Here is a 55,638-nt window from a genome sequence, read left to right as displayed (position 1 = left end):
TTAAAACTAATATGTTTTAAAGTTGGTTGATGACATGTGTTGTCACAACTAATAGAGACAAACAACGTCTAACAATTAAAGGGATGTTTTTCTCCTATTGGTAGTCTTGGTCACTCATTTCATCACCAGTTTTATCAGATTTACGACACTGGATAAAATGTCTTTCATGACTGGCTTTATGAGAGCTTGAATTTTGTCTTTGATCACTGTTTGATCTGTGGTAGGATCCATGTCACTCAATCTATCTGGTATAGAAAGAAACAATGGTGCCTCTGAGAAATAGGCAGTAAATTCGAGGATAGATTTTAATGTATTGACAAACATGTCTTCCCATGCTGTTTTCAGTTTCCTGTCAGTCCACGCCTCTGATATTCCTTGCTTTCGATACTTTTGCCATTTAAGTTACATGTCCTCTCGATAAATATTCACGTCCAGTTGGGTTGTGTGCAGTTTGGTCTCTGCCTCCTTTCTGGATAGGTACGTCTTCATTGTTGTCGTCGCTGTACAAGCAGTAGCCATGGCATCGTCAGAGGGGTCGCTTGTTATGTCACTGTTGAAGGTCTGGCTTGTATGAACGTTTGCCTCACGCGCTGATGTAGTGGTGTGATGATGAGTTTCCATACATCTGGGTGCTATTTGGTTGAATCAGCGCTTTTACAGCACTGTTGTCACGGGTCAAATGGGGTTGTGTTGACGGGTTTGTCTGCTTTTTTTCAGATTCATTGTTAAAATATCAGGTTGTAGTCGTTCCTTTTCACTACTGTAAGGTCTTAGGTCTACAGTTAGATACCCCTAAGGGTGTTGCACAGCTACTTTTTGAGGATAAATGCATCTGGCAAATAAGTTCACCTGTTGTCTATCGACTGGAGAATTGAATAAAGACACATATGAGAGTTCAGAGCAATGTCGCGTGACTCTTTACCTCCGGGAAACACGTTTGGCAATAACAGAACATTAATCACATTTTTGTGATGGGAGGTACATCAAGTCATCTAAAACAATCATGTTGTTGTTCGGGCATCAACAAAATGTTCATCCTGTACATTGGAAGGAATGCCTTTGATATATGTTATATATGGTATAGTTTTACTAATAGTATTATAAAGAGGTTGCCACTCAGTGTTACACCATGTGATGTTGTTAGGTATTGGTTTGATGAGTCCTCTTTTCAGTATCTGATAAACAAACACAACCACTTGGCCCAACCAAGACCACATTAGAAGGAATAGAAAAATTGAATGGTAGAGCAGTGTTATGTATCTGTTGAAGAGAGGGAAGAGGATATATGTGAGGAGGCGGAGGAGGAGGAAGAAGAAGAGGAGGGATGTTAGGAGGAGGAAGTGGAGGGGTGTGAGTAGGAGGGTGAGGGTGAAGGGTGTGAGTAGGAGGGGTGGGTGGGGAGGTGGGTGGGGGTGAATGGCATGAAGGGTGTGAAGGGCCTGATGCATCTGTCTTCTGTGTCTCATCACATTATCATGTCTGGAAAAGTGTTTCCTACATTCTGGACCAGATGTTGACTCTATGGTGACTACTGTAACACTGGGTCTCAGTATGACGTGTCTGCTATTTAGGGTGGTGCTGGTAGTGGTAGTGGCAGATGAACAGTTGTCTTATGTCTGAGCATGGCATGGCATCTCAAAATCAATTTCTACACGTAGAGCTTGGTACCTCCTACTCTATGATGCCTTACAGATTATTTTCCACAATATCATTACGTCTTTCCGTCAGATCTTTGATCCTCTGAAGGACAGATTGCATTGTAGATTTTGCTTTAAATGTAGCTTGCCTTCGGGTTGACTTCATTCATTTTGTTGGGTCTTTGTCATGGTATTTCTATTTTGTCCACCTTTTTCATTCGCTTGTCTTTTTAGTTTTGGGCGTACACTAGTTTCAAATATATCTCGGGTCAGATGCCTGGACTTTTTACCCATGTCTATCTTAAGACACCCTCCCCTCACTAGCTTCTTCCGCTGAAAATGGTTTGAATAAATGTGTTTTCCATGTTATATAGTATGTCGCCATTAGAAAACATGAGTATGTGCAAGCTGATTAAATAGTTTATACTTCAATACATGAAAGAAACATAGGACTCTATGACAACAGTTTATTGCATACAATGGGACATTCGAAATAAGGTGGCATCTTGAATACGTCCAAACTCGACGGTTAAGCTTCCTTAAGTCTGTCTCAGTCAGTACAGACATTATGGATCAATGATATATGATAAGCAATAATCCCAAAACAATCAGACAGTGATCAGAAGAGTATTTTATTCATGTAAACACTCGTTCTAATTGCAGCAACACATGTGAATCCATTTAGCTGTCTTCAATTGTGCATTATGATAATCTGTACATTGATATTGACATATGGTGCATGTCGACACGTGTGTTAAAGAGGGGTTCCAGTTGAATTCACTTTTCAGTCATGTGATTATCATTTACCTCAGGCATGCCCATGTTAAAGAACTGATTCACTTTGTCTTGTTCGGACAAGTCACGACAAGTGTGAACTTGTTCTCCGTCTCCATCAAACATACAACCAAAGAAGAATTCAGTAGACAAACAAATTATTGGAAAAGAGTTGATCAGAATATTTTTTAAGTAAGCTGACTGACGATATGTTGCAAGAGATGCTTTTCACACTACATCACAGCTAACACTGTCCCACTTCCATTGGTTAAACTGTCTAACGCGTTTACCCATCACATAATTTAAACTCTCCTCGGTTGTGTCCCAATCTTCAAACGTCACTGCTTTGCTATACATGCAATATTGTTCAGAACATTTAAATTCTTTATCATCGATAGTAATGACAGTAGCATAGTGTTGACTGAATGGGGAGAACTTGGAATAAAACAATACAAACCTATCCGCTATCATTGTTGCCATGATGAAACGTTCACAGACACATAGACCTTTTCCCAACTCAACTCGACAGTTGAAAATGGATGGACAAACGAATGTACGCATTCATTATATCTAGAAGAAGAAGTTTTAAATTCATTGGCTGTTGAAAGAAAAAAGTGGGCTGATTGGTTAGATAACCTTTTGGCATCATGTCTATAATTAAGTAACATTTAAAATGATTCGTTTTGTTTTATTAAGGTGAAGAGAGATAGGCTACGCTTAGCCAAGAAGGGTGTTAACACATATCCAAATTTCTTCATGAAAGGGTGACAGTCCATTTGATGATCATCATTCTAGTATGTATTGGAAGTAATCTACCCCGACTACATTCCAAATAGCTGGTATTCCCAAAGAATTTTTCAACTAAGACATTTTAACAAAGACCACATTCTTTACATTCTTAACATGCATGCGTAATGAGTCCGTTCTCATTGTGACATCATGCATGTCTATTAGCGTAACACTAGGCTCATGAATATTCATAGGACACCTTCCACGGAAGGTGCCGAAGGTATCAAAATCCTACTACACAAAGGACAACTGAGATTTTCAACCTTGTTGATATTGACCTAGATCAGGATGTCCTGGTGGAGTTAACAGATGAAATTTTGAGGGTCATCCCATTTACTTTTAACTTCTCTACGAACTATACCTGTTGACCTACCTCTTAACGTAGCGTCATCTTGACATTGGGTTTTCCCAGACGCGAATTTCCAGGAATCCTAACTGCGTGCGAACAAACTGACGCGTTGTAGATTTCCCTGCATTGTTATATATGATAGCAACAATTCCATATTTACTTAAGAATTACTTGACCAATGACGAATAGAGTGTTTATTGTTTAACTTCGCAATCAGCAATGTGACGGTGGCCCTTTAAAAAATCTAGTCTAAACCGGACATTCCAGTGATTGGTCGTAAGCGCAGCATGTCACGTTGGTTAGTTGTTTAACGCGGCACTCAACAATATGCCAGCTAAATGACGGCGGTCTGCAAATAACCGAGTGATTGATATCATGAACATCAATCCACGCAATTGGGATCGATGACATGCATCAACCAAGTCAGCGTGCCAGACCACCAGATCCCGTTACGACAAGCACAGTCGCCTTTTACAGTAAGCAAAGGTTGCAGAAGACCTATTCTACCCCGGATCTTCTCGGGTCCTCGTCAGGTTAAGATGCATCTCAATAAAACAAATCACCTTGACAATAAGTCGTCTTATATAAAAAATATGTGTTCCCTGTGAACGGGGTTTTAACAACATGATAATTCTGAATTTCAAGTGGATGGCAAATCCCATACAATGTTGCTTCTTGACGAGGGTAGTGGTGACAGACACGATATATGTGATAAGTGATTGTTTATGATTGCTTAAGGTAACAATAGAATATAGTTAGTTAGTGAGTGAGTTGGGTTTAACGCCGCTTTAAAAAGTATTCCAGTTATATCGCAGCGTGTCAGCTTCACGTGGGAGAAAAGCCCGAAGTGATGCAGGTCTTATCGGTGAAACCCACCAGCACGGTCATGGTGCTGACAAACCTAGAAACATAATCGGGGCGAACCGGAATTCGAACCCACAATCATAGGTTTCTGGTGTGCTCAAGGGACGTAATTCTGCACAGCGAATCGCGGCGCCTTAGACGTCTGGGCCACCTGTGCCTCCACCAGTGGTATGAAGAGTGATATTATTCACTGAAGTGCATCACTAAACTTGTTACAAAGACATGAGTCTGGTGCCCCCAACAATAGAATATAACATCAGTGGGATGTATGTGATGGTGGTGTAACAGAACAATAGAACATTCGTTCACATGAAGTACACGTGGATCTGGCTCACTCTCAGTACCTGTCTGCTGCACGCCAGCACGACGTTCCTGATTTCGTTATAACGTTTTCGACGCATGGCCTGCTGTGTGTTTACTGTGGATGGCAATAATTGATCCAATGAACAGTACTCGTGATATTTTTTGTGTCACATAAAATGTAGCTGTGGCAGTGTAAATACAAAACTTACAGTATTGTTAATTTAAACGTATTTTAACAGTATAATAAAGAGGATGTATACAATTAACAATACGTCGTGAACTGTGTGCTGCAATGCAGTGACCGTAGTATGTACTAGTATTCTTATACAGTGGCCAATCTTCATTTACTTCATTTGTAATTCCACGTGTTGTGAGGGTATGGTCAAGACACTGCTTTGACACTGTCTTTCCTTCGCGTAATGTAGATAATTGTGTTATTTGGACCCATATGAACTCCCCACAAACTGGGTTGACAGTACATGAAGACACTCATCGCATACAAAATGTATTTATTATATACATTTATACCAGACAAACAATGTCAATCAATCAATCTTTATTCATAAAGTAGTGGAGGTCATAGGCCAATTCTACAGTTACATCATTGCTTGAGAGAGTAACAGCATATATACATTGGTACATTGATTGTTCACCCAAGTGATTGTCTTTGCTGCATTGATTTATATACAAACGTTGCAAGATTTTAAACATTTTAAGTAGTATTTGGGAGGTATATACAATCTCCTGACATTCCACAATGAATCACTGTTTTTATACCACGATGAATTTTCCGGATTTATATAGACAGATCCTTAAAGTGCATCCTTTTTTATGTCACGAAAATGTTTATCAGGTAACACAGATACACAATTTGGAGAATTTTTTCACATAATGGATAATTGGTTCTCTAACTAAGAGGGAAATACCACTTAAGAGTCTGCCGTGTGTCGCTGTTCTAACAGCATCAACAGTAAAATGTACATACACACTAAAAAACAGAGAGAGATCAAAGTTTCTGATCCATGTTTCACACAGTCCCACAACATCAAACTTATAAATAAAAAGTCACTGTTCGCTATCTTTGACAATAATTCGTTTTCATTCCAGAATAAGAATGAATATTCATTCTGGTTGTCACTGCAATCTGACGGGCCTGGTCACATCCCTATCTCCTATCCTGTTTTACCCTTGGATTCAGTTTGTGACCGTTATCCTGATTAACCCTTTCTGTGCTAGACTGAGTTATATCTGTCACGCTGGGAGTGTCTGGAGTATAAGACTCACCGACAGTAGCTGGATGCTTTGATGTCACATAGTTTGCCATTCTTATTATACCCAAATTTATTGTCCAGTGGATTTTGGGTATAATATATACACGACGGACAAGTAGGCAACGACAAAAATATCTCATAACTTTCAGTCAGGTACAATTATGACAATTATGACCATCACATTGTTTTCACATTTCATACACCTTTTCGTGTGCCATGACATCTATACCTCAACCGGATTATGTTTCTAGGTTTGTCAGCACCATACTCGGGCTCATGGGTTTCACCGAAGTGGTAAACGTCCGAGACCTGCATCACTTCGGGCTTTCATCCCACATGAAACCTGACACGCCGGGATATAACTGGAATACTGTTAAAAGTGGCGTTAAACTCAACTCACTCACTCACTATACCTCAACCTGAGTTCAGTCAGAGAAACGATCGTTACCTGTTTGTGTTTTCTACAATAAAATTGAAAATTCACAAAATATAACCAAAACAAATAAATAAAGGTATATCATAAAATATCTTGAAGCAGGCTGCAAGTGTCATTTTAAATAAAGAGATTGGCCTCGAAGAAACAAATATCTGTTGCATAAAACAATAAAAAAATACATGACGTCACATGGATATTGCGCCAATACGGTAATAAAATGGAATGTACATTGAATACAATTATTAAAGCTGACCTGCCGAAAATAGGTAACTAGTGTATACACAAGCCCCGAATAATCCTTACAAAACCTATGTTATATACATCTATCGATTGTTCAAAGACTGTTAATTTGGTGGTCAGTATGATCAACAATCATTTAAAGCAACAATCGTGGCTTCAGAAATTGCTTTACCCTTTATCTGATATAATTTCTTGTATGTGCAAATAACCATTGTGCAATTTTGTATATTTTTTGGGGGGTTGTTGTTTAACACCGCTGTGCCGGGTCGCACTGTGCACTAAGCTATCAGCTCTATCAGCTGCAACATCGCGAAGCAGGGTCAAATACTATGGCTAACACAAAGGTTACATTCCTTGCATTCGTTGATAAGATTGTAAGCGTTTATTTTTTTACACATTACATTTCAACAAACTTAATATTAACATTTCTTTGTTGTTCAACATATATAACGGCGACCTGAAAATATTGAGATTTGGGTAGACAAAGCAGTGATATTTAATATATTTAGCAACGTTCCACACTATCGGGGTACACTGACACGCAATCAACTAAGTCACCGAGCCTGACCACCCGATCCACAAAGTCGCCTCTTACAATTAGGTGACTGAAACCAACGTCTAACTCGGAATTCAAACGGCGTTTGGATATTACAATAGTCACACATTATTCTTCATATATATTTTGAAATTGTTGTAGCGCCTACATATCACTACTATAAAACGCGGGTAAAATAAGAGTTATCGTTCCTGTTTCACGTAGTTCATGTGTTTATAGCCAAAACTAAATCGAGTCTCGGAATGGTTCGAGTTGGTCACGAATGTTGTAGCAGGCTGCAGGTCGCTACTTATATATGAGCAAAAATGGCGCATTCGCCCCAACAGTCAACAGTTTTGCCAATTGGTATGTTCTGTTTCACTCATAACAACGTCTTTGTGGATATTAAACATATCAATACTCTGATCGTTTTTCTCTGTCTTTCTTTTGACCACTTTTGAGCCAGGCAGCAATTCCAAATGCCGCCACAAGGGTCCCACCCACAGCTAGGCCAGTGAGCAAACCATCAGCCTGAAAGAAAACGAAAAGAATTATTTGTCATTTGTTTTCTACAATAAAAATGTGTTCCCGAAAATCCTAGGCAAAACATCTTTTGTCATAGGAATTTGGAAAAAGAAACATAATGTTGCTGAACATCCTGGCTCTTCTGAAAAATAAAGTGTTGCCGGGCCAAAAGTAAAAACTTGTATGTCTAAGATATTTGCTAAAATGTTATTATGGTGAAATAAAACATGTCCCTAACATAACATTTCGTTTTATAAGCAGATGTCCTATGGCCGGAGTACTGCTGTACGGCGTCAGGCAACAAATACTTACTCTTCCTGCAAATTGTGCGAGTAGCGGATGCTACCGGTAAAGAAGGACATGCTCACCCTTTTCGCGAACACCTGGTGTCATGCCTGATTTTCAATGCTCCACCTATATAATTTCCCCTACTTGTTTTACTTTTACGCCCAATGGAAGCTATTTCGCCAGGTAATCGAGACTCATTATTTTCCGGTGCCGACGTTATACCAAGATGCAGCATGGACGCTTGCAATGATTATAATACCTTCCTGACTTGGGTTAGAATAGGTCTTCAGTAACCCATGCTTGGCGTAAAAGACGACTAACAGGACTGGTTAATCAGACTCGCCGACTTGGTTGATGCATGTCATTGTATCCCAATAGCGTGGGATATCCATTTAACAATGATTAGTGAAAGACAAAGGAACATGGCAAAGGAACAGACCTGATCACTTTGCTCTTTGTTGTACCGGCACCATGAGGCAAAGTGTTCACAGTTCTTAAAGATCAAGTTGTACCCAACCTCTCCAATTTTGGACAGTGCTCTTCTTACTATCTCAGATGGTTTGAAGTGTCTGTAAATACAATATTTATTACTATACATGAAACAATCATGTGACAATTTGACATTAATTCCTTGGCAATCAATAATGGAGAAGATGATAGAGCGCAACAATTTGCAATAGCTACTGTCTACAATTTCAAATAAAGCGTTTTCATGGCAACCGATATTGAGGTAGCATTTACATAACACTCACTGGTGTGTCTGGTGCCGATTCGATTATACATATGCTGCTGTCTTACAGCGTTATTCAAACGAAACTTACTGCAGTTTCTCGTCCTTTGAGTTGTTTTTGTGCACCTCGCTGTCACCAACAACATCCCAGAAGTTATCTCTGCGAACAGTTGCTTTGCCAAACTCTACTCCACTTATTGTGAATGAGTGACCCATATCACTTCCCCTTGCACCATCGTCTCCAGACAAGTGCACGACTTCGTTGTCACCTGAATAAAAGTGTCCACTATTACCGTTAAATATATATGCTTTGTTGTTTTGTTTTGTTTTTGTTGTTTAACGCTGAACTCAGCAACATTCAAGCTATATAACGTAATTAATGTAACATATAATAATCTGTAGATAATAGACTCTGGACCAGACTATCCAGTGTTTGACATCATGAGCATCGAACCACACAATTGGGATACGATTACATGCATCACCCGACCACCCGATACCGTTGGTCGCCCCTTAGGACAAGCATGGGTTGTTGAAGACCAATTCTAACCCGGATCTTCACGGGTCAGCAGAAATGTGATGGCTCAGGGATTGGGATTGTTATGTTTAAACAAAGGTACACAGCGGTGCCCAAAAATATCTTCACGACACTTTGCATCCCATAGTGTTTCAAATGAATCGGATCGAAGGCTCGGGACGTGAAATGCAATCGAACAAGGCACCGATCCTGCTCACCCGATGGATTAATTTGTCTCTGGTTACAAACACTGACGTCGATTGATGGGGATCTCACCCGGAATTCCCGTTTGGGTGTTAGCTCATTGTCTCTGATACGATATGCGTTTGGTGTTCATTAGTTTAGCGAACTTAAAGATATTTGGGTAATCGTATTTATCAATCAAAATAGCTCGTTTAGGGTTTTCTCAAGTTGAAATAAAATGTAGGCTTTGTTATTATAAGGGGATCAAACATGTACGTTAGACCTCAGTTATAGTTACTTTTGATATGATTAAGCCTTTGAAACCATAGGCTAAAATAGGGACAACAATTGTATCAAATGTTTCGATGAGGCAATTTAGCGGTAAATGTAAATTTCTCGCACGTTTTAATGGGCTTATTGTAGCTTTCACGTCACTTTCAGCAATATATTTAACAGATGTATTCATTTTTCTATTTCGGTGTAAAGGGATACCTATATAATTAGCTGTCAATAATGTCTATCTGATACTGACAAAAGTTAAATTTGTCTATATTTTTTCTATATTAACATATAGTTTCTAATCGTTACAGTACTGTACAGGTTTTATCATTGTATAACGGCAGTAAAGCAAGGTACAAAGTACGACACATTACCGCTTATCATCACACAGTACATTAATGTTACAGTACATATTTGTGATCAGATTATTTACACTCTTCAAAAATATACCAGGTCACCAACATAACATATATGCAATTTATGTACCGAATTTTTGGTGTCGTCAGGTTCAATGAACTACATACTACATGTGCCTTTCTTTTTCTTGAAGAGTGTATTTTACCTTTAACACCGTGTCTAAGCATTTTAGTCTGAAGCCCCAATCTCCATATTTTGTCAAACACCTTAGAGAAATCAATAATCAAGTTTCTTCGACTTTTACTTTTGAAATTGGAGTAAAGTTTACAGAATAATCAGGTTATCTATTGAAGAGAATCCTTTTTCGAAATCCAGCCTGTTTTTGAGATATCATATAATATTCTTCCATAAATCCGGTAATATCTATTGTGTATTATACTTGTAAAAAAATTCCCTAGGCAACTAAGAATTGAAATTGGCCTGTATGAGCTGGGCTTACATCTTTCCGAGGCAAGAGAGTTAACTGACTGTAAAAGTCCAGTTTCCACCCTTGCCGAACTAGGCTGGTATTATGGAGTAAAATTTTGGCTGGACTAACGTGTCAGTGCATATTCCAATCAGAATCGCCCAATGAAATCGAAATCCGGTTTGTAAACTGTCGTGCAGATTTCGGTCGATTGCAGGATTTGCAAAGCATGTGCACCGCCAACTCGTTGTCAACAGATATTTTCCAAACCTTTTCATGTTTTTAATCAAGGTGCTCGCGTGATTTGATGCTCTTCGCGATGTAAGACCCGTTTTGTCGCAATATAGATCTTGATTATCGATCAGATCGTCTTGACTTGGCGCCGCCATTTTGTTTGAAACAAATGCAAGTGATGGAATCTGATTGGTCCACAGGATCGGCTTAGAAGGGACATATCGTAGTAACCACTGGTGGCGCTGCGATCGAGCCCAGGAATTTAAGCCTAGTTCGGCAAGGGTGGTAACTGGACTTTTAAAGTCAGTTAACTGCCTTGCCTCGGGAACATGCTGGGCTCAGTGCAGTCGCCCTTTAGTTGTAAATAGGCCTAGTTGTTCCACTTAGCTAAATATCAGATAATATGCCAGTGGTAAAAAATAAAGTTAAAATATTCAGAATAGAATGGTAATAATTTTGAAGCTGAAGAAAATGTATATTCATTCATTTGTAATACGATCTAATCCCGAAGACCTTTTCGTTTTTAATCCCTTAATGGCTGTCAGTACTTCCGTCTCTGTAATGTCATTATTCAAAAACTCATCTTTAAAATCATGGACGTCTTCCTCGTAGGGGAACACGCCCTCGTACGTTTCCTCACGATTGCTGTTAATCTTCTTAAGATATTTGTAGAATGTGCTTAAATGGACCTTCCTATTTTGTTCACATTCTTTGTTATTGAGTAACATCTAGTATTCTTTTAGAGTTTTCTCTAAGGTTTTTTTTTTATTTTTTAATCTATGTTTACGAATGTAATTATTCATTGTTCATTTATACTCTTTACTTGCTTTACGATACATGCTTCTATTGTAATTAGGCTTATCCTTTATACCAATATTTTTTCCTTGAAAAACCTTTTCCGAGTTTGTTTACAGACATTGCCAAACCAAGGCTTATGATCACGCTTGTGCTTTGTACTACGAGTGGTATTGTCTCCCTTCAGTTGTATTGTTGCCCAGATCAATGACTACCTGACTGACAACAGTAGTTGGGTCATCCTGACCTTTCTGTGTTGTCCTTATCAGCTCACAAAGGAGATTCACTTTAGATATATCTATTCTATCTATAAAGACGGGCGATTTACTTTGATTAAAACCTTTTCGTTTAACTTCGGTTCTCATTTGCCGTTCATTCCGAGGCCGGCTACTACTATCATAGGTTGCTTCAGACCTATATTCTTATCCGGAATCCCCCGGAATTGCATGGATGGATGTTCATAATGTCAAACACTGGATTGTCTGAACCAGACGTGATTATTTACAGACCTCCTTTTCGTATTGCTGATTGTGTTGTCAAACAGCAAATAAACAAAATATAAAATTAATCACTGGATTGTCTGATCAATAATCGTGTATGTACAGGCCATCGTCATATACAGTGAACCTAGAATATGCTTAGTGCAGCATTAAACAACAAACAAGCAAACAAACACAAGAAGGTGCAGTAATATTTTGTTACAGTACACTTACCAACGTATACTGCCCAGTGCGAGTACAATCCTCGAACGAATTCCACCTGATCGCCTTGTTCCAAGCTTTTAAGTACTGTCTGGTTGTGGCGCTGGACCTCAAGGGACGACATTTCTCTTTACTCTTTAACTATGCAGTTGTTTAAGTCTCCAAAAGTGATTTCTTCTAAACGCAAAAAAGAAAATAAAGGATATGATATCTTTTCATGTCATCACCCCATTGACCTGTATGCCAACACAAAGAAAATAATTTATTGAAGTGGGCAACCATCCGCCCTACGACAATGAAATGGTCGGTCCGATAATATCAATGAACAGACTTCGGCGAAACTATTACAAAGTCAAATATCAACATAGCACAAACGAAACTGCTTGCTTGCCAAATGTTGCTTATCAGATAAAGTGGGAATGACACACGCCTTAAAATTTACATAAACAAGAGTTTGCCACTAACGTGGCTATATCCCCCACCCCTCTTGCAGAATTTATGACATAATTGAATCTAAAAAAATCCTAACCCTTTTTAACTGAGGTGGAACTTGTCATGGAAATTGTAAAAAAAAGATGAGTTTGGAACCTAAGTCCATCTTGTTGCCATGGAAACGTAAAAACAAATTTTTCTAAAATTTCTATATAGCAAAAGGCACCAGTTCAGCATGTTTCTGACAGACCTGTAAAGTTTCATGAACAAATATTGAACGGTTTATGAGTAATGCTCCGGAAACGAAACGTGACGTGCGGACGGAAGTACGGAAGGACGTACGGACGGACGTGCGGACGGACGGACGGAGCCTGTTTCTATATCCCCCGCCAACTTCGTTGGGCGGGGGATAATTACATAGATACGATTCACTCAAACTAACGTTCTAATGGCTATAATGTACACAAGTTCGAGCAGAGTGCATATTAAAGGATATCGTGGAATTGTTAATACATCTGTGACAAAACTATATATCTTTAAGTACGTCAAATATTTTGTCAACAGTTACAAACCTGTTAACAGGAAACGTTTGAGTTTACTCTTTATCGGTGAAATCTAAAAATAGTAACATTCGCCGAAACCGTAAATTAACAGTGCATGACGACGATTTCGCATCTCTGTTTGTATATGAGTGTGAGCCTGTGAAATGACATGTACCAGGAAATGAAAAAGCTAGGAAGTAAATTCAAGTTTGTTCAAGTCACCACCCTTGCCAGTCTTATCAAATCGAAAGTGAAAGTGAACGATGTGATGTTTACAAGGAATAAAACAAGCAGTTTGAGATTCACAACACCACACTGACTTAACATAAAGGCCTCACCCAACCACACAGCCGCAGTAGTAAGACGTATTCAATGAAGCAGGGATAAGAATCCTTGGTTTGTCAGCTTTTCCCACACTTGTGCGCCTACCGTCTCTTCAGGCTTACATCCCACATTACCTGACTGAATCTCTGTTCAAATAAATATTAACCCAATCATTCACAACGCATGTTACCTCGCCTATATAGACTAGATTGTCGTCACTCACTTTTCTCCCGGAGAAGTATATTTGTTATCCTTTCCCTCGGTCCGGTCACACCTAATGGGAACTGTTGTGTGCGTATCAATGTAGTTGTATGTTCAGACGGGGAATCCCCGAACGTGGTAAAGCCCAACAATAGCTAAAAATAAACACACGGTGTCAACTCAGCTTGCGCTGAGATCTCGTGTGAATTACGTGGCGACGAGAATATTCAACCGACGAAGTCAAGGCTCATTAGAGTTAAAAATGTATAGGTACCTGATGTTAACGTTCGGTGAAATGATAGTACAGATGCACATCGAATTCGTTATTATTTATTTGGATCATAATAAAAAAGGACTTTCTACAATATTGACTTTTACAATGTCTTCAGCTGGTTGTTGAGATGCCCTGAATGTAAGTGATGGTTGGGTCATTGTGACCGCTGTGCCCTTGAAATCGCGACTTACACTGCACAGAATAAAATGCCCCTTCTCTGAAAAATAATCATTTATGGCACTAGTTTTCGAACTCAGTTTTGACAAGTATCTCTTAGATAAACATGCAAACTGTCATTCATGTGACTGCAGTAGTTTCTGAGACTTGTCTCCATATCACGCAGTATGCACTGAGTCACAGTCTCAGTCACTGAGTTGAAAAACACGGAGCATGGGATATAACAATTTTCGAACTGCTTTCAGATCATGACCAGTAATATCAGTTGTCATATTTGTCAGTTTTGATATTTGTCTTTTCAACCATCTATCATTCCTGCAATAGTTTGTAAACAGTAATCTCTGGCTGGGTAAGTTTGTGTGAAAATAAAATGGTTCAATGAAGACCTGATACCCATCAGCTGATACACTCTGCCCCAGGGATACTGTACAGGAAGTCTCTCTGCCCCAGGAATACTGTACAGGAAGTCCCTCTGCCCCAGGGATATTGTATAGGAAGTCCCTCCGCCCCAGGGATATTGTACAGGAAGTCCCTTTGCCCCAGGGATATTGTACAGTAAGTCCCTCTGCCCCAGGGATATTGTACAGGAAGTACCTCTGCCCCAGGGATATTGTACAGGAAGTCCCTCTGCCCCAGGGATTATCAAAAGGAAAGTCCTTTTGCCCAGGAATATTGTACAGGAAGTTCCTCTGCCCCAGGGATATTGTACAGGAAGTCCCTCTGCCCCAGGGATTATCAAAAGGAAAGTCCTTTTGCCCAGGAATATTGTACAGGAAGTCCCTCTGCCCCAGGGATATTGTACATGAAGTCCCTCTGCCCCAGGGATATTCTATAGGAGGTCCCTCTGCCCCAGGGATATTGTACAGGAAGTCCCTCTGCCCCAGGGATATTGTACAGGAAGTCCCTTTGCCCCAGGGATATTTACAGGAAGTCCCTCTGGCCCAGGGATATTGTACAGGAAGTCCCTCTGCCCCAGGGATATTGTACAGGAAGTCCCTTTGCCCCAGGGATATTGTATAGGAAGTCCCTCTGGCCCAGGGATATTGTACAGGAAGTCCCTCTGCCCCAGGGATTATCAAAAGGAAAGTCCTTTTGCCCAGGAATATTGTACAGGAAGTCCCTCTGCCCCAGGGATATTGTACATGAAGTCCCTCTGCCCCAGGGATATTCTATAGGAAGTCCCTCTACCCCAGGGATATTGTACAGGAAGTCCCTCTGCCCCAGGGATATTGTACAGGAAGTCCCTTTGCCCCAGGGATATTGTACAGGAAGTCCCTCTGCCCAAGGAATATTGTACAGGAAGTCCCTCTGCCCCAGGGATATTGTACAGGAAGTCCCTCTGCCCCAGGGATATTGTACAGGAAGTCCCTCTGCCCCAGGGATATTGTACAGGAAGTCCCTCTGCCCCAGGGATATTGTACAGGCAGTCCCTCTGCCCCAGGGATATTGTACAGGAAGTCCCTCTGCCCAAGGGATATTGTACAGGAAGTCCATCTGCCCCAGGGATACTGTACAGGAAGTCCATCTGCCCAAGGGATATTGTACATGAAGTCCCTCTGCCCCAGGGATATTGTACAGGAAGTCCCTCTGCCCCAGGGATTATCAAAAGGAAAGTCCTTTTGCCCAGGAATATTGTACAGGAAGTCCCTCTGCCCCAGGGATATATTGTACAGGAAGTCCATCTGCCCCAGGGATATTGTACAGGAAGTCCCTCTGCCCCAGGGATATTCTATAGGAAGTCCCTCTGCCCCAGGGATATTGTACAGGAAGTCCCTCTGCCCCAGGGATATTGTTCAGGAAGTCCCTCTGCCCCAGGGATATTCTATAGGAAGTCCCTCTGCCCCAGGGATATTTTACAGGAAGTCCCTCTGCCCCAGGGATATTCTATAGGAAGTCCCTCTGCCCCAGGGATTTTGTACAGGAAGTCCCTCTGCCCCAGGGATTTTGTACTGGAAGTCCCTCTCCCCCAGGGATATTGTACAGGAAGTCCCTCTGGCCCAGGGATATTGTACAGGAAGTCCCTCTGCCCCAGGGACAGTCTCGACAACCATAACGCTGAATCTCTCCTACTGCGTTATGGTAAAGTGTCAATGTTTGCCAAGATTTAAACGTTGATAAGCCTCTCTCGACATTCAATCATGAGTCACTGATTCGCGCTTGGGAGTAGAAGCAATATTTTTCTTTCACATCTTTTGTATAGTATATATTTCCTGAGACAGTGTGCGTGTACACGTTTGTTTCATCAAGAAGCAGCTTGTTCGTCGTTGGACATCGCTGGAACGCACAGGCTATACAGCTGCTAGGTCGTTAAGGACGTATTCAATCCCCGAGGTACGTAGAAAAGACTTTATCGTCTCTTTTTGAAGTAAATATACTACAGCGACTGTCGAAGATTGAACTATACTATGTTTAAAATTTATCAATCATTCCAGATTTTAACTATTCATTGAATGAATTTGAATGTCGCTCTGAATAGTTTATCAAAAATTCCAAGTTTTCTATTTATGTTAAATGGCTGAACGAAGTGGAATGTCACTTTGATAAGTTTATCAGGAATTCTAAAATTCTCCCTAGACTGCAGTGTTGACCAGCCAGACTTGTCTCGTTGGGGGGTCACTCATGTTGAAAAAAAATGTTTTATCATTTTGTAAATTTTCGTTTCTAAATAGCCCTGACGCACTATTTCACACATTTACAAATCTCTATATTTTTTAATTTAACGTTAATGGTAAGAATAAAAACAACATGATCCATGATATAGTTTTATTCAAAGCACATTTTTTTAAACTAATATGTTTTAAAGTTGGTTGATGACATGTGTTGTCACAAATAATAGAGACTAACAACGTCTAACAATTAAAGAAATGTTTTTCTCCTATTGGTAGTCTTGGTCACTCATTTCATCACCAGATTTCATTATCAGATTCATCGACATTGGATAAAATGTCTTTCATGACTGGCTTTATGAGAACTTGAATTTTGTCTTTGATCACTGTTTGATCTGTGGTAGGATCCATGTCACTCAATCTATCTGTTAAAGAAAGAAACAATGGTGCCTCTGAGAAATAGGCAGTAAATTCGAGGATAGATTTCAATGTATTGACAAACAAGTCTTCCCATGCTGTTTTCAGTTTCCTATCAGTCAACGCCTCTGATTGTCCCCCGCCGCGCGAAAGCCCGAAGCGGGGGATAAAGTATTCACGATCGTCCGTCCGTACGTCCGTACGTCTGTACGTCCGTCCGTACGTCCCTCCTGTTTGTTGCCGCGATATCTCAAGAACTAATCGCTGGATTGTCTTCATATTTGGAACTATGGTGTATATACAGACATCGCAGACACCAGTCGGTTTTGGTGACCTTGACCCCATTATCAAGGTCACAGCAGGCAAATCTGCTTTTGGAGTTGGAAAACGGTGTTGCCGCGATATCTCAAGAACTAAACACTGGATTGTTTTCATATTTGGAACTATGGTGTATATACAGACTCCGCGACACCAGTCGGTTTTGGTGACCTTGACCCCATTTTCAAGGTCACAGCCGGCAAATCTGCTTTTGGAGTTGGAAAAAGGTGTTGCCGCGATATCTCAAGAACTAATCGCAGGATTGTCTTCATATTTGGTACTATGGTGTATATACAGGCGGGGGACATTTCGTCACTTTGTGACAAATACTTGTTTTCCTTGCTTTCGATACTTTTGCCATTTAAGTTACATGTCCTCTCGATAAATATTCATTTCCAGTTGGGTTGTGTGCAGTTTGGTCTCTGCCTCCTTTCTGGATAGGTACGTCTTCATTGTTGCCGTCGCTGTCCTCGTCATACCTTGCACATTTTTTTAACGACTTGCATTTCTTCACGGGGCACCACGTCCTGACATGATCCTGTAGGTCTATCATGTTGCCTATCAAGACTACACAACTGGTACAAGCAGTAGCCATGGCATCGTCAGAGGGGGCGCTTGTTATGTCATCAAAATTATTACTGTTGAAGGTCTGGCTTGTATGAACGTTTGCCTCACGTGCCGATGTAGTGGTGTGATGGTGAGAGTTTCAATACATCTGGGTGCAATTTGGTTGAATCAGCGCTTTTACAGCACTGTTGTCACGGGTCAAATGGGGTTGTGTTGACAGGGGTTTGTCTGCTTTTTTCAGATTCATTGTTAAAATATCAGGTTGTAGTCGTTCCTTTTCACAACTGTAAGGTCTTAGGTCTACAGTTAGATACCCCTAAGTGTGTTCCACAGCTTCGTTTTGAGGATAAATGCGTCTGGCAAATAAGTTCACCTGTTGTCTATCGACTGGAGCATTGGATAAAGTCAAATATGAGAGTTCAGAGCAATGTCGGGTGACTCTTTACCTCCGGGTAACACGTTTGGCAATAACAGAACATTAATCACATTTTTGTGATGGGAGGTACATCAAGTCATCTAAAACAATCATGTTGTTGTTCGGGCATCAACAAAATGTTCATCCTGTAGATTGGAAGGAATGCCTTTGATATATGTTATATATGGTATAGTTATACTAATAGTATTATAAAGATGTTGCCACTCAGTGTTACACCATGTGATGTTGTTAGGTATTGGTTTGATGAGTACTCTTTTCAGTATCTGATAAACTAACACAACCACTTGGCCCAACCAAGACCACATTAGAAGGAATAGAAAAATGGAATGGTAGAGCAGTATTATGTATCTGTTGAAGAGAAGGAAGAGGGGGAGGAGGGATGTGAGGAGGCGGAGGAGGAGGAGGAAGAAGAGGAGGGATGTTAGGAGGAGGAAGTGGAGGGGTGTGAGTAGGAGGGAGGGGTGAATGGCATGAATGGTGTGAAGGGCCTGATGCATCTGTCTTCTGTGTCTCATCACATTATCATGTCTGGAAAAGTGTTTCCTACATTCTGGACAAGATGTTGACTCCATGGTGACTACTGTAACACTGGGTCTCAGTATGACCTGTCTTCTATTTAGGGTGGTGTTGGAAGTGGTAGTGGGAGATGAACAATTGTCTTATGTCTGAGCATGGCATGGCATCTCAAAATCAATTTCTACATGCAGAGCATGGTACCTCCTACTCTATGATGCCTTACAGATGATTTTCCCCAATATCATTACGTCTTTCCGTCAGATCCTTGATCCTCTGAAGGACAGATTGCATTGTAGATTTTGCTTTAAATGTAGCTTGCCTTCGGGTTGACTTCATTCATTTTGTTGGGTCTTTGTCATGGTATTTCTATTTTGTCCACCTTTTTCATTCGCTTGTCTTTTTAGTTTTGGGCGTACACTAGTTTCAAATATATCTCGGGTCAGATGCCTGGACTTTTTACCCATGTCTATCTTAAGACGCCCTCCCCTCACTAGCTTCTTCCGCTGAAAATGGTTTGAATAAATGTGTTTTCCATGTTATATAGTATGTCGCCATTAGAAAACATGAGTATGTGCAAGCTGATTAAATAGTTTATACTTCAATACATGAAAGAAACATAGGACTCTATGACAACAGTTTATTGCATACAATGGGACATTCGAAATAAGGTGGCATCTTGAATACGTCCAAACTCGACGGTTAAGCTTCCTTAAGTCTGTCTCAGTCAGTACAGACATTATGGATCAATAATATATGATAAGCAATAATCACAAAACAATCAGACAGTGATCAGAAGAGTATTTTATTCATGTAAACACTCGTTCTAATTGCAGCAACACATGTGAATCCATTTAGCTGTCTTCAATTGTGCATTGGTGCATTGACATATGGTGCATGTCGACACGTGTGTTAAAGAGGGGTTCCAGTTGAATTCACTTTTCAATCATGTGATTATCATTTACCTCAGGCATGCCCATGTTAAAGAACTGATTGACTTTGTCTTGTTCGGACAAGTAACGACAAGTGTGAACTTGTTCTCCGTCTCCATCAAACATACAACCAAAGCAGAATTCAGTAGACAAACAAATTCTAGGAAAAGAGTTGATCAGAATATTTTTAAAGTAAGCTGACTGACGATATGTTGCAAGAGATGCTTTTCACACTACATCACAGCTAACACTGTCCCACTGCCATTGGTTAAACTGTCTAACACGTTTACCCAGTCGTTCCTGTTCTGCAGGTGATGAACATTATAAATTATCTCCTCGGTTGTGTCCCAATCTTCAAACGTCACTGCTTTGCTATACATGCAATATTGTTCAGCACAGTTCAATTCTTTATCATCGATAGTAATGACAGTAGCATAGTGTTGACTGAATGGGGAGATCTTGGAATAAAACAATACAAACCTATCTGCTATCATTGTTGCCATGATGAAACGTTTACACACACAAAGATCTTGACAGTTGAAAATGGATGGACAAACGAATGTATGCATTCATTATATCTAGAAGAAGAAGTTTTAAATTCATTGGCTGTTGAACGAAAAAAGTGAGCTGATTGGTCAAATAACCTTTTGGCATCATGTCTATAATTAACATTTAAAATTATTCGTTTTGTTTTATTGAGGTGAAGAGAGGTAGGCTACGCTAGGTCGAGAAGGGTGTTAACACATATACAAATTTGTTCACGAAAGGGTGACATTCCTTTTGCCGACGTTCATTCTAGCATACATCTGAAGGAATCTACCCCGACTACATTCCAAATAGCTGGGATTCCAAAAGAACTCTTCAACTAAGACATTTTAATAAAGGACGCATTCTTAACATGCATGTATAATGACTCCGTTCTCATTATGACGTTATGCATGTCTATTAGCATAACACGAGGCTCATGAATATTCAAAGGGCAACTTCCACGGAAGGTGCCGAAGGTATCAAAATCCTACTACACAAAAGACAGCAGAGATATTTAACCTTGCTGATATTGACCTAGATCAGGATATCCTGGTGGATATACCCGAGTTAACAGATGGAATCTTGAGCGTCATCCCATTTACTTTTAACTCCTCTACCATATATACTTGTTGATTTTCCTGCATTGTTATATATGTTAGCAACAATTCTATATTTACTTAAGAATTACTTGACCAAAGAAGAATAGCGTGTGTTTTTGTTTATCTTCGCAATCAGCAATGTGACGGTGGCCCTATAAAAAATCTTGTCTGGACTGGACACTCCAGTGATTGGTCGTAAGCGCAGCATGTCACATTGGTTGGTTGGTTTGTTGTTTAACGCGGCACTCCACAATATTCCAGCTTAATAACGGCGGTCTGTAAATAATCGAGTCTGGACAAGACATCCAGTGGTTGATATCATGAGCATCGATCCATGCAATTGGGATCGATGACATGCTTCAACCAAGTCAACGAGCCTGACCACCCGATCCCGTTAGTCGCTTCTTACGACAAGCATGAGTCACTGAAGACCACTTCCAACCCGGATCTTTACGGGTGTGTACTGCAATGCATTGGCCGAAATATATACTGATTCTTACACACTGGACCGTCTTCTTGTCATTCATTTACATAACTTGTAATTTGTTGTGAGTGGTGGTCGCCTCCTCCATATTAACTCTGCTTGTACACTCTGTCTTTCTGTGGCGTAGAATAGATAATGTCGTCATTAGGACCTAATGAACACTCCCCAAACTGACTGGTTTAGTAGTACATGAACACAACCAACGCATACAAAATGCAACTATATTTATTACATACATTCATACAAGGTATAAAAATAGATCCCGTTAGTCGCCTCCTACGACAAGCATAGTCGCCTTTTTAGGCAAGCATGTGATGCTTAAGACTTATTCTACCCCGGATCTTCACGGGTCCCACTGTGCAATAACCTATGACCAAGCCTTTTCCTTTGTCAAGTGCTTCATCAGCTGCAACATGGTGAAGCAGGGTAAAAAACTATGGCTAACACAAAGGTCACATTCCTTGCATTCGGTGATAAGGTTGTAAGCGTTTGTTTTCTTTACACATTACATTTCAACGAACTTTTAATATTAAAATTTCTTTGTTCTTCAACATTAATGACGACCATCTCAAAATATTCGAGATTTGGGTAGACAAAGCAGTAATGATTAATATTGTGAGCAACGTTCCACTCCATCGGGGTACACTGACACGCAATCAACTAGGTCACCGAGCCTGACCACCCAATCCACAAAGTCGCCTCTTACATGTTTGAGTATTACAATAGTCACACAATATTCTTCGTATATATTTAGAAACTGTCGTAGCACCTAAAAAAGACGCGGGGGAAATTAAGAGTTATCGTTCCTGTTTCATACAGTTCATGTGTTCATACGCCAATATTAAATCGAGTCTCCATTCGGCTTGTCATGGCATGGCACAAGTTGGTCACGAATGTTGTAGAAGCCTGTAGGTCGCTACCTATTTGTGAGCAAAAAGGCGCATTCGCCACAATAATATACAGTTTTGCCAATTGATATGTTCTGTTTCACTCATAACGTATTGGTGGAAATTAAACATATGAATACTCTCATTGCTTTTCTTTGTCCTTCTTTTGACCACTTCTGAGCCAGGCAACAATTCCCAATGCCGCAAAAGCCCCACCCCCAACAGCTAGGCCAGTAAGCCAACCATCAGCCTGAAAGAAAACGAAAAGAATTTGCATATCATTTGTAAAATAAAAATGTGTTCCCAAAAATCATGGACAAAATTTTTTATTGTCCTCGAAATTTGCAAAAAGAAACATAATGTTGCTGAACATGCTGGCTGTACAGGAAAATAAAGAGTGGCGAGGCCAAAAGCAATTGTTTCCTCTCAGACAAAAACTTGTATGTCTCAGATATTTGCTAAATTGTTATTATGGCAAAACGAAACATGGCCCAAACATAATATATCGTTTTACAAGCAGATGTCCTATGGCCGGAGTACTGCTGTACGGCGTCAGGCAACAAATACTTACTCTTCCTGCAAATTGTGTGAGTGGCGGATGCTACCGGTAAAGAGGACATGCTCACCCTTTTCGCGAACACCTGGTGTCATGCCTGATTTTCAGTGATCCACTTATATAATTTTCCCTACTTTTTTGCATTTTACGCCCAATGGAAGCTATTTCGCCAGGTAATCGAGACTCATTATTTTCCGGTGCCGACGTTATACCAAGATGCAGCATGGGCGTTTGCAATAATTATAATACCTTCCTGACTTGGGTTAGAATAGGTCTTCAGTTACCCATGCTTGGCGTAAAAGACGACTAACAGGACTGGTTAAATGACTCGCCGACTTGGTTGATGCATGTCATTGTATCCGAATAGCGTGGTTTATTTATTTAACAATGATTAGTGAAAGACAAATGAACTTGGCAAAGGAACAGACCTGATCACTTTTCTCTTTGTCGTACCGGCACCATGAGGCAAAGTGTTCACAGTTCTTAAAGATCAAGTTGTACCCAACCTTTCCAATTTTGGACAGTGCTCTTCTTACTATCTGAGATGGTTCGAAGTGTCTGTAGATAAAATATATTATGATACATAAAACAACCATGTGACAATTTGACATTAATTCCTTGGCAATCAATAATGGAGAAGATGAAAAGAGCGACAACAATTTGCAATAGCTACTGTCTATAATTTCAAATAAAGCGTTTTCATGGCAAACGATATTGAGGTAGCATTTACATTGCACTCACTGGTGTGCCTGGTGCCGACTCCATTATACATATGCCGCTGTCTTACAGCGTTATTCAAACGAAACTTACTTAAGTTTCTCGTCCTTTGAGTTGTTCTTGTGCACCATGCTGTTCATAACAACATCCCAGAAGTTATCTCTGCGAACAATTCCTTTGCCAAACTCTACTCCACTTATTGTGCATGAGTGACCCATATGACTTCCCATTGCACCATCGACTCCAGACAAGTGCACGACTTCATTGCCACCTGAATAAAAGTGTCCAATATTACCGTTAAATATATATGCTTTGTTGTTTTGTTTTGTTTTTGTTGTTTAAAGCTGAACTCAGCAACTTTCAAGCTATATAACGGCGGTCTGTAAATAATAGAGTCTGGACCAGACTATCCAGTGTTTGACATTATGAGCATCGAACCACACAATTGGGATACGATTGCATGCATCAACCAAGTCAGCGAGCCTGATGGCATGCCCTCATCTGGCCTACACCTTATATCGCCTACACCTCATATGGCCTTCACTAAATACAAATGGTTACTTCCACACCCCTGTTGTGTAGAATGGTACTGTCCATTAACCCATTAATGATTTCATTCATTAATATTAATTAATGACCTGAGTACATGGGCCTTTGAACTAATCCGATGTTTTCATAGTGGTATCTGATCCTTGAGTTTGTTTTGACTGTTTATACAGGATTACCGTTAAAATCCACTTTGATCATTTAACAGGTCAACTCATCTCAAACGTTTTGTAAGTGTGTATACATAACCTTACCTGATATAATCCAATCTGAGCATTTTAACAGGTCTACTCATCTCCAAATTTCTGTAAGTGTATATACATACCTTAGTAAGCGCTATTGTTTCTCTTTACTTTGATCAACGAAATAGCTTTCTCAATGTTAACAGGATCACCTCATCTCCAATTTAGGAATAGGTATATATGTTAGTTTTTAAGTTTGTGTTCAGGTAATCCAAAACAGGAAAAAGGGCACAGCCCCAGGATTAGACCTAACTTCTTAACAAATAATTAAAAAACTCCCCCTTAAACTACTCTAGGCACTACTCAAACTATACAATCTCATCTACCCTTACGGACAGGTACCTACTCCCTGGAAACAGGCCCTAGTCATACCAATCCCTAAACCTAATAAACCAGCTAATCAAGGTAACTCATATAGACCAATATCCCTTCAAACTTCAAACTTATGTAAAGTAATGGAATCAATGGCTAAAAATAGATTACAACATTACTTAACCCAAAATAACATCATAAACCCAGATCAAAGCGGTTTCACTCCTGGCCGCTCAACCCTAGATAACCTCGCCCGACTAGAACAAGATATTAAGACAGGACAAATAAATAAACAATATACCACAGGCATCTTCTTAGATGGCACTATGGGCTAATACAAAAACTTAAAAGTTTGGACTCAAAGGTCAGATAATAAACTACATCCAGGACTTCCTAAACAATCGTAAAATAACCGTGGGTATAGACCAAACTCTATCGGACCAATGTCCCCTAGAAAATGGCACTCCACAGGGCAGTATCCTCAGCCCCACCCTCTTCAATATAATGATAAACGATCTATTCGGGGGCCTATCCCCTAAAGTAAACACATCAAAATTCGCGGATGATGGAGCCATCTGGATCCGCACTAAAAGCATGAAAATGGTCCAAAATTTACTCCAAAAATCTCTTAATAAAATACAACAATGGGCTGACAAATGGGGCTTCTCCCTTAACTCAGAAAAAACAACAGGAATAGTATTCAAACATAAAAACATGAAACCCGCCTCCCCAATCCTCCAGCTAAACAAACAACCAAACAATCAAATTTCAAAAACAAACCAAATTCTTAGGACTTATTTTCGATGAACATCTCACCTAGGATGCTCACATCCAAAACCTAACAACTAAATGCAGTAAAGACCTTAACACCCTAAGATGCCTAACTGGCTCTAACTGGGGAGCCTCCAAAGATACCCTCCTCTCTCTCTACATATCACTAATTAGATTAAAACTAGACTACGGCTGCGCCATATACAACACCCTAAACAACTCTCTATCTAAAAAACTTGACTCAATACAATATCAGGCTCTCAAACTAATTACACGCACCCAACATGGCACCTCCTACACTTCACTTCAGGCCTTAACAGGAGAAATGCCACTAAGTCGACGCAGGGAACAGCTAAGCTTAAATTTCTGGGCCGCGTCCCAATCAAACCCTCTCTTCCAAAACTTAAAACCAAAACATCAGCCCCAAAACCCAAGCTCTAGCTCGTAAACACCCCTTACTTACCCCAATATCCCAAAGAATAACAAACTACCTCAATGAACACCATATTAAAAATCTTAAACAAAACTGCAAACAATCAAATATCTTCACCCCTAAACTTAAAATACCCAAAATAGACACAACACTAGCTAGCCAAATAAATAAACAAACCGACCCAAACATAGCTAAAACTACCACACTAGCATACATACACAAAAAAAATTGGCCAAATTGGTGTCACATTTACACGGACGGATCCTCAGATCCGACCTCCAAACACACAGGTTTCGGAGTCCATACCACACAACCAACTAAAACCACACAATCCTTCCGACTCCCAAATAACCAATCAATATTCACGGCAGAACTAATGGGCATGGCCTCAGCCCTCCATAATCAAGAATCCAAAAAACACAAAAAAATCCTAATAATTACCGACTCCCTAAGTGGACTGCAATCCCTCCAAAACAAAAATACCAAAAACCGACCTAAATTAATAAATCAAATACTTAAGAGCTCCAACGACCTAACTAAGGCAGGCAAACAAATAACCTTCTTGTGGATACCCGCCCACGTTGGAATATACTGTAATAAAATCGCCGATAAAGCAGCTAAACTATCCCTCAAAATTCCAGAAATAAGCTTAAACTTACCCATCTCAAAATCAGAAATTAAAAGTGTAAACAAGCAAAAAATCACCAAAAATGGCATAACCTATATCTAAACTCAAATAGCCAAATCAAAAAAGTGCTCAGCAAACCACTAACCAAACCAAAAATTCTCCATCCATAAAAAAAAAATCGACAGAGTAATCACTACACTCCAAACAGGAGACACCAACCTAAATAACCACTTAAAAATAAATAAAAAACACACTACAGGTAACTGCCCACACTGCAAACAACCAGAAACCCCAGAACACGCACTCATCCACTGCACACAGTACCTAACACATCGAACCGCATTACAAACCACCCTCAATCTAAACAAGGCTCTCACTCTAGAAGCAATACTTAACCCACAAAATAAACTAGAAAACTTCAAGGCCTTAGGCGTATTCTTAATCAAAACGGAACTAATAAAACGCATCTAAAAACACAATAACCTACCAAATCAAAATCAAAATCAAATAAACAAACAAACATCCACCATACCCAGCTCCCTTAGTTCTCCTCCCCAACCCCATCGGCATCTATTCCAAATCTCAAAATTCCCAAATTCTATATAAGCAACCCCTGAAGCCCCCTCTTGGGTTGCAGAGACCATTAAATGGCCTGGCCGGGCCCGTGTGCGAAATACACATCAGTCGGAAAGCGCACGTTAAATCTCCAAAGTAGGTAAGTAAGTAAGTAAGTTGTGCCTCAGTCTGACAGAGGCCTGGCCCGAGACTACAACGACAACCCAGCAGTGCAGACCCACATCAGAAGAGCTGCAGCGTTGCCGCTTCTACCCCTAGCTGAAGTCCAAGATGACTGCATTGAAGTGATGGAGCAAGGACCAGATGGGCAGCAGATCACCAGGTTTAACGACTACGTCACCAGCACATGGGTGGACTTCAATGCCACGTTCCCTCGAGCCCTGTGGAATCAACACGAGAACACCGGTCCACGCTCCAACAACCATCTTGAAGGTTTCCACAACGGCCTGAAGAAGAGAATGCCAAGAACCGATCCCAACATCCTCCAGTTTGTCAAAGAACTCAAGAAGATCGAGACAGCAGATAGACGGTCAAGAAGGCAGATTGGACTGGGTGGTGCCATGAGACCTCGTGCTCGTGTTGAAAGAGACCAAGGTGCAAGGATCGAGAGAATAAAGCAGCAGCTTGCTACTGGCAGAGGATCAGCGATCCAGTTTCTTGATGCAGTTGGACATTTCATCAAATTACAGTAATTTTGCTAGTAATGATGTAGTGCTAATGTTGTAAAACATGAAGATGATGGATATAAATGTACAGTGCTATGATAATACATGTGTATTAATGATATTTGATGCTGTGAAGACAAATGTACAGTGCTATGATAATAATGTGTATTTATGATATTTGATGTTGTGAAAACATTTGAGTTGTGAAGATGATCTCATGTACAAGATGAAATTACAGTATCAAAAGTCATTTACATTCTTTGTTATCTTGTTGGAAGAGTTCATTTTACTTAAGGGGAAAGGGTACAAGTGTGATGTGCACTCATCCATAAATTTGTTTTGATAGTAGTGTAGGCCAGATGAGGACAGGCCGGCCTGACCACCCGATACCGTTAGTCGCCCCTTACGACAAGCATGGGTTGTTGAAGACCAATTCTAACCCGGATCTTCACGGGTCAGCAGAAAGGCGATGGTTCAGGGATTGGGATTGTTATATTCTAAAAAAAGTACACAGCAGTGCCCAGAAATATCTTAATGACACTTGGCATCCCATAGCTATTCCCGGCAACCAGTGTTTCAAATGAAGCGGAACGAAGGCTCGGGACGTGACATGCAATCGAACAAGGCACCGATCCTGCACATCCGATGGATTAATTTGCCTCTGGTTACAAACACTGACGTCGATTGATGGGGATCTCACTCGGAATCCCCGTTTGGGTGTAAGCTCATTGTCTCTGATACGATATGCGTTTGGTGTTCATTAGTTTAGCAAACTTAAAGATATTTGGCCAATTGTCGTACTATTTATCAATCAAAATAGCTCGTTTATTGGACAGCAATTGACAAGGAAACAGGTAGTGGAATTCGTCGCCAAATGCATTTGTATCACATAGTGTGCATAAGCGATTTTCATGAGGTATACCTGTCCATCTCTCCGTCTCCATTTATGGTTACATGTACTGAAGGAAAGTAGAGGCTGGGAAATATTTCGAAGCAGTGGTAAGTAATTTTCAAATGATAGGTAGTCTTTAAGATACATGTAGTAATTCCCTCTTGGTGAGCTGACGACACCACTTCTCCAAGACTGGATAAACTGAAGGTTTAAGGTTTTCTCAAGTTGAAATAAAATGTACGCTTATCAGGGGAATCAAACATATACGTAAGATCACAGTTATCAAATATACTTTTGATATGATTAAGCCTTTGAAAGGGGCTATCCTTTTATTTCATTGTGATTTATCATAAATTTTAACATAAAAGACGCCATGTTATTTTTATGTTGTGAAGGCTGTCTCAGCTTGCACCAATAACTTCTTTTAGCAAATTTTCATACTGAGTGGTTCACGCTCGAGTTCGCCATATACCATGAAGTTTGGCGTGAAGCCTCGTATACCTGATGCTAGTTTTAAGAATGTTAGATGAACCCTTTCGATTATTTCAGTGTAATGAAAGCCCCATGTTTCATAACCATAGACTAAAATAGGGACAACAATGGTATCAAATAATTCGATAAGGCAATTTAGCGTTAAATGTAAATTTCTCGCACGTTTTAATAGGCTCGTTGTAGCTTTCACGTCACTTTCAGCAATATATTTAACAGATGTATTCATTTTTCTATTTCGGTGTAAAGGGATACCTAAATAATTAGCTGTCAATAACGTCTATCCGATACTGACAGAAGTTAAATTTGTCTTCATCCCTGGCCCTGACCCAGAGATGACTATATTGTTTTTTTTCTATATCAACATATAGCTTCTAGTCGTAACAGTACTGTACAGGTTTTCTCCTTGTATAACGCCAGTAAAGCAAGGTACTAAGTCCCACACACTACCGTTTATCATCACACAGTACATATTTGTGATTACATTATTTACACTCTTCAAAAATATACCAGGTCACCAACATTTTCCAATAACATATATCCAATTTATGTACCGAATTTTTTTGTGTTGTCAGGTTCAATGAACTACATACTAACTGTGCGCTTCTTTTTCTTGAAGAGTGTATTTTACTTTTAACACTGTGTCTAAGCATTTTAGTCCGAAGCCCCAATCTCCATATTTTGTCGAACGCCTTAGAGAAATAAATAATCAAGTTTCTTCGACGTAATTTTTGAAATTGGAGTAAAGTTTACAGAATAATCAGGTTATCTATTGGAGAGAATCCTTTTTCGAAATCCATCCTGTATATGAGATACCATATTATGTTCTTCCATAAATCCGGTAACATCTATTGTTTGTTATACTTGTAAAATATTTTCCAAGGCAACTAAGAATTGAAATTGACCTGTATGAGCTGAGCTCACATCTTCCCGAGGCAAGAAAGTTAACTGACTATACAAGTCCAGTTTCCACCCTTGCAGAACAAGGCTGGTATTATGGAGTTACATTTTGGCTGGACTAACGAGTCTATGCATAGTTCAATCAAAATAACGCAACGAAATCGAAATTTGGTTCGTTAACTGTTGCGCAGATTTCGGTCGATGGCAGGATTTGCAAAGCATGTGCAGCGCCAACTCGTTATCAACAGATAATTTCAGAACATTTTTATGTTTTAAATCAAGGTGCTCGCGATGTAAGACCCGTTTAATCACTACATAGATCTTGATTATCGATCAGATCGTCTTGTCGCCGCCGCCAATTTGTTTGAAGAAATGCAAGTGAGGGAATCTGATTGGTCCATAGGAGAGACTTAGAAGGGACATAACTCGTAGTAACCACTGGTGGCGCTACGATTGAGCCCAGGAATTCCAGCCTAGTTCGACAAGGGTGGTAACTGGACTTTTAAAGTCAGTTAACTCTCTTGCCTCGGGAAGATGCTAGGCTCAGTGCTGTCGCCCTTTAGTTGTAAATGGGCCTAGTTGTACCAGTTAGCCAAATATCAGATAATATGCCAGTGGTAAAAATAAAGTTAAAATATTCAGAATAGAATGGTAATAATTTTGAAGCTGAAGAAAATGTATATTCATTCATTTGTAATACGATCTAATCCCGAGGACCTTTTCGTTTTTAATACCTTAATGGCTGTCAGTATTTCCGTCTCTGTAATGTCATTATTCAAAAACTCATCTTTAAAATCATGGACGTCTTCTTCATAGGGGAACACGCCCTCGTACGTTTCCTCACGATTGCTGTTAATCTTCTTAAGATATTTGTAGAATGTGCTTAAATGGACTTTCCTATTTTGTTCACATTCTTTGTTATTTAGTAACATCTAGTATTCTTTTAGAGTTTTCTCTGAGGTGTTTTTTTTTAATTTTTAATCTATGTTTACGAATGTATTTATTCATTGTTCATTTATACTCTTTACTTGTTTTACGATACATGCTTCTATTGTAATTAGGCTTATCCTTTATACCTTGAAAAACCTTTTCCGAGTTTGTTTACAGACATTGCCAAACCAAGGCTTATGATCACGCTTGTGCTTTGTACTACGAGTGGTATTGTCTCCCTTCAGTTGTATTGTTGCCCAGATCAATGACTACCTGACTGACAACAGTAGTTGGGTCATCCTGACCTTTCTGTGTTGTCCTTATCAGCTCACAAAGGAGATTCACTTTAGATATATCTATTCTATCTTCAAAGACGGGCGATTTACTTTGATTAAAACCTTTACGTTTAACTTCGGTTCTCATTTGCAGTTCATTCCGAGGCCGGCTACTACTATCATAGGTTGCTTCGGACCTATATTCTTATCCGGAATCCCCCGGAATTGCATTGATCGATGTTCATAATGTCAAACACTGGATTGTCTGAACCAGACGTGATTATTTACAGACCTCCTTTTCGTAGCTGGGGTATTGCTGATTGTGTTGTCAAACAGCAAATAAGCAAAAATATAAAATTTATCACTGGATTGTCTGATCAATAACCGTGTATGTACAGGCCACAAACACAAGAAGGTGCAGTAATATTTTGTTACAGTACACTTACCAACGTATACTGCCCAGTGCGAGTACACTCCTCGAACGAATTCCACCTGATCGCCTGGTTCCAAGCTTTCAAGTACTGTCTGGTTGTGGCGCTGGACCTCAAGGGACGACATTTCTCTTTACTCTTTAACTATGCAGTTGTTTAAGTCTCCAAAAGTGATTTTCTTCTAAACGCAAAAAGAAAAATAAAGGATATGATTTCTTTTCATGTCATCACCCCATTGACCTGTATGCCAACACAAAGAAAATAATATATTGAAGTGGGCAACCATCCGCCCTACGACCTTGAAATGGTCTGTCCCATAATATCAATGAACAGGCTTCGGCGAAACTATTACAAAGTCAAATATCAACATAGCACAAACGAAACTGATTGCTTGCCAAATATTGCTTATCAGATAAAGTGGGAATGACACACGCCTTTAAATTTACATAAATTACCTAGCTACGATTCACTCAAACTAACGTTCTAATGGCAATAATGTTCACAAGTTCGAACAGAGTGCATATTAAAGGATATCGTGGAATTGTTAATACATCTGTGACAAAACTATATATCTTTAAGTACGTTAAATATTTTGTCAACAGTTACAAACCTGTTAACAGGAAACGTTTAAGTTTACTCTTTATCGGTGAAATCTAAAAATAGTAACATTCGCCGAAACCGTAAATTAACAGTACATGACGACGATTTCGCATCTCTGTTTGTATATGAGTGTGAGCCTGTGAAATGACATGTACCAGGAAATGAAAAAGCTATGAAGTAAATTCAAGTTTGTTCAAGTCACCACCCTTGCCAGTCTTATCAAATCGAAAGTGAAAGTGAACGATGTGATGTTTGCAAGGAATAAAACAAGCAGTTTGAAATTCACAAACAACACCACACTGACTTAACATAAAGGCCTCACCCAACCACACAGCCGCAGTAGTAAGACGTATTCAATGAAGCAGGGATAAGAATCCTTGGTTTGTCAGCTTTTCCCACACTTGTGCGCCTACCGTCTCTTCAGGCTTACATCCAACATTACCTGACTGAATCTCTGTTCAAATTAATATTAACCCAATCATTCACAACGCATGTTACCTCGCCTATATAGACTAGATTGTCGTCACTTACTTTTCTCCCGGAGAAGTATATTTGTTATCCTTTCCCTCGGTCCGGTCACACCTATTGGGAACTGTTGTGTGCGTATCAATGTAGTGGTATGTTCAGACGGGGAATCCCCGAACGTGGTAAAGCCCAACAATGGCTAAAAATAAACACACGGTGTCAACTCAGCTTGCGCTGAGATCTCGTGTGAATTACGTGGCGACGAGAATACTCAACCGACTAAGTCAGGGCTCATTAGAGTTAAAAATGTATAGGTACCTGATGTTAACGTTCGGTGAAATGTTAGTACAGATGCACATCGAATTCGTTATTATTTATTTGGATCATAATAAAAAGGACTTTCTACAATATTGACTTTTACAATGTGTTTAGCGGGTTGTTGAGATGCCCGAATGAAAGTGATGGTTGGGTCATTGTGACCGCTGTGCCCTTGAAATCGCGACTTACACTGCACAGAATAAAATGCCCCTTCTCTGAAAAATAATCATTTATGGCACTAGTTTTCGAACTCAGTTTTGACAAGTATCTCTTAGATAAGCATGCAAACTGTCATTCATGTGACTGCAGTAGTTCCTGAGACTTGTCTCCATTTCACGCAGTATGCATAGAGTCACACTCTCAGTCACTGAGTTGAAAAACACGGAGCATGGGATATAACAATTTTCGAACTGATTTCAGATCATGACCAGTAATATCAGTTGTCATATTTGATTTTGTCTTTTCAACCATCTATATCATTCCTGCAATAGTTTGTAAAAAGTAATCTCTGGCTGGGTAAGTTTGTGTGAAAATAAAATGGTTCAATGAAGACCTGATACCCATCAGCTGATACCCTCTGCCCCAGGGATATTCTATAGGAAGTCCCTCTGCCCCAGGGATATTGTACAGGAAGTCCCTCTGCCCCAGGGATATTGTACAGGAAGTCCCTCTGCCCCAGGGATATTGTACAGGAAGTCCCTCTGCCCCAGGGATATTGTACAGGAAGTCCCTCTGCCCCAGGGATATTGTACAGGAAGTCCCTCTGCCCCAGGGATATTGTACAGGAAGTCCATCTGCCCCAGGGATACTGTACAGGAAGTCCCTCTGCCCCAGGGATATTGTACAGGAAGTCCCTCTGCCCCAGGGATATTGTACAGGAAGTCCCTTTGCCCCAGGGATATTGTATAGGAAGTCCCTCTGGCCCAAGGATATTGTACAGGAAGTCCCTCTGCCCCAGGGATATTGTACAGGAAGTCCCTATGCCCCAGGGATACTGTACAGGAAGTCCCTCTGCCCCAGGGATATTGTACAGGCAGTCCCTCTGCCCCAGGGATATTGTACAGGAAGTCCATCTGCCCCAGGGATATAGTACATGAAGTCCCTCTGCCCCAGGGATATTGTACAGGAAGTCCCTCTGCCCCAGGGATATTGTACAGGAAGTCCCTTTGCCCCAGGGTTATTGTACAGGAAGTCCCTCTGCCCCAGGGATATTGTACAGGAAGTCCCTCTGCCCCAGGGATATTCTATAGGAAGTCCCTCTGCCCCAGGGATATTCTATAGGAAGTCCCTCTGCCCCAGGGATATTGTACAGGAAGTCCCTCTGCCCCAGGGATATATTGTACAGGAAGTCCATCTGCCCAAGGGATATTGTACAGGAAGTCCCTCTGCCCCAGGGATATTCTATAGGAAGTCCCTCTGCCCCAGGGATATTGTTCAGGAAGTCCCTCTGCCCCAGGGATTTTGTACAGGAAGTCCCTCTGCCCCAGGGATTTTGTACTGGAAGTCCCTCTGCCCCAGGGATATTGTACAGGAAGTCCCTCTGCCCCAGGGATATTGTACAGGAAGTCCCTCTGCCCCAGGGACAGTCTCGACAACCATAACGCTGAATCTCTCCTACTGCGTTATGGTAAAGTGTCAATGTTTGCCAAGATTTAAACGTTGATAAGCCTCTCTCGATATTCAATCATGAGTCACTGATTCGCGCTTGGGAGTAGAAGCAATATTTTTCTTTCACATCTTTTGTATAGTATATATTTCCTGATACAGTGTGCGTGTACACGTTTGTTTCATCAAGAAGCAGCTTGTTCGTCGTTGGACAACGCACAGGCTATACAGCTGCTAGGTCGTTATGGACCTACCTGTGATATCATTCATTTATTAAATCTATCACATTTCACAATGTCTGAAATAAGTATTCCTTTTCAATTTATCATTTTTTTTTATCGATAAATTAAAAAATTATTCACTATTTCCCGCGATGTTATTGAAAATAAAATTCTCGGACACACATTTCGACAACGGGTCCACATCGAACATGTCAAAGAGCAAAATAAAGACGTTTTAAACAAATCTTTAAATATATTATACAAAGTAATAAATGAAATCAACAAAAATATATCTAAAAGTAATCAAACTTACATCTAAGTTATTATTTCCATCTTTTCGTGCGATCGCGTGTAATGTAAGTCAAATGACATCTCGGCTTTCGTCGCCTCGAATTCTCGGCTCGGACACGATGTTTAATGCAAAAATATATGCATGAAAAATCTTTGTCACAGCTCGTAACCTAGCACGATACATTCACGAACTTCCATATTTTTAATATATATCGTGATTTCCTGCTTAAAACGTTCAGAATAACACAATTTAACAAAAATCTTTCGCCAACTTGTGAAATTTATCAAACACGAGCTTGGTATCACAGCTGTAATTTGATTGGCTGCCTTAGGTCACGTGCTCAAAATAGACCAATCACGAAACTTGTTGCAGATTTCAGCAAGAAAGCGTCATTAGAAACCAATTTTAATCCAGTTATAACTACGAAAAAAACCAGGCGATGTTACGAGCATGTAGATGAAGGAATAAGCTTTCCAGCGATGTGTCACATGCCATTCTTCGACGAACGTGCTTTTCATACGAAGCCTCGAAAACGGGGGTATTTCTTCATGTTACTGAGCGGACAGCCGCTGTTATCGGGAAATGGGTGATGATATAGATACTGTTTATAATTCTTTTTAAAATGATTTTCAATCACGTAAACAATGAAAATAAAACAGAAATAGGTAAGTGAATTTTATGAAATCTTATATTTGCTGAAAATAGTCAAGTTTTCGCTTCCTTGGTCCCTAATCTAGCTTACATTTTTTATTTACAACAAACTTAAATAAGTTCTAAATGCATTATTTTAAATAATGTGAAAAACATAACTTTCATATTTATAAACCATAGGATCAGACCTTTCAAATGGTGTATAACATGTAGTTGCAAATATATTTTACAAGCAGATATTTTCTTTGATAAATGTTGGCTTCATCTATCACATGAGTCTCTGGGAACTCGGTGTCCCAGCAGTAAACACTTCTGGTTGACTGGTGTTGAAAGAGTTAATGACGTCATATTGACCTGTCATATCACTCTTACAAGCTCCGCCCACTAGAGTGCGGTAGTTCCTACCGCAGATGGGGCTTTAAGTGCCTCATACGACAGGCATAGTCGCTCACCTCTTGCGACAAACATGGATTACTGAAGACCAGTTCTAACCCAGATCTTCTTCACAGTTGTCCTGGTAGTGACAGACCAAATAATACAAAACCTTTTCAGATAATGAATGATTATCATCACACAAATAAATCAAACAGTTTATCCTTCTGATTCTTTAATACCAAGTTGCAACAACAGTATAAAAGACATTAAGTAAAAATGTTTGGATAACATTATTATCTATGTCTATATTATCAACAGCACATTGTAACTGATATGTAAATGATTTTAAAATATACATATCTGACAGCTACAAGTCAAAAGAACTGAATTGATGAAGTAAAAACGGTACAAAAAGTACTCATTTCAACAGAGTGATGATTCCTGTCTAAAACATTCAATCTGTAACATAGAACTAAATAATAGAAAATGTTAAAAGACATATTTTCACTTTCCCTTTAGACTGGGGAGAACAAAATAAAAGTACAAATATTTAAAATAATAATAATATCATTTCATATTTATTTTTGTTTTCAGCAAGTACTGATTTATTGGGGGGAAATTATTTTTTGCTATATCTGTTTATTTTCACTGTCACCATGGTCATTTATTTCAAACTAATCAAGTAAAAGGTGAAATGAGATTAGGTCCTAAATTATTGCTTTTCCATCTTTAAACCTCATCACATATCAGAAAATATGTGCAACAATTTTATAACACTGCTGCCTCAGATTGTCACTTAAACAATCATTCACCACCTGTTCAAGATGAGAAATTTGTTACAAAAAAATATCTTGCTATATATCCATAATAGAAAATACCCAGAATAAAGTGAACATGTTTTATATGACAATGTATATAAATATATACAGTTGAGCCACAAGCTCAACTTTATGGATGATTTATGTAGCTGACAACGGACACAGTATCAATGGATTGTCAATCGGAAAGGTGATCCAGCATATTGTTATATTCCATTGTGATATACAAAACCTGTACATGGTCTTCCTGTTAACTCAGAACTGACATTGGGAGGATTAAGGGGATTAGGGATGGGGGAATATAGTCTGTTCCTGGCAGGTGAACGCTTGTTAGCTCAAAAGCTATGAAGCTGAAGTTAACTGAGGTCACCCCCACCCGAATCTCTACCAGTGGGTCCTGAGCATATTGAAGGATGAGCAATCCCCCACTGAACTTCTTCAACTCCAAGAAACCGGCATGACCAAGTCTAGAAAGAAGAAATCCTGTCTCCTTGACAACAGATTTGATAACTTGTGAACAGAGTTTGTAGACACTGGACTTATGTTTAATCTAGATGCTGCCTCCATGGAGTTCCTGACTTTTAATATATGTACCCGAGTGTCCTATGAGTGTCATGTGTTTTATGCATCTGATTAAAACAAATATCATAAATTTTGTACATAAAAATAAATAAATCTATATATAAAAAAAAATTGTTTTATTATTTTTCCTACAAACTATGGTCAGGAGATGGAACAGACTACGGTATACTATAATCCCCCATTGTTCATCCAAATAACACCTGTGTTACAACTGACTTAATTCGAGCTCAAATGGTGGACTTCGAGCTAACTTGGAACTAACAACCTGCACATGGATGCCACCAAATCTTTGTTACCAAAGTGACGTCACCATCTCCAACTCCCCTACCGCTAACCTAGCACAAGATGTTGCTGACGTGCTTGAACTCAGCAATCGCTCAGTATGACTCTTCTAAACTTTGATCTGAATTCAAAACAGCAGCCTTGTTAGAGCGAGCCATTGATACATTTCCAGCCTGAAAAGATGTTTTCTTAGTATTAACACAGAGGGAAGTCCTTCTCAGATGTATTTGAAATTGTATGTAATAACACAAGTCAAGTATTTGTGATGTTATTACATCGCCTATACTTCACCAATATTTGACTACCAGTATATTCAGTGTTGTGTCATTCAAAAAAAGGGTCCAGGGTATTTGTTACGGTAGAAGTGCACTCTGGCTATTCAAGGATGGGAGGAAATAGGATTAGGGTTCTTTTTGACTCACTTGAAATATCAAAATTTAAAACTCAGGAAATATTTTGAAAAATTATGCAACACAATAAAATGGCTGAAAATTACAAAGGAGACACAATGCTTGACAACAGTATAAGGATCTATACTGAAACGTCGCCTTCACGGTATTAAAGAAGATGTTACCCATAAATTGTGTCTACTTTGTCATCAGTCAACTTCTAAGTAATGCCTATCAAACAATTTGGCTGATAATTAGTTTCTACCTTGCACCAAAAACATCAATGTAAAAATAAGTGTAAGTTGATTTTTTTTAACCAAAAAAAGTCTTTTAGCTCTGATCAAGTCGTGACCAAAATTGAATTTTTTACCACATTTTTGTACTGTCTTTATGATCAAAGAAAATCAGCATTGGCTAAAGACTTACTCATGTTTAAATATTACAAAAAAAGCTTCCTGAAAATATCTCATCATCTTTTCAAAAACATTTTAGCCTTGGCTTTACACCATCTTTTAAGTCCCAAACATGCAAGAGTCGGTATGAACAAAGTCTAGTTCTCATTCATATGTACACTTCAGATGACTTTCAAAACAATTTCTAAGATTTTGCCAATTTCTTAAAGTATGCAGATACTGTAGCCCAAAAGAATCCTTATCATACCATGTACTTTTTACCATATTCGACGTAATAAGTGCGCCTCTCTAATAAGAGCCACAAACGATATTTGCTAATATATTGGCTAGTGAACAACCCCAATTAGCACCTCTTCCGATTGATCAATGTACAAAAGACTTATTTATTCGCGTATAATATGTACTCTTGTGTTATATGCACCCTTAATTATGGGCAATTAAATTCGGGAAAAATATATCTGTCATATATAAACATTTCAGGCTGTTAGCATAAACCACTAAATTTATCTTTCAAATGTTTTTTTCGCCAATATAATATTCTAATAAGAGCCCCCTATTTTGAGAGCACCCTGGGCGGTTATTACGTCGAATACGGTTATCCTGACCTCTTTCACTGTAAATGGTATCGGCAAGGGTGGAAACTGGACTGTTATAGTCAGTTAACTCCCTTGCCTGGGGAAAATGGACACAGGAGGTTGAAATGACATGGGCGGGGACCTGACACTTGCTCTTTCGGCAGGACCTAATACACTGAAAAGACGAGGATGTTACACATCTAGTAGGATTCTTCCTCCTTCTCTTTCTCTTCCTTGGTTTTACTTCTTCCTCCGAGGAAGCCAACAAGGGCCGTTGTGGCAACTGCAGCTAACCCGACCAGGAAGCCAGTCTTGAAACTGTCCACCTAAACCCAACATGAACATAAGTTTGTTTGTTTGTTTGTTGTTTAACGCCGCACTCAGCAATATTCCAGCTATATGACGGCGTTCTGTAAAATGATCGAGTCTGGACCAGACAATCCAGTGATTGACATCATGAGCATCGATCCACGCAATTGGGATAGATGACATGTATCAACCAAGTCAGCGAGCCTGAACACCCAATCTCATTAGTCGCCTTTTACGACAAGAAAAGTCGCCTTTTGCGGCAAGCATGGGTTGCTGAAGACCATATGAACATAAGTACAAGAGAGGATATTTCGTAGTCAACAATCTTTCAGCTACAAGGTATTACCTATGGATAACCTGTCCCTCGTGAACGCTGTCAATCTCATCAAAATCAGATCTTAGTTCTCACAATATAAAAATCTAAATTAAGGATCTGAGGACATCCCATTCCAAGTCAGAAAGCCTATTATCCAGCAAATCAGAGAAATGCTTACCAGATCAGGAAAATGACAGTTTTTTAATCAAGCAACCTTAAAAAGGTTAACAGAGGGTATTCCGAACGACAGTTATGGGCTGTACAACTGATTCTGTCGTAATCGTCTATCTGACGCTTTAGTGGGATAAACATTTGAATGGGTAATTATTTATTCGCTTTTTGTAAATACTGTTACATTTCATGAAACCATACTCATGTCTTTGTAACATCTTTGGTGATGCACTTCAGTGAATAATATCACTCTTCATCCCACTGGTTGGGGAGGTCAGGGTTGTCTAAGGCGTCGCTATTCCCTGTGCATAGTTGCATCGCTTGGGCACGCTAACCTATGATTGTGGGTTCGAATCCTGGTTCGCCCCGATTATGTTTCTAGGTTTGTCAGCACCATACCTGTGCTCATGGGTTTCAACGGAGTGGTAAACATCTGAGACCTGCATCACTTCGGGCTTTCCTCCAACATTAAGCTGACACGCCGTAATATAACTGGAATACTGTTAAAAGCGGCGTTAAACCCAACTCACTCACTCTTCATCCCACTGCCACCAGCTCAGTGTTCGGTGACAGCTGCCAATAGCAGTTAGGTACGTATCGTTTAAGCATTGTCAGAGGGGAGATCATGGGGTCTTTGATGTTTGCTGCTATTCTGGTAGTATTTGAATGTAGTGAGCCCAAATTGGGTCAGAACAAGGTCCTTAACTTGTGATACCAGTGTGCGATCAATAAATTTCAGTAAGAGTTAGTAAAACAGCATAAGCATCTTGTCAATTTATTGATCGACACACTTGTATCACAATACAAATGAGAATTATTTCATATTACAAAGGTTAATCTATCATATATGACAGATTAACTATAGTAATATGAAAGAATCGGGGTCATTAACTTCTTTTGAGTACTGTAGATGAATAATTTCAAAACATTATAAGAACACATATTTGTTTTTTGGCACAGATTTCAGTGGGCAGGGGTAGATGGGGGAAAAACCCAAAACACATGCAGTTTCTTTGTTTTAAAAAATAGTGCTTTTTTAATTATTTTGTTCCCACTTTTCATTCTTTCAGGATCATAATATCAGTGAACCATCTTACATGTTAAATACTGCCCTACATTAATAAAAGCACACAATTGCATATGTTTTCATTGCTTGGAGATTTTTTTTATCTATTTTATCTGGGATGATGAGATCATGATCTCTGTCAGATTGCAAGAGATTATGTTAATATGCATCCTTAGTATCTATGATAAAATCTGCTATAACCAACCCCTAAAAACACTGAAACTGACAAACCTGATCACTCCGTTCCATGTCATATCTGCACCAAGACACAAAATGTTCACAGTTGCTGAAGATAAGGTTGTAGCCGACGCGCCCAAGTTTGGACAGAGCTCTTCTTACTATTTCGGGTGCTGAGAATGGACTGAAAAATAGAATTGTTGGAGTCACCAAATGCATGTCCATAATAATTGTTTGCTTGTTATCACAAACACAAGGATTGTGTCAGCTGCATGTATCATTGGTTGTATTCAACAGCTGTATCATTGGCTGTATTCTGCAGCTGTGACAATTGGCTGTATTCAGCAGCTGTACCATTGGCTGTATTCAGCAGCTGTACCATTGGCTGTATTCAGCAGCTGTATCATTGGGTCATATCCAGCAGCTGTATCATTGGCTGTATTCAGCAGCTGTATCATTGGCTGTATTCAGCAGCTGTACCATTGGCTGTATTCAGCAGCTGTATCATTGGCTGTATTCAGCTGCATGTATCATTGGGTCATATCCAGCAGCTGTATCATTGGGTCATATCCAGCAGCTGTATCATTGGCTGTATTCAGCAGCTGTATCATTGGCTGTATTCAGCAGCTGTACCATTGGCTGTATTCAACAGCTGTATCATTGGGTCATATCCAGCAGCTGTATCATTGGCTGTATTCAGCAGCCGTATCATTGGCTGTATTCAGCAGCTGTACCATTGGCTGTATTCAGCAGCTGTATCATTGGCTGTATTCAGCTGCATGTATCATTGGGTCATATCCAGCAGCTGTATCATTGGGTCATATCCAGCAGCTGTATCATTGGCTGTATTCAGCAGCTGTATCATTGGCTGTATTCAGCAGCTGTACCATTGGCTGTATTCAACAGCTGTATCATTGGGTCATATCCTGCAGCTGTATCATTGGCTGTATTCAGCAGCTGTATCATTGGCTGTATTCAGCAGCAGTACCATTGGCTGTATTCAGCAGCTGTATCATTGGCTGTATTCAGCAGCTGTACCATTGGCTGTATTCAGCAGCTGTATCATTGGCTGTATTCAACAGCTGTATCATTTGACCATATTCAGCAGTTGTATCATTTGGCCATAATCAGTAGTTGTATCATTTGGCCATAATCAGCAGCTGTATCACTGAGTCATATTCAGCTACATGTATCATTGGCTGTATTCAACAGCTGTACCATTGGCTGTATTCAGCAGTTGTATCATTGGGCCATATTCAGCCTGTCCAAGTCATGTTCTTCAAATTTGGGATTGAGCAAAGTATGCTACTTTTCAAGAAAGTATTCATATGCAGCGAAATGTCTCAAAAGATTCCATGATCTAATACCTATTTTCAGCCAATCACACACAACAGCTGATAGACCAATTCATTTTAACAAAATCATTCAAATCCCAGAGTTGCCATTTCGTCACCACCCTATTGATGAATGTTATGTGTGAAATAGACAAACCAATCAGAATGAGCGTCATCTTCTCAAGGCAAGCGAGTTAACTGACTGTACAAGTCCAGTTTCCACCCTTGCCAAACTAGGCTGGAATGTATGGGCTCGATAGTAGCACCAATTATGACTTCCTTCTTTGTCTTTCCCATTGACCAGTCAGATTCCAATTCTCATATCACTTGCATTTGCTTCAAATAAAATGGAGGCGCCCAGTCAAGACGATGTGATCGAGCAAAGTGCATCAAATCACGTGAGCACCTTGATAAAAAACATGAAAAGATTTGGAGGTAGACATACTTTGCAAATCCTGTAATAGACCAAAATGTGCACGGCAGTTTACGAACCGGATGTAGATATTGTTACGCTATTTTAATGGGACTATGCATAGACTTGTTAGTCCAGCCATAATATAACTCCAAAATTCCACCCTAGTATGGCAATGGTGGAAACTGGACTCTTAGTCAGTTACCTCCCTTGCCCTGTAAGATGAATGAGGGTAAGACTTCAAGTACTTCAGTCAAAGAATCCCTCAGAAACAATTTATGATTGTTCACATATCTAACATCAAAAAATATACCCAAGATAAAGTTAAATGTGTTCAACCATACTGTATAATACCGTAAGTCCTGATGTGTTTTAAATCTGCATCTAGAATATATATGATATATGGTGGAAACATACATGAATCAAACAATTGCCCGTTTGCGCTTAGACGGAACCAGTCATAAACATTAGGGCTGCAACAAATACACTATGAGGCGAATACGATTCATACTACGAATATAGAGTAACGCATACAAATATTAATTCATGAATACAATAACACCTCAGCAGTTATATTCAGTGAAACAATAAGATAAATTATTTGACATGGTTTGTTAATTATTAACATATCATACATTTATATACTGCATTTATCAAGGTACTAGTATCTGCTTAAATGCGACAATGACCAGTGACCACAATACTGTCAAATTAAATATTATAAGAGTGTTGTTTTTGACGAAATCTATGCATAATATATGGTCTTATGGATATTTGTAGGTACAGGGTATGTAAATCCACATGATTGCATATTCATAAATATTCGATTCTTGTGTCCAAGAATAACAAATTCAATTCATGAATGGATATGGTTTGATTCACCGAATATGCGAGTGAAGCGTAACAGCCCTAGTTAACATGGCCAAGAGAAGGGTACGAGTGGTTATTCAGCGTGACCTGGAAATAGCATGCGTTGGACATGAAGAAGTTTTGCCCTGATCAGATCCTAGTGCCATACCCAGGGTTCCTAGCACCTTACCCAGGGTTCCTAGCGCCATACCCAGGGTTCTTAGCACCTTACCCAGGGTTCCTAGTGCCATACCCAGGGTTCCTAGCACCTTACCCAGGGTTCCTAGTGCCATACCCAGGGTTCCTAGTGCCATACCCAGGGTTCCTAGCACCTTACCCAGGGTTCCTAGCGCCATACCCAGGGTTCCTAGCACCTTACCCAGGGTTCCTAGCGCCATACCCAGGGTTCCTAGCGCCATACCCAGGGTTCCTAGCACCTTACCCAGGGTTCCTAGCGCCATACCCAGGGCTCCTAGCACCTTACCCAGGGTTCCTAGCACCTTACCCAGGGTTCCTAGCGCCATACCCAGGGTTCCCACCACCTTACCCAGGGTTCCTAGCACCTTACCCAGGGATCCTAGCGCCATACCCAGGGTTCCTAGCACCTTACCCAGGGTTCCTAGCGCCATACCCAGTGTTCCTAGTGCCATACCCAGGGTTCCTAGCACCATACCCAGGGTTCCTAGTGCCATACCCAGGATTCCTAGCACCATACCCAGAGCACATTACCCATGGCTCCTAGCACATTACCCATGCTTCTTAGCACATTACCCATGGTTCCTAGCACATTACCCATGGCTCCTAGCGCCATACCCAGGGTTCCTAGTGCCATACCCAGGGTTCCTAGCACCATACCCAGGGTTCCTAGTGCCATACCCAGGATTCCTAGCACCATACCCAGAGCACATTACCCATGGCTCCTAGCACATTACCCATGGTTCCTAGCACATTACCCATGCTTCTTAGCACATTACCCATGGTTCCTAGCACATTACCCATGGCTCCTAGCACCATACCCAGGGTTCCTAGCACATTACCCAGGGTTCCAACATGACAAATGTCTACCAGATCAGTCATCTTACCTCCACCTCTTGTCCTTCGTGTTGTTTCTGTAGACCTTGTCAAGACCCGCAACATCATCAAATAAGTCGATGCGGACCAAGGCCTTATTAAATGTAGTTCCGCTTACAGTGAAAACATGTCTTCCTCCAACATTGGCTAGCCCATCATCTTCTTCCCCTGCGAGGTGAACGACCTCTCCCCCTCCTGGAAACAAGCATCAATATAAGTAAGTTGGCTTACCATGATTATTACATGTCTGATGATACAATGCCAATCTCATTAAAATCAGATTTCAGTTCTCGCTATTGCTAAACAAAGATCTGAGGACATCCCATTACGGGTCACATCAGAACCTTTCATCTGACCAATCAAAGCATCACTCACCAGATCATGAAAGTGACAGTCACAATGTGCTCCAACTCATGCAACACAGGGTATTCCGAATGACAGTTGACTGATTCCGTCAAAATTATCATGTAACTCTCGCTTCCTAGGGATAAACATTTGAACGGAGGAGGCGCTGCAGAGTACGTGGGAAGCACTGCCATACAATCTCAACTATATATTAGACATTCCGGAATGTTTGTTTGTTCAGTTTTCAAAATTTTAATCGAGAACTGTGTCAAAATATTTTTCAAGCGTAGTCTGAAATTGAATTCACCAGGTTGAAACGAGTCCCGTAAAGCTCGAGAAAGCTGCTTTCTAACTGGCTGATGTCGACTTCTTGTTAGCCATTTCAGTGGTCGCGAAAGTTCGCGAAAGGTTGTTCTGACGTGACCCGTAATTGGATGTCCTCAGATCTTTGATTAGCAGCAGTGAGAACTTAGATCTGATTTTAATGAGATTGATACACTGCAGTCTGTGAAAGTGTCATAAACCTTGGAGTCTGCAAGTGAGGGGTCTGTTCCACAAAGCGATCATGACGCTAAGGTGATTATAACTCCCATACCCCATACTATAACACTGGCTCCCGATAGTTGTAGCACTAAGATCACTGTGGACTGACTGGGGCCCAGGACTCCGACTCTTGGCATGATGTCAAGTAGATTTTAGTGTTAATATATGGACTATTATCAACTTACTGGATCAAACACAATTATAAAAGACTCAAGTTTCGAACTAGTGGCTAAAGATGTAGACTGTACACTCAAAATACACAATTTCTGGCAGATCCTATTATGATCATAAGCTGCATATATACCTATTATTATGATTGTAAATTATCCAACAATTGTTAAAATTTACACATACATAAACATACACTGATGATAACATTGCATTAAATTAAAACAACAGACAACTTTAACAAGTTAATGTTGTGTTGGCCCTTGCATAGTGAGAAAAGACAACAGAACTTGCTAATGAATGTACTTTCTTATCAGGATCCTTAATTACATTCAGTAACCAAGGTAGATAATGCCATGGGCCTGATTATCCTGTGGATTAAGTGATTACACTGTATTTACATAATTACTGGCTGATCCTATTATAATCATAAGCTGCATATATACCATATAATTATAATTGTAAATTATCCAACAATTGTTAATCTTTACACATACATAAACATACACTAATGATAACATTGCATTAAATAAAAAAACCCAGACAATTTTAATGAGGTAATGATGTGTTGGTCCTTGCATAGTGAGAAAAGACAACAGAACTTGCTAATGAATGTACTTTCTTATCAGGATCCTTAATTACATTCAGTAGCCTAAGTAGATGATGCGATGGGTCTGATTATCCTGTGGATTAAGTGATTATTTACATAATTTGAAATTGGGGAAAACAATTAGTGTTTTCCATTACTTTCTTACCATAAGAGAATAAACATAAAAAGTGATAAAATACAACATATTTCTCAGAACATAGATGGATTATGGCTGAAAAAGCCCCATGTTAAAACTGCCCCAAGCAAAAACATTGGCAAAAATGACCCAATACAGATGAAAAAAGCCCCAAATTATATGTGATACATGATAAATAATAATCAATAATAGCTTCATGAATTTTTACAAATACGTGCGATTTTCACCTTTCCCCATGAGTATACATTGAAAGATAACAATGGTAACAAGTTGTTAAAAAATGGTTTGATGATGGATGATAAGGATTGCACTCTGAGATTTGTAAACTTTTATCATTCTATGTGTGCAGAAGATGAAAAATTTGAAGATCCATATGACAATAATTTGAAAACAAATTTTCCACCACTTAAAGAAGATCAAAGATTTAACAAAACAAAATCTTGAAACCAGATAAATGAATTAGACTTGGTATCGGTGTTGTTAGAATGTTACTCTGATTATAATAAGTAACGCAAGTGGAATTATGGGGCCATATTTGCCAGCACCCAAATAAATTGATAATCTGTGGATGAAATGCACTGATGACAATATTAAAGATGATCATTAAACATGAAGTATTTTGAGAAACTACAATTTCAGAGCATCGTACCTATATAGACAGCCCAGTGAGAATACAACCCTCGCTTGAACTCCACCAGATCCCCCACCTCTAGATCTCTGTGGCTGTATATCTGCTCACAACTCATTATCGTCTCTTGAACTCACAATACACAACACTGCATCTGCAAATATAATCAACATGTATAAGAATACACACATGATAGGTACCATCAATATATAGGGGATATTTTATGAGTGTTCATGTCATAATATGTTTACGACACAAGTGTCAAAATTCCGGTATTTAGGCACAAGTGTTGTAAACATGGTATGACATGAACACTCATATAATGCTCTATATATTACCGAAAGAGATGTCTTCTTACAGAGACGGATTTTAGTGTTTACCTTTATGGATAGCAAGTTAATTGCAACAGCAGCGGAACCACAATTTGTCGAATGACATCAACTATCTTCAGCTATGACGTCGCTGCTGTTTCACATATGAGTGAGTGAGTATGGTTTTACCCTGCTTTTAGCAATATTACAGCAATATTACAGCAGGGGACAACGGAAAAGGGCTTCACACATTTAATTGTACGAATGTGGGGTTTCACAAATGAAGATAAATATGTTAATAGGAGTATACGTCTGGTGATTGAATGGGGATGAATATTTTCTTTGATAGGCATTTAGAAGTTGGAGTACTAAGTAAGGATAAGAATTTATGGATGAACATCTTCTTTATTACAATTAAGAGCGACGTTTCAGTTTAGGTTCTAACACCGTTATCAAGCATCACTTGCTTGATAACGGTGTAAGAACCTACACCGAAACGTCGCTCTTAATAATTGTAACAGAGACATATCGGTATATGCATGGTCTCTGATTGTAATAAAGAAGTTGATCATCCATAAATTCTTATCCTTTCTTAGGGTTGAATATTGTACAAGAATAGATACTCCTTGACAACCGCACTTCAAATTTTAAAAAGATTCATAAGGTAGTCAATGACAATATGGCTGCCATATTAAAAAAGTATATAAAACTAATTGCATGATCATTTTCAGAAACACAATGGCATTTCTCGCGATGCCGATCGACCAACCTGAGATTCTCTTTCAAATGATGGAGGATAGATTCTAACGGATGATTAGAAAACTAAAAGTGTATTAACATTACATGAAAACTGAAAATTTCCATAACTTCCTCTTTGTAAAAATCTTCTGTTTCACTGGGTTTTCCCCAAATGACGACGACCTGTTAAAACGTCGTTTGATCTTATCTGGCTGGTTCTCAACTCTCTCCGCGTAGCGTCACGTTGTTATATGTAGAGACGGAGCTCAGCTCAAACTTCGATCTAAATATATAAACATTTCGTTGATCGCTTACAATATTGACAAAAAATGTCAACTTCCAAAAAGATATAACAGATCCAAACGTATATTCATTTCCCGTTTATCATAATCACATAATAACCTTATAGTCAAAGTTGCGCGCTGTTACGTTTTAACTGCAATATTTGTTTAGACTCTAAGGAGCATTTCTCCGCTTGGGTCGCAAAGCGCAGAGATTGAAAGAAAGCCGGGAACCGTCTTGCCAACACAGAATCTTGCTGTGTAGGGATCACATGGCTTATTAACTTAAAACGATAAGGTAAGAACATTGAGGAAGGTGTAGAATGGGGAAAGGGATAGTTTCACACGCAACTAAAATGTCTTTGCAGACTGTTCAACGTCAATCAAACTTAAATTTAGGAAAAGTGAAAGTGAAACTAAAAATCTGAGTACGTCGGCATGGGCCCACACTTGGTTCAATCGTTATTATTCTCAAGATCCCATTTTAATCAGACACCAGAATAAGATGTGTTGGAAATGAAGGTGTATATTTTAGTTTTAAATTCATATGTAAGAATAATGACTAATGGTTTTATTTTAGCTCAACTTGAAACATTAAGGTTTGGGACTGGTCATTTATTTCAGGGGTAGTGGTGAGATTAGTGGGGGTCATGAAAAAATGACAACAAAAGAGGGTGTATTGGCAAAATTAAAGGAAGAGGTTGGTGAATGACATAATAACGCTGAAGGTGTTGTCGTCGGCACAGGTATAGGCTACTACAGAAACATACTCCAGCTCATTTCTGTACACAGAAATATACCCTAGCCAAAATCCAAATACAGAAACGAACATGGTACTCTAAATGGCTGACGTGTCAATATATATTCCCAATCCCAAAACCGAAACCGGTTCATGTTGTAGTTCAGGTTCTCCTGATAACGAGTGCATGCGTGCATCGCGGAATATTAGATTAATGTAAGCACGTCACTGTGTATGATCGTTTCCTATATGATACGCTGGAATGCAGCTAAAGATAAAATAAATTGCATTGTATTATTATATTCATGAGCAAACAACAACTATCACAACTATACAGGGCAATCAAAAAGCAACTCAGTTCTATTTTTTTCATATGAAAAAAATGTACATTTTAACACTATTTAGGGACTGGTCATTTAAATGATACATTACTAAGACCAATCCAACAGACACATTGTATCATTATATTCTTGACCAAAAAACAACTAAAACTACTTAAGATGAGAAGGGCTTTATAATTGATTTGAGAGATCTGATTATTGACATGAGTGTAATTCAGGGCAATAACATGCATTATTTGACTGACTAGAAAATCTTCTCACCCTGTTTGATCTCAAGGGGTTCTGGACGAAGGGGTAACCTGGTGGTTAAAGCATTCCTTCATCACACCGAAGACAAGGGTTTGATTCCCTGCATGGGTATAATGTGTGAAGCCCATTTCTGGTGTTCTCCATTGTGATATTGCTGGAATATTGCTAAAAGTGGCGTAAAGCATACTCAGTCTCTCACTCGTGGGCTTTTAACATAAACATTAAAAATGATATTTTAAGAATGAAATCATACCATGCAGGGTTGTTTCATTTACTGAATGTGCTCAGACAGACTTCTGTTTCCAATTCAAGAAGTAATACAAAGTGTGCATACCAATAACAGTTGACCAGTCAATAATTAATTCAACTGGTTTTCAAAGATTTTAGTAGTCTGTGACTAAAAGACCAGTGTTAGTATCATAACAGATGTGTTTTCTGTAAATGGCAATGACTGTTTGATTTCAGAACAAGGACCTCCACTATGCCAGGCAAAATAAAGGGTGGTCACAATCTCAGGAGTTTAAATTCATCCAAGGGTTCTGATGCAGACAGTCCATCTTTAAACAATCGGAATCGGAGGGCAACGACCCCTAATACTTCCCACAACACCAGCAGTCGATCATACAGGGAACATGACAGCGAGGATGAAGATGAAGATGAGGATAAGTACACAGACTCACAAGAAGATGATGTTGACAGCAGCTATGCCACTACCAGAGCCTCTCCAGCAGCTGTGACTCCATCCCCCAAACTTCCACGATGGGCAAACCGTCGGGGGAATGCGTCCGATAGTGACATATCTCCCATACCTTATCAACGGTCAAATCCTCGGGGGAATGTGTCTGGTGGAGGCCCTTCACCGGGATATGAGAGAATGTACCCAGATTTGTCTCCAATGCAGAAAGAGCAAAGGCCTGCAGGTACGAAATCTGACGATGTATGAAGAGCTTGAATATTAAACCCTCCGCATTCCACAAAGTGATTGTAGAAGAAGTTTATCCAGACGAAGTTTATTTCAGTATAAAGGCCACAGGCCGCACTCGACAATATTCAAGCTATATGACAGCGGTCTGTAAATAATCAAGTCTGGACCAGAAAATTCAGTGGTTGACATCATGGGATCGATGACATGCATTAACCAATCCCGTTAATTGCCTCTTACGACAAACAAAACCAAAGTGGTAAATGTCTGAGACCTGCATCACTTTAGGCTTTCCTCCCACATTAAGCTTTTGGTTTGGTTTGTTGTTTAACGCCGCACTCAGCAATATTCCAGGTATATGACGGCGGTCTGTAAAATAATCGAGTCTGGACAAGACAATCCAGTGATTGATATCATAAGCATCGATCCACGCAATTTGGATTGGTGATCTGCATCAATAAAGTCAGCGAGTCTGACCACCCGATCCCATTAGTCTCCTTTTACGACAACCATAGTCACCTTTTATGGCAAGCATGGGTTGCTGAAGACCTATTCTACCCCAGATGTTCACGGGTCCCCACATTAAAGCTAACAAGCTGTGATATAACTGGAATACTATTAAGTATGGCTTGAAAATTAAAGAATTGCATCTCAGGCAATGACTTTTGAAAGTACCCAGTATAGTGCGGGTGGGCAGTGGTTCTTCTTTTTCTACAAACTCCTTTAGCCTCCATGACCATAACACGAGATGCGCAGTAAATAAGTGTGTATGTAAAGGGAAGTAACTGTGTGCTATATTGGATTGCATTGTTTTTTAGTATTCAGCTTTTCGATTTTTCTAAAATGGAAATAAAACCGAAACCTGGGGCGGACGTTGCCTGACAACCAAGACCATTATTTTTTTTAACCTATTATAGTCATTTCACATTGTCTCCATATTTTGTTTCAGCTCCCCAGCAACCTAGGAATCAGAGGACTGTTCTAACGTCACCCTATGTCTGGATGGGACTCGTGGTTCTAGTAGTTCTAATTCTATCGGGATACCTCTTCTCTGGATCCCGTAGGTTTCAACTCGCACGCAGTCCCAGCTTTCAAGGCTTTGTGTCCAAGGTTGATGACCTTCGAATGTCCTTCAAGTCCCAGGACAAGAGAACATGGAAAACCATCAAGTCATCTGTCAAACACATTCTCAATGCCACTGACCCTGAATACCCAGCCGTTGTGTTGTTCGCTGTGCAGAAAGACCAACATGCAGCTGCAAGCTGCCTGGCCCGAAGAGTTGCCTCCCTTTTTAACCATCTGACAAGCAGTGTGCAAGATGACGGCTACATGGACGCAAGGCTCTTGAATCATCTTGATGCAAGGGTGCAGAAGGAAAACCTTGATGATAAAATAAGGGCTAATTTTAAGACTGGACGATCTGTCGTTATTGATCACCTTGAGGGCTTGTCGCCAACGGCATCTTTGCTGTTACATGGCATCTGTGATAATGACAACGCACCTTTCAAAGACGTGTTTATTGGGATTGTGTTTCATGTTGATAGAGAACTGAACGTACGTGAGGTGGACTTGGAACTAGAAAAGTATTTTAAGTCCGAACTCGATCCGGACAAGATTGGAGCGCTGTTGACAAGGATAAATAACAATGCAGTTGTTGTGAGGAAAGAGGAAGGGGACATTTCAACCCTGTGTAGTTAGCAGAGTTGTGGAATCTCACAAGATTACAGGAAGTCTGTACTTTGCAATACAAAGGTCAAACTTAATCACGCTTAAAAATAACATCGGTTGCTTAGATTAGGCTTAGATAAAAAATCTAATTTCAGCCGTGGAAATACATCAGTGACAATAACTGGGGAAGAATGTTTTAGTTCAGAATAATCCTGGAAGGAAAATCTCAGCTGACAATGATAGGGGAAAGATGTTCTCAGTTGGCAAAAGTAGGGTAGAAGAGCCTGCAATTGACTTGATTTAGCCCCAAAATATATTTCACCCAACAATAGATCAACTTTTTAAAACAGTTTTATATATTTAGAGGTGACATTTAAATGGTAATAACATAAATAATGATTGTATAGTACTAGTTTCTGCTTGCATGCACAGAGGTCTCGAGCCACTGTTTAATGAAATGAATCAAATCTACGAACTAGGTATTAGTTAAGCTTCAATAAGTTTCCTTTTATGATGGATACGTTTCCTCAGCATGTCGCGTTTTCATGTACTGTATTACTTTACGACTAAGATAGCATAGTGGTTACAGTCTGACTATTTTTAACAACACTGGTATTTTGAAAATGAAGTATTTCAAGTGACAAGTTTTTCAACAAACTGCTGGAAAAATTAAATACCAGAATGTGCATTGTTTTCAGGGTGTCAGTGTTCTGTTTCTTCTGTTTGTCATCCAAGTGTGAAATGATGCATTGAAACTCTGCTGTACTGCAATACATGGTCTTCGATATGATACATGCAGACCTGTATGCATGTTCCCGAGGCAAGAGAGTTAACTGACTATAAAAGTCCAGTTTCCACCCTTGCCGAACTAGGCTGGTATTATGGAGTTACATTTTGGCTGGACTAACGAGTCTATGCAAAGTCCAATCTAAATCGTGCACCGAAATCGAAATCCTGTTCGTAAACTGTCGTGCAGATTTCGATCGATTGCAGGATTTGCAAAGCATGTGCACCGCCAACTCATTATCTGTAGATATTGTCCAAATCTTTTCATGTTTTTAATCAAGGTGATCACATGATTTGCTGCATTTAGCCATGTAAGACCCGTTTTATCACAAAATATATCTATATTATTGATCAGGTTGTCCTGACTGGACGCCACCATTTTGTGTGAAGCAAACGCAAGTGATACGAGAGGTAGAATCTGATTGGTCCATAGGAGAGGCTTAGAAGGGACATAACTGGTAATAGCCACTGATGGCGCTACGATTGAGCGCAGTAATTCCAGCCTTGTTCTTGCCTTGGGAAGATGACCTGTATCATGATACGTGATGATCGAAATACGTTGTTAACGAAAGGGTAACTCATCAAAATGGGATAAATCTGAGCTTGAGAAGACGTCCACATCCAACAATCCAAATGTTTTGGGACATATTGACCTCACTGTCACTTGGTTACCATGGGAACACCATTTCTCGACCTATCTGAAATAAACAGGTATTTCAGTTCATGAATTTGTGGTGTTTTTCTGGTGTGTTCAGACATGTATCGTATTGTGTCATGACCTTGGTATGGAGATATTAATCATATTGTTGCACCCCCAATATTTTCAGTCTCTCCCTGTGTTCGGTGTTTCTGTGCATAATACAATAGCTCAAAGGTGATCCAGTTTTAAAGGGGCGGTCGGAAAAGTAAGAAAAGGCACAGGTGGTCCTGTCGAAAAAGGTGCCATGAGTTGCATCCCCAGGGTGTACCATGGTTTTGATGATCATGTGTTTGAATCTCAGATTCACCCTGATTATGATCCTTCATTTGATATTTCCACAAAACCATAATTCAATTTTTCAATGTTTCATCATTCCAAACATCCTGTGTTCTCGCCATCCAATGTTAGGCGACGGACCCACTAAGTGGTTATTCACGTTTGTACAATTTATTTTCACCCCGCAAAAATGTAAGTTGCAATATTCATATCAAAATGTAAAGATGTGAACTTGTGTATAATGAAATGGCAGTGTACACTACCATAATAAAAGCTATAGATTATTTTTACATGATTGTTACTTTTGACATTATTCTGTTTTGTTGTTTAACCCCACAATATTCCAGCTGTATGATGGTAGTCTGTGAAGTAATAGTCCGGACCAGACAATCCAGTGATTGATACCATGAGCATTAATCCACGCAACTGGGAAACAACGACATGCATCAACCAAGTCAGCGAGCCTGACCACCCGATCCTATTCGTCACCTCTTTATGACAAGCATGGGTTTCTGAAGATATTCAAGATTAACATCATTCTGTGCAGCCCACATGGCCAATGGTGCTGTTGAGTTGGCGAGGTGAAAATGGGTTTGTTGCGTTCGATATTATTGCACTTACACAGCGACGTGTATGGATGCTTGTACTTGTCCAGATTTATAGTGCTAGCCCACTGAGATACCGTGCTGCAGTGTTTATGGACATCTCACTCGCGCATTATACACACTAACAGCCAACCAGTCATTTGTTTTGTCCCCTTGATGCCAAGGCGCCAGGCTGGGGAACAAAAAGTACCATCTTTTGGTGTGACATGGCCTGGGATCGAACCCCTGACATGCTCTCAGAAAATGGAGGCAGTGTTCATCAAATCATATGTGGTCACACTGGGGTGGGGGGAGGGAGGGAAAAACAGGTCTCCTGAACCTCATGGTAAAGGTCACTAACTGGTGGTGTTAATTGGTGGACATGCTATCAACAGGCTGACAAGTCACGTCATAGTAACTTGGCAATTGTGTTCATCGATGTTCAAGTC

At 39.8% G+C, this 55,638-nt stretch overlaps 4 protein-coding genes across 6 annotated transcripts; 1 reads left to right on the top strand and 3 right to left on the bottom strand.

Moving 5' to 3' along the window:
• Positions 1-5,294: 5,294 nt before the first annotated feature.
• LOC139458896 (phospholipase A and acyltransferase 3-like) lies at positions 5,295-13,866 on the bottom strand. Its single transcript, XM_071240331.1, has 5 exons — positions 13,795-13,866; positions 12,286-12,450; positions 8,833-9,010; positions 8,451-8,580; positions 5,295-7,729 (listed from the first exon to the last, which is right to left on the bottom strand). The coding sequence occupies exons 2-5, from the start codon at positions 12,395-12,397 to the stop codon at positions 7,613-7,615; spliced, it is 537 nt and encodes a 178-aa protein (XP_071096432.1). The 5' UTR covers positions 12,398-12,450; positions 13,795-13,866; the 3' UTR covers positions 5,295-7,612.
• Positions 13,867-21,865: 7,999 nt separating this feature from the next.
• On the bottom strand, positions 21,866-33,098 carry LOC139458895 (phospholipase A and acyltransferase 3-like). The gene is made up of 5 exons (XM_071240330.1): positions 33,005-33,098; positions 31,889-32,054; positions 23,877-24,054; positions 23,495-23,624; positions 21,866-22,760 (listed from the first exon to the last, which is right to left on the bottom strand). Exons 2-5 carry the CDS (start codon positions 31,998-32,000, stop codon positions 22,653-22,655), a joined length of 528 nt encoding a protein of 175 aa, XP_071096431.1. The 5' UTR covers positions 32,001-32,054; positions 33,005-33,098; the 3' UTR covers positions 21,866-22,652.
• Positions 33,099-36,630: 3,532 nt separating this feature from the next.
• LOC139459615 (phospholipase A and acyltransferase 2-like) lies at positions 36,631-48,868 on the bottom strand. Of its 3 annotated transcripts, none has more exons than XM_071241194.1 (5): positions 48,675-48,868; positions 47,616-47,748; positions 45,176-45,359; positions 41,553-41,682; positions 36,631-39,785 (listed from the first exon to the last, which is right to left on the bottom strand). In XM_071241194.1, exons 2-5 carry the CDS (start codon positions 47,710-47,712, stop codon positions 39,660-39,662), a joined length of 537 nt encoding a protein of 178 aa, XP_071097295.1. In that variant the 5' UTR covers positions 47,713-47,748; positions 48,675-48,868; the 3' UTR covers positions 36,631-39,659. The 3 variants fall into 3 exon arrangements, with proteins under 3 accessions (XP_071097295.1, XP_071097296.1, XP_071097297.1); XM_071241195.1 differs by having other exon boundaries at positions 48,749-48,868; XM_071241196.1 differs by having other exon boundaries at positions 48,773-48,865.
• Positions 48,869-49,127: 259 nt separating this feature from the next.
• Positions 49,128-53,975, top strand: LOC139458893 (torsin-1A-interacting protein 1-like). Its single transcript, XM_071240329.1, has 3 exons — positions 49,128-49,222; positions 50,719-51,173; positions 52,125-53,975. The coding sequence occupies exons 2-3, from the start codon at positions 50,735-50,737 to the stop codon at positions 52,871-52,873; spliced, it is 1,188 nt and encodes a 395-aa protein (XP_071096430.1). The 5' UTR covers positions 49,128-49,222; positions 50,719-50,734; the 3' UTR covers positions 52,874-53,975.
• The last annotated feature ends 1,663 nt before the right edge of the window (positions 53,976-55,638 follow it).

This window comes from Haliotis cracherodii, unplaced genomic scaffold, assembly GCF_022045235.1.
Source record: "Haliotis cracherodii isolate W230 unplaced genomic scaffold, xgHalCrac1.p SCAF_13, whole genome shotgun sequence".
Taxonomy (NCBI): domain Eukaryota; kingdom Metazoa; phylum Mollusca; class Gastropoda; order Lepetellida; family Haliotidae; genus Haliotis; species Haliotis cracherodii.
The sequence above is the reverse complement of the archived record's forward strand: the minus strand, read 5'-3'. Positions and strand labels throughout refer to the sequence as shown.

Coding starts and splice junctions, on each gene's coding strand:
- LOC139458896 (XM_071240331.1), bottom strand. CDS start 12,397: ATGTCGTCCCTTGAGGTCCAGCGCCACAACCAGACAGTACTTAAAAGC. Junction 9,011..12,285: donor GCACTGGGCAGTATACGTTG/GTAAGTGTACTG, acceptor ACTTTTATTCAG/GTGACAACGAAGTCGTGCAC. Junction 7,730..8,450: donor ACAAAGAGCAAAGTGATCAG/GTCTGTTCCTTT, acceptor GTTTTCTTTCAG/GCTGATGGTTTGCTCACTGG.
- LOC139458893 (XM_071240329.1), top strand. CDS start 50,735: ATGCCAGGCAAAATAAAGGGTGGTCACAATCTCAGGAGTTTAAATTCA. Junction 51,174..52,124: donor GAAAGAGCAAAGGCCTGCAG/GTACGAAATCTG, acceptor ATTTTGTTTCAG/CTCCCCAGCAACCTAGGAAT.
- LOC139459615 (XM_071241194.1), bottom strand. CDS start 47,712: ATGAGTTGTGAGCAGATATACAGCCACAGAGATCTAGAGGTGGGGGAT. Junction 45,360..47,615: donor TCACTGGGCTGTCTATATAG/GTACGATGCTCT, acceptor GCTTGTTTCCAG/GAGGGGGAGAGGTCGTTCAC. Junction 41,683..45,175: donor ACGAAGGACAAGAGGTGGAG/GTAAGATGACTG, acceptor TCTATTTTTCAG/TCCATTCTCAGCACCCGAAA.
- LOC139458895 (XM_071240330.1), bottom strand. CDS start 32,000: ATGTCGTCCCTTGAGGTCCAGCGCCACAACCAGACAGTACTTGAAAGC. Junction 24,055..31,888: donor GCACTGGGCAGTATACGTTG/GTAAGTGTACTG, acceptor ACTTTTATTCAG/GTGGCAATGAAGTCGTGCAC. Junction 22,761..23,494: donor ACAAAGAGAAAAGTGATCAG/GTCTGTTCCTTT, acceptor GTTTTCTTTCAG/GCTGATGGTTGGCTTACTGG.